At 37.5% G+C, this 72089-nt stretch overlaps 1 protein-coding gene and 1 long non-coding RNA gene across 2 annotated transcripts; one reads left to right on the forward strand and one right to left on the reverse strand.

Annotated features, from left to right (window-relative positions):
* Positions 1-34486: 34486 nt before the first annotated feature.
* Positions 34487-35578, reverse strand: PRPS1L1 (phosphoribosyl pyrophosphate synthetase 1 like 1). The gene is given in 2 exon segments (XM_081537680.1): positions 34487-35123; positions 35126-35578. Coding segments are annotated over 2 exon segments (987 nt in total). The 5' UTR covers positions 35520-35578; the 3' UTR covers positions 34487-34530.
* An 81-nt stretch (positions 35579-35659) lies between these two features.
* On the forward strand, positions 35660-49602 carry LOC145524793 (uncharacterized). Its single transcript, XR_014067848.1, has 2 exons — positions 35660-35924; positions 48047-49602. It is a non-coding gene; the product is annotated as an uncharacterized LOC145524793 (long non-coding RNA).
* Positions 49603-72089: the final 22487 nt, after the last annotated feature.

The raw sequence follows: 72089 nt of genomic DNA on the forward strand, positions 1-72089 counted from the left end.
TCCCAAAAGTCAACTTTTGGAGGACTGAGCATAGTTGACACAAGAGTCTTTCAAACTTTTTTTGATAGTAACTCACAGAGACAAATACTGTCCAACATACAACACACAGAGAAGTAAAACAGAAGTTTTATGAAACAGTAATTATTTTTATTACGTGACAGAGTAGTGTCTTCTGTTTGGTTTAATTTTATTTAGTTTTTAAGAAAAATTCATTTATTTTATAAACTATTGATGAATCACAATTTATGGTTTGAAAATCTGATTTACATTACAAATCTCAAAATGGAAAGAATCTACTATTTAATGTTAGGGCATCTTTTTCACCACTATGAAAAATGATAAAATTTCAGCTAGCTGTCAAGAAGAAGATGAGAGGAGCATGACAAAGATTTAGATCCACCTAATCTAGAAAACCCCAATAGGTTTAGAGGGAATTCAAGGAAAAGAAAGAAAAACAAAGGCCCCTTACAGAGCTCTGCAAGAACGTCCATGTGTAGGACTTTGATATCTGTGCCTGGAGGAAGAGTCTGGGCAGCAGAGACTGAAGGTCTCATAGAGGCGAACACGCATTCCAGCATGGGAAGGGGGAAAGACTTGGGTATTCTGGAACACTCAAGAGGTATATAAAAGCGTTGAAAATCTGGAGGACCAGCAGAGGGCTGAAGTTAGGATGAGAAAAGCTCCAAACGCACGAGATCTCGTGACCAAGTTCTAAGTGAAGTGAAAGTCACTGAGTTGTGTCCGACTCTTTGAGACCCCATGGACTATTCAAGGCCAGAATACTGGAGTGGGTAGCTGTTACCTTCTCCAGGGGATCTTCCCAACCCAGGGATTGAATCCAAGTCTCTCACATTGTAGGGAGATTCTTTACCATCTGAACCACCAGGGAAGCCCAACCAGGTACTAAACCAGCACCATATCTCAGATATCAGCAGCCGATGGCAGCTCATGATTTCAAAGGCCAAAGTTAGCCAGACATAGCAGATACCAGGTCATGACGCCTGAAGGCCAGGTGTGACAAGAGACAGCTAACCAGAATACAGCTCTCCCTCACACTCATCTTCAACACAGAGATACACCAAGCTGATATATAAATCCCCAGGGAACTTAGTTCACTTAGAGGAGAGTAAGGAAGACTGAACAGGAGGAAGAAAAGGAGAACGGAAATTTTCTTACTGTTTGTCTCAAAGACATTGAATTTTAATGATACCGAGTTTAAGACAGTGAAATGGCAAAAATATGAGATTTTCACCACCATTTCTGTGCATTTGAGTAATAACTGCACATTTTCCCCTGGTGGCTCAGTCGGTAAAGAAGCCACCTGCAAAGGAGGAGACTCAGGTTTGATTTCTGGGTCAAGAAGATCCCCTGGAGAAGGAAACGGCAGCCCACTCCATTATTCTTTTCTGAAAAATCCCATGGACAGAGGAGCCTTGTAGGCTGCAGCAAGAGTCAGACACGACTTAGTGACTAAACCATCACCAAACACAACTGCCAAAGTGATACATTATCTAATGGTGAGTGTCTCTCATCATCCCTCTGTCATCAGCAGAGGTTTTCTGATTACACGTGTAAAGATGAAAGTTTTAGCATTCTTCCTTCTACCTCAGCTAAAACCAGTCAGAGGGAGGAGACATTGCACCGGCCATTGATGCAGCCATTGATGGTGCTCTCTTGAGACAGCTAGGAGCATTTTAGCAGCCAGATTGAGGGAGGGGAGGGCAGAAAGGCTAATATGTGGAGATGCTATTAATCAAGAACAACCCTGGGCTACAGGGTTGACCTGAAAGGAAAGGATTGACCAATACCAGGGAGCAAAGTCAAGGCTTGGGCAGGATCCCAAAAGAGGACGCTTGCAGAACCCCTTACTGCATGGGAACCCAACAATGGGGAGAAAGAATAGGGTTCCCTACTGGATAGTGAAGGAGAAGTACTCTGAGTCATCTGAGAAAGCCAGTCAAATTCCACTGGAGTCGGAGACAGGTAGTACAAATAAGCTGACCTGGCCAGGGGCAGCTGGGATATTGACCTCTTGATGTGGGTTTTGTTGACTGCACTTTGGACTCTCAACCAGCCCCACCTGCCTTCGAAGGCACACTGCCCATGGACATGGAACTCTCATGAATAACTGCTTTTGTTTCCTCAACATTCAGATGCCTCATTCTAGCCTCCTCTCTACTTCTTTTCAATTTCAAGGATATCTGCATTCTCTTACAGCCTTCATCTCTATCTGCCCATGACACTTGCTTTTCTTTAGATGATGTACCTCACAGTGTGTGACATCTCTCATCAGCACCCTTAAATCTTTTCGTCAGCCCTTCCTGAGAAATTTTAACTCTGTATAAGTTGTAGAGTTTGTCTTTTTTCCCCTCTGTTATATTCAGGCTCTGAAGCATGGTTATAAAATATTAATATATAGAATGGGGCCAATTCCAAACATGGGCCACCCAATCTTGGTTGGTCTTTTAATACTATATGAACATCTTTTTTAAAATGTAGTATACAGTCTCCCCAAAGCTCTTGCCATCTGTCAGCCTTGTAATAAAATAAATAGTTGTTAATATCTGAACACAAACTGTGGAAAATTCTTCAAGAGATGGGAATACCAGACCACCTGACTTGCCTCTTGAAAAATCTGTATGCAGGTCAGGAAGCAACAGTTAGAACTGGACATAGAACAACAGGCTGGTTCCAAATCGAAAAGGAGTATGTCAAGGCTGTATATTGTCACCCTGCTTATTTAACCTATATGCAGAGTACATCATGAGAAACACTGGGCTGGATGAAGCACAGGCTGGAATCAAGATTGCCAGGAGAAATATTAATAACCTCAGATATGCAGGTGACACCACCCTTATGGCAGAAAGTGAAGAAGAACTAAAGAGCCTCTTGATGAAAGTGAAAGAGGAGAGTGAAAAAGTTGGCTTAAAACTCAACATTCAGAAAACTAAGATCATGGCATCTGGTCCCATCACTTCATGGCAAATAGATGGGGAAACAGTGGAAACAATGGCAGACTTTATTTTTGGGGGCTCCAAAATCACTGTAGATGGTGACTGCAGCCATGAAATTAAAAGACTCTTCCTTCTTAGAAGAAAAGTTATGACTAACCTAGACAGCATATTAAAAAGCAGAGACATGACTTTGCCAACAAAAGTCCATCTAGTCAAGGCTATGGTTTTTCCAGTAGACATGTATAGATGTAAGAGTTGGACTATAAAGAAAGCTGAGTGCCGAAGAATTGATGCTTTTGAACTGTGGTGTTGGAGAAGACAGATGAGAGTGCTTTGGACTGCGAGGAGATCCAACCAGTCCATCCTAAAGGAAATCAGTCCTGAACATTCATTGGAAGGACTGATGCTGAAGCCGAAATTCCAATACTTTGGCCACCTGATGCAAAGAACTGACTCACTGGAAAAGACCCTGATGCTGGGAAAGATTGAGGGTGGGAGGAGAATGGGATGACAGAGGATGACATGGTTGGATGGCATCACCGACTCAACGGACATGAGTTTGAGTAAACTCTGGGAGTTGGTGATGGACAGGAAGGCCTGGCATGCTGCAGTCCATGGGGTTGCAAAGAGTTGGACATGACTGAGCAACTGAACTGAACTGAATATTTGAACACTTATTGTGACTGATATTGTACAAGTATTATCTCATTTAATTTTCACAACCACTCATGGCAAGTACTATTATTGACCTCATCTTACAGGTGAAGAAATTTAGAATTAGAGACATTTGCTCCTGGTCACAATTGGTATATGAAAGTGCCAGAGTTCAAATCAATTCCTCTGTGATTTCAGAACACTACACTTTAAACACTATGCAGCTCTGCATACTTCTCAATAGGCTACTCTTTTTTTTTTAGAAAAAATTATTTTTAATTATTTTGTTAAATTATTTTTAATTTTTTATTGAAGTATAGTTTATTTATAATATATTAGTTTTAGATGTACAGCAAAATGATTCTGGTACACACACATACACACATATATACGTGTGATGTGTGTGTCTGTGTATGTATATATATGCAGGAGATGTGGGTTCGATCTGATACCTGGGTTGGGAAGATCCCCTTGGAGGAGGAAATGACAACCCACTCCAGTATTCTTGCCTGGGAAATCCCAAGGACAGAGAAGCCTGGTGGGCTACAGTCTATGGGGTCGCAAAGAGTTGGACACGCCTTAGCAACTAAACAATAACAAATGTATATATTTAGTTCCTACCAATTTCTGCTCATAATCTTCATATCAGCCAGCCCAGATTACATTGGAGGAGGCAGGTGTAGTTTCTATTCAATTGGGAGTGCTCTAATAGATGACATCATATCCTTTCATGTCCCCCAAATATAACTATCCTCTGGCATCCTGATGTTGTTACCATTTTACACAAGTTCCTGAGGACCCAGCAGAATGTAGAACCCTGAATGGTCAAGCTACATAGTTTGAAATGTTAAATGTGTAAAATGTTATGTTGAACTCAGATAATCAAAACTCAATTTGTATACCACATTTGTCTCTGCACTGGGAATGCCACAAACTCAGTACCAAAATTTGCAAAAATCGAAACCTGAGCACTTTGATATTAGAATTTTATGGAGTTATTCCTGCCCTTTCCTACAATACCCACTAATGGCTTTCTTCTTACTCCTTAATCATCCCGCCCCCATCTAGTCGACCCTCTTGTCACTCACTTTTTGGCATGAAGAACTCGGCCTCTGCTTGTGCCTAGGCTCATTATGTGGCAGCTGTTTTCATTACCATCTCATTATTTCACTGAGGGGGAGATGTTTCCATGGTGATGCTGAATTGCATAAGTAGAGATTTTACTACACTGAGCTTTTATCTACTCAATGTTCCAGTTATAGGGGAATTGAGCTAGAACCTTTTTCCAGTAGGAAAAGGGATTGTAAATCTCCCTTATGTTTACTGTTAGGTGTCTGCACTTTTTATTAGTGAAAGTATGTTGTAATTTTGATTTCTAAACAACAGATGGAAGTTGATGAAGAAAACCAGGAGTTGTTTCTTTTTATTCTAATTAACTTGCCCTTTACCATACCCATGGAAATTTCCAGAGCAGCATTTCTTGGGATAATCGACTAGCACTCTTGATATTTTTTAATAGCCCCACAAGGAAAAGAGAATTTGAAGTCCCAAGAAAAAATCTATATCGCAACTAGACCCAGTCACTAATGTGATTACTCGCTAAGCTTTGATTGCTTCTAAAGTTGTCATTGCCCAGGGAAACAAAGGTCACAACAGCATGGAAATGACTATTTAATATTTTCTTCACATATGAATGAGTGACACAGCTTTTCATTCATTGCTTTGTGGTTAATCCTACATTTGCAGGAAGATTTTTGTTAATACACTTTCCTTTGCAGTGAGCCTTCAATAATTTGATCTTCACTACAAGTAAATCTATCCATAGCTTCAGATTCTTTTGTCACCATTAGCCTTTGTATTTTTAGCCAAATCAAACCACATTTGTTTAGCATTTAAGTTCTTAAACTTATATTCTACTTTTTAAGGTAACAACTCTGTGCTAACTGAAGTCCAAAGGCAATTAAAAAGTTTAGAATAAATAGCATTGACATTAACGGAATTATTAAGGACATTCATTAAACAAATGCACCAATAAGGTAAGTGCATAGGAGCATGTTAAGGTTAATACAGAGCATGAACAAATCAATTACAAACTGGAATTCAGTCTAATATAGATTGATTTTTGACTGAATTCAGTGAACTTTGGATGAGTGGAGTATTCTTTTCACATAGTTACTGGTGCTACAGAGATTCTCCCAGGGCTGATTTTTAATAAATTAAAATTATTAAAATAAGTTTGCCTAATTAAAATTATTAAAATAGGTGGTACAGAAGGATAGAGTGCCATGGAACACTTCTTGAGGAACTATTACATATTACAAACAGTGGAAGAGCTTTTCCTGTTACCTCATTTTTTCCTTGCACCAGCATGAGGCAGATGTTACCATTTCCAAGTAAAGGATGATGAAACAAATGTTTGGATGTTAAGTACCTTATCAAATGTCAAACATTGTCAGTATTAGCACTGGGGTTCAAATTCTGGTGTTCGAGTCTATTGTTCCTAACACTTCATCAGAAGCAACTGTGGAATTATGATAGTCACTGTCAATCCCCAAATAAACTAAGAAAATTTTGAGGGGTATGTGTGAACAGTTTAAGAGTGAGATCGTGATGGAGAACCATAGAAGAGCTAGCAAAATCTAGCACAAAAATCTGCTTTTATGAAGATTTTTTTGTGTTAATAAGTAATAGCAATGTGTTCTGCAGTGCTTAGTCACTCAGTTGTGTCCGACTTTTTAGACTCTGTGACCTCATGGACTGAGGCCCACCAGGCTCCTCTGTCCATGGGGATTCTGCAGGCAAGAATACTGGATTGGGTTGCCATGCCCTCCTCCAAGGCATCTTCCCAGCAGAGGCATTGAACCCAGATCTCCCACATTTCAAACAGATTCCTTTACGGCTGAGCCACCAGAGAAGCCCATGAATATTGGAGTGGGTAGCCTATCCCTTCTCCAGGGATTGGACTGGAGTCTCAGGCATTGCAGGCAGATCCTTTATCAGCTACCTTTGGACAATAAATCACAAATTAAAATGAAAAATAGAATCTTTTTGTGGATGAGGATTGGTCTGGAGGGCAGTTCAAACTTAGTGCAGTTTATCTTCTCTATGAGGCCTCATTCAAACCAAAGGGCATTTGAATTGTTCATCACTGTTTAAGCTGCTTCTATTTCAATCAAAGTCCCACTTCTAAGGGGAATAATGTCTCCTATCTCCACATGAAATCCAAGTGCTCTCTTCCTTAAGTGCTTAGATATAACCCACAGAATCCCGTAACCTGTACATTTGAAATACATGTAGGTTCAAAAGACGATGGTCTTGCCTTTATATTCCATTTGGCATTCAAAGTTCTATTTCACTAACCCACTGAGCTAGATTAAGTAACATTCCATCTTTCCTTATTAGAATATTTTATTTTTGTTAGAATATTGCTTATTATAATTATTCACATTCCCTGTCAAACTTTGTTTTCTATATTTTGAGTTAAGGGGAAATTATAGATTTGAAGAAAGAGATGCAAAGAGACATAGGGTAATCAGGAGAGCCTCTAGTCAGGATATTTCCAAAATATGCAGGATGAAACTAACACAACCAGTGTTCAGTCCAATGTTTGTAGAATTGAGTTCTTTGAAAAGTGTAGGTATAGACAAAGCAGAGTTCCATTTGACTGGGAGCCAAGTATCCCCTGTTACTATTTTTGTACAGTCTATTATTATCAAGACATGTCTTTACAGAGAGTGAAAGTATAATGACCTTTCAGTCCTCTAAATGTGGATAAGATCTCAATGTCAAAATACATTGCCATGCCTCACCACATAGCACGAAAGAAAATTAATCAAAATTTTATGTGTGCAGATGGAAATGCCTAAGCCAGTTTTACAAACCAATTACTGTTCAGTTCCAAAATCCTGTAACTTGTTCAAGATTTAATACACACTGAACAGCCTCAGAACTCCTTGAAGAATAATAATTCACACTTAATGTAGAATGTAAGTTGACTACTATTTCTGTGTTCTTTAGTTCCTATATTTTTCAGTTAAGGCAAGTTATAATTCAGGACCACGCAGGAGGTGCCTTCATAGAATATGTTTTCTGCTGATTGGCCTTTTTACAAAGACATACGCAGCATATTTTTAGTGATGTAGTACCATTGCTATTAGAGGTTCTGATTCTGCACTCCTTATTCAGAATAAATGTCCTGAGAATCTTAGATAAAGACAGCTGAATTTAGGATAAAGAAACAAGGTTTTATTTTAGCATTTGTCACGGCCAAACCTTAAGGATTACTATGGAAAGGTCTAATTCTGCAGGAAATTTTGTTGTTGTTATTGTTTTTGCTTAGAAAAGTTGTCAATGTCCAGATCAAAGAATACACTTTGCTGTTTTATTTTAAAATTTTTGTTACAATGTAAGTAATATTGCACATGTATAAATTAAAGACAGAGATAAACAAAAATGAAAATAATTTACGCATAATTCTACCACTCAGAGATAATCACTGTTAATATTTTAGCATTTAATATTGTGTATAACCTGATGAACACTTTTTAAATAATTGACATAATATGCTAAAATTGATAATAGTATTACATTTTTAACATTTTATTCTAGATTTAAAAAATTGCAATGTATCACATTATGACAGTCAGTTACTAAGCAATATATTTTGAATATTTTTCCATGTTTTCAAAAAACTCAATTATAATGGTAAGAAAATATTATAGACTAAATATAAAGTGTCCCATATATGAATCTTCAATCATTTTTATTATCCCCTAAAACTGTTTTGAAAAATTCAGATACCCAATTGCTCATTTTAAGTAAATATTTACATTTTAAATCATGGGTTTAATAGTTAACAAATGTTACAGAGTTCTTAAGTATAGCTAATGGAATCTAATGTCATAGTGATTTGGTGCCCACAGTCGTACATTTGAAAAATATATCAAGATGTTTTTGTCAGACAGTATACATTACCCCTTTTCCTTCTTATATTCATATTTCCATTACATTTACCCCCACTGATTTTTCTTGTCCTAATAGAATCTATTTTTATTTTTGAAGTATTTATGTTTCAAAAAGATTTATTGATTACATTTTTATATCTCTCTGAAGCAAAATATACATATAAAATGACATTTGAAAATTCACTTATTATCTACTACCATTTTTTGAAAATTCTTTTGTATTGTGTTATAATTATACTTAATATTAAATGATCAATGATAGATAAATGAATTGCATTTTTTATAATTTATTATTAAAATATTAAAGTAATGTTTTGTTGGAAATATATTTCTTAATAAAATGGATAGTGTTTTCTTCAATAAATGTCATAGCCACAGGTAAGTATGCCCTATTCCTAAAATGAGACAAATTTTGGAAATTGAACATTCACTTATAAGTATGTGCTATACTGTGCTTAGTTGCTCAATCATGTCCAACTCTTTGCTGCCTCATGGACTGTAGTCTGCCAGGCTCCTCTGTCCATGGGGATTCTCCAGGCAAGAATACTGGAGTGGGTTGCCATGCCCTCCTCCACGGGATCTTCCCAATCCAAGGATTGAACCCAGGTCTCCTGCCTTGCAGGTGGATTCTTTACCGTCTGAGCCACCAAGGAAGCCCACTTACAAGTATATGGCTTACAAATTTTATTTTATTGTTGTTTCTAAGTGATTATTTATGAAAGAACTCACAGCACATTTCCTCTAAGTTATCCTTTATTGAGTAAGTATGTGGCAGGAATGGAAAAATACATAGAGAAGTAGTTGACATGTGATGGTGAACAGGAGACCTACCTAAAGAAAAGCCAAATACAAATTTACAATATCTATGACATTTTAGCAAATGTTACTGAAAATATATGTCTTATGAGTCTGAGCATATGTTAAAAGGACTCTGAAACCCATTAAGCTACCTCCACCACTTTTTTTTTTTTTTACCAAAACTTGAGATGATCATAAGTAAAAAAAAAATACAACATGTATTATATATATGTATTATATTTCACTTCCTCCTTCTTGAAATCATTTATTTAAAAAATATAACAGAGGCCCAAACAGTGTCTTGATTAAAGGAGGCTTCCAGATGACAAAATTTTGATCTGTTGTTTGGCACCTCATAATCTTTGTGCAATACTTTGTATACTTTACACAATACTTTGGCCACCTGATGTGAAGAACTGACTCATTGGAAAAGACCCTGATGCTGGGAAAGATTGAGGGTGGGATGAGAAGGGGACGACAGAGGATGAGATGGTTGGATGGCATCACCGGCTCGATGGACATTAAGTTTGAGTAAACTCCGGGAGTTGGTGATGGACAGGGAGGCCTGGCATGCTGCGGTTCATGGTGTCGCAAAGAGTCGGACACAAGTGAGCAACTGAACTGAATTGAACTGAACTGAACTGAATCTTTGGAGAAGGCGATGGCACCCCACTCCAGTACTCTTGCCTGGAAAATCCCATGGACAGAGGAGCCTGGTAGGCTTCAGTCCACGGGGTCGCTAAGAGTCGGACACGACTGAGCGACTTCACTTTCACTTTTCCCTTTCATGCACTGGAGAAGGAAATGGCAACCCACTCCAGTATTCTTGCCTGGAGAATCCCAGGGACGGCGGAGCCTGGTGGGCTGCTGGCTATGGGGTCGCACAGAGTCGGACACGACTGAAGCGACTTAGCAGCAGCAGCAGCAGAACTGAATCTTTATACAATGAAGTCTTTGTAAATTCAGGATGGGTAAGAGATGTGTGTGTTTTGTTTTTTTTTTTTAGTAAAGTAGACAAAGGTATTAGGGAAAGTGAAGCTAAGGAAGGAAAATAGACATGATATTTTGACCATAGACACATTCAAGAAAAAATTCATTTTAAAAAACAAAAATCTGAAAATTGATATTCTTAACGTATACTGTCAATACTTAAGTTCCATACAGAGTGTCTTCAAATATCCTCAAAGATACTAAACCTTGGGTAGAATATCATTGGTGTGCTAGGTCTTTAACGCTAAAACATCTGCCTAAATATACTGACAAGTGGTTAATATTAAAACACCATTGTTTTTAAGATGGTTACTCAGAAAGAGGACATTCCAACACTCCAAACAAGTGTTTGTGGATCTGCATTAATACCACATTTCAGATACTTTCTTGGTGGTTCCCTATTTTGCATGTGTTTTCAAAGTTGTCTCTCCCACCAGTCTCTTGCTCACCCATTAGTCTCTGACTATTTCACAGCTTTTGCTAACTAACGCTGTCTACTTGTTTATTACGTTACTTTTTTCCTGGCCCCTTCTCTGCCTTAAGACTTTTCTTTGTACATCTTTCAGCTACAGTCTCACTGCCTGATTCCTTCAAAATTCACAGTTGCAGTTTCTTTAGAGCAAGATTCTGATTGACACAGCTTACTCCACTTGGTCGGAGATTTTGTTTTTTTAATTGGAGTATAATTGCTTTACAATGTGTGTTAATTTCTGCTGTACAACGAAGTGAATCAGCTGCATGTATACATGTATCCCCTCCCTCTTGAATCTCCTTCCCACCCCATCCCATCACTCTAGATCATCACAGAGCACTGAGCTGAGCTCCCTGTGCAAGCTCCAGAAGCTTCCTGCTGGCTATCTATTTTACAGGTGGTAATGTATGTATGTTAATGCTACTGAATGTGGATGGATGTAAAGTTGGTCAGAGATTTTGATGCCAAGATACACTGAGCTTATGGCCAGCTCACAGACTGGTTGCCCAATTTGATTTGGTAAAGGTGGATGGTGTCATCAAAGGCTTGAGACTGCCCCTTCAGTAATGATTCACCTGGCACACAGAACACCAGTTAGTACTCTAAAGAACACTATATTCTCAGTAATACTATTTTGCATCTTGTCTTTTTGACAAAGCAATATATTGTAAGCATTCCTTCATGATAATACATTTTTGTGATATCATCTTAATATAATAGTTTCCAAACAACATTGTACACTGCAACTGGGAGCTTAAAAACATAATGATACCTCAGTCTCACTCTCAGAAATAATGATTTTTGAAAAGTGACCCGGGCTTTGGAATTTTTAAAATATCTTCAGATGATTCTGAATTGCAGACAAGTTCATGAACCATGGCTTTAATGGATCCTCAGTGTCCTTGAGTGGATGCACTTTAACTTATTTAATCAACTGTTTCTCAGTAGATATATTTTAAGGTTGTCATTAAGTCTTCACTACCTTAAGCAACACTAACAAGAATATCCTCTTGGCAAAATTTCTGAGCACATATGTGGTTACTTTCCTAGGACACATTCTTAACTACTGGAATTATTGAATCAAAAACCATAAACAATTCAAAACAGATCTCAAAAAATCCACAAATTTATACTTTTGCAAACAATGTATGCATTAATATTTGCTTAAACCAGGTGGCTCAGTGATAATCTGCCTGCCAATGCAGGAGATGCGGGTTCAATCCCTGGGTCAAGAAGATCCCCTGGAGGAGGAAATGACAACCATCTCCAGTATTCTTACCTGGAAAATTCCATAGAGGAGCCTGGTGGGCTTTAGTCTATGGAGTCGCAAAGGATCAGACAGGACTGAGTGACTGAGCACGCACACACTCATGCTAAGCCCAAATAATATCGTGGTGGTGGTTTAGTTGCTAAGTCGTGTCCAACTCTTGTGATCCCATGGACTGAAGCCTGCCAGGCTCCTCTATCCATGGGATTCTCCAGGCAAAACTACTGTAGTGGGTTGCCGTTTTCTTCTCCATAGGATCTTACCGACCCAGGAAATGAACCTGAGTCTCCTGCACTGCACGCAGAATCTTTACCGACTGAACTATAAGGGAAGCCCATATAGTGTTGAGTATTTAATTATTAGTTTTTTCTATTTGGAAGTTAAAAAAAACCTATATGTTTTATTTTAATTTTGTTTCTTGCATTACTAGGAAGCTTAAATTCTACCCCATTCTCAATTTATTTTGCCCTTGTTTTCCTTCTGCGAATTATTCATACCTGTTTTTGTTCATTTTTTTCTGAGGTGATCATCATTTCTCTGATTCATTTATTTCTCTTTACACACTAAAGCTATAGATCATTTGTCATATATATTGTGCATATATTCAAGACTGTTGTTTGCTTTCATTGTTGCTTTGCCATATAGATTTCTGTAAGGTTAAATAATTCAATCTTTTAAAATTTTTTCTATTTTTAGTACTAGTTTCTTTTTTAATGTGTTGGTATAATTGACATATAACATTAGATTAGGTTTTATGTACACAACACAACGATATGACATTTGTACATTTTGTGAAATGATAATTACAATGTCTAGTTACCACTACCACCTGAATAGTTTTGATTTTTTTCTTTTTCTTTTTTTTCTTGTGATGAAGGTTTTTTAGATTCACTCTCTCACTCAACAAGTTTCAAATATGCAATATGATATTATTAAGTACCTTTACCATGCTGTACAGGCTTCCCAGGTGGCACTAGTGGTAAAGAACTTGCCTGCAAATGCAGGAGACAAGAGAGGCAGGTTCAATCCCTGGGTGGGGAAGACTCCCTGGAGGAGGGCATGATAACCCACTCCAGTATTCTTGCCTAGAGAATCCCATGGACAGAGGAGCCTGGTGCATCCATATGGTTGCAAAGAATTGGACATGACTGAAGTGACTTAGCATGCACATGTGCACCATGCTGTATATTGCATCCTTATGACATTTATTTGTAACTTGAAGTTTGTACCTTTTGTACTGATTGCCATCACCTATTTTGCCCACCTCTGCCTACCACCTATCTGTTCTCTGTATCTGTTAGCTTGGGTTTTTGTTTACTTTATTAGTTTGTTTTGTTTTTTAGATTTCACATAAAAATATCATATCATATGATATCATACAGTATTTATCTTTCTGTCTGACTTATTTCACTTAACATACTGCCCTCAAAGTCTATTCACATTTTTGGAAATGGAAAAAAAATCATTCTTTTTAAAGGCTGAATAGTATTTCAGTGTGTATGTATGTGTGTGTGTGTTTGTATGTGTGTATGTATACACCATTTTCTTTATCCACTGATGGACACTTAGGTTTTTCCATATCTTAGTTGTTGTAAATAATGATGCAATGAACACAAAGGTACATATGTTTTTTTAAATTAGTGTTTTCATTTTCTTTGGATAAATACTCAGGGTGGAATTGTTGGATCATATGGTAGTTCCACTTCTAATTTTTTGAAGACCTTTCATACTGTTTTCCTCAGTGGATGTTTCAATTTACATTTCCACCAATAATGCACAAGGGTTCTCTTTTCTCCACATCCTTGCCAACACTTCTTAGTTCTTGTCTTTTTACTAACAGCCACTCTAACAGTGGCTTCCCTAGTGGCTCAGACAGTAAAGAATCTGCCTGCAATGCAGGAGACCTGGGTTTGATCCCTTGGTCAGGAAGATCCCCTGGAGAAGGAAGTAGATACCCTCTCCAGTGTCCTTGCCTGGCTAATGTTACGGACAGAGGATCCTGGCAGGCTACAGTCCAGGGGGCTGCAAAGTACTGGACATGACTGAGCGACTAAGTGCGCACACACACACACACACACTCTAACAGGTGTGAGGTGACATCTCACTGTGGTTTTGATTTGCATTTTCCTGAAGGTTAGTGCCTTGGAGTACAGAATGAAGCGGGGCAAAGGCTAATAGAGTTTTGCCAAGAGAACGCACTGGTAATAGCAAATACCCTATTCCAACAAGAGAAGACTCTACACGTGGACATCACCCGATGGTCAACACCGAAATCAGATTGATTATACTCTTTGCAGCCAAAGATGGAGAAGCTCTATACAGTCAGCAACAACAAGACTGGGAGCAGACTGTGGCTCAGATCATGAACTGCTGATTGCCAAATTCAGATTTAAATTGAAGAAAGTAGGGAAAACCACTAGTCCATTCAGTTATGACCTAGATCAAATCCCTTCTGAGTATACAGTAGAAGTGACAAATAGATTTAAGGGACTAGATCTGATAGACGGGGAGCCTGATGAACTATGGACGGAGGTTCGTGACATTGTACAGGAGACAGGGATCAAGAAAATCCCCATGGAAAAGAAATGCAAAAAAAGCAAAATGGCTGTCTGAGGAGGCCTTACAGATAGCTGGGAAGAGAAGAGAAGCGAAAAGCAAAGGAGATAAGGAAAGATATTCCCATCTGAATGCAGAGTTCCAAAGAATCGCAAGGAGAGATAAGAAAGCCTTCCTCAGCGATCAGTGCAAAGAAATAGAGGAAAACAACAGATTGGGAAAGACTAGAGATCTCTTCAAGAAAATTAGAGATACCAAAGGAACATTTCATGCAAAGATAGGCTCGATAAAGGACAGAAATGGTATGGACCTAACAGAAGCAGAAGATATTAAGAAGAGGTGGCAAGAATACACAGAAGATCTGTACAAAAAACATCTTCACGACCCAGATAATCACGATGGTGTGATCACTCACCTAGAGCCAGACATCCTGGAACGTGAAGTCAAATGGGCCTTAGGAAGCATCACTACAAACAAAGCTAGTGGAGGTGATGGAATTCCAGTTGAGCTATTTCAAATCCTCAAAGATGATGCTGTGAAAGTGCTGCACTCGATATGCCAGCAAATCTGGAAAACTCAGCAGTGGCCAGAGGACTGGAAAAGGTCAGTTTTCATTCCAATCCCAAAGAAAGGCAATGCCAAAGAATGCTCAAACTACCGCACAATGGCACTCATCTCACATGCTAGTAAAGTAATGCTCAAAATTCTCCAAGCCAGGCTTCAGCAATACATGAACCGTGAACTTCCAGATGTTCAAGCTGGTTTTAGAAAAGGCAGAGGAACCAGAGATCAAATTGCCAATATCCACTGGATCATCGAAAAAGCAAGAGAGTTCCAGGAGAACATCTATTTCTGCTTTATTGACTATGCCAAAGCCTTTGACTGTGTGGATCACAATAAAGTGTGGAAAATTCTTCAAGAGATGGGAATACCAGACCACCTGACCTGTCTCTTGAGAAACCTGTATGTAGGTCAGGAAGCAACAGTTAGAACTGGACATGGAACAACAGACTGGTTCCAAATAGGAAAAGGAGTACGTCAAGGCTGTATATTGTCACCCTGCTTATTTAACTTATATGCAGAGTACATCATGAGAAACACTGGGCTGGAAGAAACACAAGCTGGAATCAAGATTGCCGAGAGAAATATCAATAACCTCAGATATGCGGATGACACCACCCTTATGGCAAAAAGTGAAGAAGAACTAACGAGCGTCTTGATGAAAGTGAAAGAGGAGAGTGAAAAAGTTGGCTTAAAGCTCAACATTCAGAAAACTAAGATCATGGCATCTTGTCCCATCACTTCATGGGAAATAGAGGGGGAAACAGTGGAAACAGTGTCAGACTTTATTTTTTTGGGCTTCAAAATCACTGCTGATGGTGATTGCAGCCATGAAATTAAAAGACGCTTACTCCTTGGAAGGAAGGTTATGGCCAACCTAGATAGCATATTTAAAAGCAGAGACATTACCTTGCCAACAAAAGTCTGTCTAGTCAAGGCTATGATTTTTCCAGTAGTCATGTATGGATGTGAGAGTTGGACGGTGAAGAAAGCTGAGCGCCTCAGAATTGATGCTTTTGAACTGTGGTGTTGGAGAAGACTCTTGAGGGTCCCTTGGACTGCAAGGAGATCCAACCAGTCCATCCTAAAGGAGATCAGTCCTGGGTGTTCATTGGAAGGACTGATGTTGAAGCTGAAGCTCCAATACTTTGGCCACCTCGTGGGAAGAGTTGACTCATTGGAAAAGACCCCAATGCTGGGTAAGATTAGGGGCAGGAGTAGAACGGACGACAGAGAATGAGATGGTTGGATGGCATCACCGACTCGATGGACATGGGTTTGGGTAGACTCCTGGAGTTGGTGATGGACAGAGAGGCCTGGCGTGCTGCAATTCATGGGGTCGCAAAGAGTTGGACACGACTGAGCGACTGAACTGAACTGAAGGTTAGTGATGTTGTGCATTTTTTCATATGCCTAGTGGATATCTGTATGCCCTCTCTGGAAAAACGCCTACTCAGATTTTCTGTGCATTTTTTAATAAAAATTATTATATTGAGGTCTATGAGTTCTTTATATTTTTTGGATATTAACCCCTTTTCAAATGTATGATTTTCAAATTTTTCTTTCATTCTGTAGGTTGCCTTTTAATTTCATTGATGATTTCTTTTGCTGTGCAGAAGCTTTTCATTTTGATGCAGTCCCACTTGTTTATTTTAGTTTTTGTTGTCTTTGCTTTCAGAGTAAGATTCCATAAAACATTGCCAAGACTGATATCCAGGAACTTATCACCTGCATTTCCTTCTAAGAGTTTTATGGTTTCCTTTCACTTTTAAGTCTTTTACCAATTTTGGGTTAATTTTTGTGTATGTTGAAAGAAGTAGTCTAGTTTAATTCTGTTGCATGTGACTGTCCAGTTTTCCTAGCACTGTTTACTGAAAAGACTGTCCTTTCTCCATTGTATCTTTTTGTCTCCTTTTTCGTGGGTTAATTGGCCATATGAGTGTGAGTTCTGGGCTTTCTGGTCTGTTCCATGATCTATGTGTGCCAGTTTCTTGGCTTAAGAAATACAATCCTTCATTGACAATTTTTCTAACCCTCGAAAGAAAAACTTATTGAAACTGAAATTGATTGTTTTATATGATAAATAAACGATATCTGGAAAATATAACAGATTTGTATTATTCAGCCATTATTTGCATCCATCTCTTACCAGAAGCCTAAGTGACTAAACACAAGAGACACGTAAAAGTTTACCGTCAAAAAGTGCTTCCTTTTCACAACAGCTCAGCAACTGAAACTTTGAGATATTCCTGGGTATACTGAAGCAACAGGAAAACAATAGTGATGGTATAATGAAGCTAGACGATGTTCAACTGAAGACTCTCTTGCTCATTTTGTTTCATAATCAAAATTCCAAAAAGAGCTTAAAGGGATTTGGTTCCCCATAGTGCTATCCTGATGCCTGTGTTTGTCTGTAATGTAACCCTTAGATGTAGATACAGATATCAAGTCCTGTGGAAAGTTAGCATTAAATTACTGGTTAATGTAACTCTCAGAGAATTGTGTTCAGTACAGCATGTCTTTGAACCAACTCAAATATCCTTATACTTGTCCTTCAGTTTATGATGCTGAACGTATGGTACTCTAGCCCTATAAGAAAATAGTAAAGATGAGATTGCCGGGTAGTCTCATTTAGACAGTTAATTTTATCTTTGTTTTCTTAAGTCACATTTCATTGTTCTTCTCGATGGTGCAAAACTAATTGGCTCTTATCACAGTTGCATTACCTTCAAAGGCAGATAAAATTAATTCAAAGTAAAAGATCACTAGAATCAGAGATATCTGGTTAAAAGGGAGACAGGCTTGCATAAAGTGGTCTCACAATCCACAGAAGGCTCTGGCAGAATAATAAATCATTACTTTCTCCAGGTTATCATCTTGTACTCTAGTTCATTATTTTGTATCATTTGTTTTAACCTTGGATTGTCCCTACTACATCTGCTCTGCTGTGATTAATTCTGCTGATGGAAATAAACTGTCGAAGGGCAATGCTGTACTGCATGACTAATTAGCCTACCGAATTATGTCCATAAATTAACATTTTGTTTTTATTCATTTAAATAAATCAAAGTTGTCCAGACTTATTTTGTACAGATCACTCTAATACCAATTTATTTTTGTAACCTTTTAGCTAGATCAGGTTTCTTACTTTTCGGTCGACTAATTCCAAACGGTTTCTTACCTGTGTTGTGCTTAGTTGCTCAGTTGTGTCTGACTCTTTGTGACCCCATGGACTGTACCCTGCCAGGCTTCTCTGTCCATGGGGATTCTCCAGGCAAGAATACTGGAGTGGGTTGGCATGCCCTCCTCCAGGGGATCTTCTCAACCCAGGGATTGAACCCAGATCTCCTGCATTGCAGGTGCATTCTTTACCAGCTGAGCTACCAGGGAAGCCCTTATTTCATGTACTTTTCCACAACTACTATAGGACCTATCTATAGTCCAACCTATAGTCCCAGTTGGTCCAAGTGGAAGAAAACATTTTTTTGTTTGTTTTAGTTAAGCTAAACTCTGCCTCAGGCTTTCTGCTTTAGTTTACCTGTCCTTTGCTTCCTCCTGCCCTCAGTTCTGGCCCCAGCCCCTCATCTTCTGTTCCTATTGTTATATTAAAGTAACTGTACTGTAGAGTGAATGTTTGCATCTCCCCCAAACTCATATGTTGAAGTACTAACCCCCAGTCCTAATCCCCAGTGGTGGTAGAAGGTGGGGCCTTTGGGAGGAAATTAGGCTTAGATTAGGATATGAGGGTGGGACCTTCATGATGGGATTAACATGCCAATAAAGAGAGGGGGAGACACAAACTCCCTCTTCATGTTGTGAGGATTTGGTAAGAAGGCTGCAAGCTAAGAAGGATGCGCTCATCAGACATCATGTTGGCCAGCACCTTGATCGTAGACTCTAGCCTCCAGGACTGTGAAAAACATTTGTTGTTTAAGCCACCCAGTTTATAGTATGTTGTTATAACTGCCTAAACTGACTAACACAGATTACTATTGAGAAAAAAACAAAAACAAAAACCCAGATTCTTCTCATAAGAATCTTCTAGGGCCTCTATCAAAAGAAAAAGAAAAGACATTTTATAATACTGAGGCAAGGACCAAGCCATTGATTTTTTTTTAGGTCTTCACTTAAACAATAGTTAGGACCAAGTGGGCTCACAGGAAACTTTCAAAGTCTGCTCAAGATTGCTATATGAAATAATATTATTAGTTATAGAACAGATTATTTTAAGAACAGGAAAATGGATGGGAAGCATTTCTGTATATTTTGCAACATCGGGTTACCTGCCTCCAAAGATAATTTGAAGATTAGGACTTAGTCTTTTCAGAACCTTCTTTCATTGGTCTTATTTTAATAAAAGCAATTAGGCCCTTTTCAATAAGGGATTCACTCCCTGTCACCTCAGGAGACTGAATAATATGAGAGAATTTAGAAGCCTCATGTTGATTTCAGAAAGTTCTCACAGTGACCATCCTAAACTCATATGTAAAAGTGACCTGGACTGGCCTCTTCCTGCCCACTGGACCTGATTGTGCACATGCTTCCCAATTTCATGTTCAGTGAGGACATGTTGGTAGCTTGAATTTGGCAGAAGGAGTATTTATTCCATGAAAATATGCAAACAGTGACAGTTAGGACTTAAATTTTCCAAAAAGCTGGTTGTTAAATCTTTACCAGCATCCCACTGTTTATAATCCAGGTCAGTGTCTCTAGGCATGGCTCTCCTACCATATCTTTTTGGATTAAACTCTTCACTGGTTCGTAGAAGAAGAATCTTTAGATTCATTCCTTTCTGGACAGGTTTCCACAGTTATAACACCTGTTTCTTCTTTATCGAGGGAGAGCCACCTTATGTTTTCTCTGATACTCAGATGGCTTTAACAGAGGAAAGAATCACGTGATTGAATCACTATATCATGCACAAGTGAATCACAACTTAGTGACTAGTGTGTTTTCAGTGGAAATAGATTTGCCAAAGGGCACTTTTTATATCAAATGTACTTGTTTTTTTTCAGTCTATTTCATGCCTCCTACTACTGTCTTAAGCACTGTGGGGGATACAATGGTCATTTCTTACAGAATCCCTTCAAACTTCTTAGGAAATTCACTGAATTTCTAGTGATCAGAGAAATTCATTAGCCAGGACTAATGATATATATGAAGCAAATAGGAAAGACAGGTAGTAAGAGCCAATCATTTAACTTTTTGAAATTTTAACCAAATGATCCATATTTTGAAGTATACATGCTTGAGGGGCAGAGGAAGCAGAGAAGTTGGAAAAATTTGAGAGGCATTTGCATTCAACTTCAGTAAAATGTTGAATAACTATTATCTTCAGAGGTTGTATTCTTCTGGTCCATTTATATTTATTTAGGAAATTTTTCTGGACTTCTTATATTTATTTTTTTTATATTCTTCTTATATTATATTTTCATATTTATATTTATTTTTATTAGTTTCATTTAACTTTTCTGACTCTTTATGGCAGTAGAGCACATACAACATAATATTATTTTAAAAATTGGAGATTGCATAGGCTCAGCCATTATTCTTTCCTGAAGAAGCAGAAAGCATAGTTTTGGACAATTCTTTATTAACTCCAGGACCCATATTTTTGTAAATGAGGCCCCAATTTGAGCTTATCTTTTTTATCATTTGCTTGTAGGAATTCAGTATATTCTACTAATGATGTTGAGGGTCCTATTTAATTCTAAGGGAGTGTGATTCCATGGTTTCCTTACAAGTCTAGGGCATATACCTATACACTAAAAAGGTTAACTGAGGATTTTGCTTGTTTGAATATGTGTAAGTTATCAAACTTTGAATAAATAACATTTTAGAGTATTTCTTAAGATTTCCACATTATACTATCCAAATCCTGTTACCAAATAGAGGAACACAGGAAACAGTCTCCTAAGCAAGTCTATTAATAGAAGGAGATTTCTGTTTCAAGCAAAGGAAAGGAGGAAATCTAGGCTTTATTTCATGTACACACCATGTGACCAAAACTGTTCTAGCTGTTTCACACATGTTCATCTTGAATCACAGCGATTGTGTAAGATATTTTGTCTCCGTTATGGAGATGAGGAATCAGAGACTCAAAGACATGTATTAACTGGGTGGTAATATACTTGGTAAGCAGCATATGCAGGAATGGAAATTAAGGTTTATCTAATTCTAAAGCTAATTTTTATTTTCACTGCCCCATGCTCCAGAAATATGTCTGTATATGTAAACTTTTATAAAAGAAATTTCAAAATTCATTTTTTTTTTCAGATTCTGAAGCAATAAAGTCTGTATCAATATATTTCTGAGTTGAAAAACCAAAATTATCCTTACAGATCAGTCCCCAAACACAAATGCATTTTTTATGTACTTATTCGATATTGCTCAAAATTGAGACAATTTTGACCACCCTGAGACATCTGCTTGGTCTAGAGATAACCCTATAAGAGGGATGTCGTGTAAGTTTCATTTCCTAGGTCAGATCTTACCCCTTGGTAGTGGCTTTGGATTCCTGCATGGAGAAGAAATCTGAAGTTATCTCTAGAGTCAAGGAAGTGCCTTGGGATTCATCAGAGATGAGGCCCATGGTCATGGGAGAGGAAAATGGCAACTCATGTACCTTGAGTTGGCTAGAACTGCCACAAATATTAGTAAAGCAGCATGTAATTTGGGATGCTACTGCTCAAAATTGCCTTCGACATTCAAAGTTCTATTTATCTCACTTTCAGGGTTTGTGTTTCCCAAGTTTGCCTGATTATAAGAGTCACCTAGATTAATTGTTTAAAAATATTGTTTGCCAGGCCTCCTGTCTGGAGATTCTGGAGGTTAAGAGTGGGAAGTCAGGAATTTTATGATCTGACAAGTTTGGGAATATTTGAATTGCTTTTGCATTCAAAAAGTCCCTGTGAAGGCAAACATTAATTTATTAAGCAATAATAATTTAAGACACAATCTTCCCAATAGAGGCCTCAGCATTTATAGGCCAGGGGCAAACCATAGATCAATTTGATGGTGACTAGTGATAATCACGATGGTGTGATCACTCACCGAGAGCCAGACATCCTGGAATGTGAAGTCAAGTGGGCCTTAGAAAGCATCACTACGAACAAAGCTAGTGGAGGTGATGGAATTCCAGTTGAGCTATTTCAAATCCTCAAAGGTGATGCTGTGAAAGTGCTGCACTCGATATGCCAGCAAATTTGGAAACCTCAGCAGTGGCCACAGGACTGGAAAAGGTGTTTTCATCCCAATCCCAAAGAAAGGCAATGCCAAAGAATGCTCAAACTACCGCACAATTGCACTCATCTCACACGCTAGTAAAGTAATGCTCAAAATTCTCCAAGCCAGGCTTCAGCAATACATGAACCACTAACTGCCAGATGTTCAAGCTGGTTTTAGAAAAGGCAGAGGAACCAGAGATCAAATTGCCAACATCCGCTGGATCATCGAAAAAGTAAGAGAGTTCCAGAAGAACATCTATTTCTGCTTTATTGACTATGCCAAAGCCTTTGACTGTGTGGATCACAATAAAGTGTGGAAAATTCTTCAAGAGATGGGAATACCAGACCACCTGACCTGTCTCTTGAGAAACCTGTATGCAGGTCAGGAAGCAACAGTTAGAACTGGACATGGAACAACAGACTGGTTCCAAATAGGAAAAAGATTATGTCAAGGCTGTACATTGTCACCCTGCTTATTTAACGTATATGCAGAGTATATCATGAGAAACACTGGGCTGGAAGAAGCACAAGCTGGAATCAAGATTGCCGAGAGAAATATCAATAACCTCAGATATGCGGATGACACCACCCTTATGGCAGAAAGTGAAGAAGAACTAACGAGCCTCTTGATGAAAGTGAGAGAGGATAGTGGAAAAGTTGGCTTAAAGCTCAACATTCAGAAAACTAAGATCATGGCATCTTGTCCCATCACTTCATGGGAAATAGATGGGGAAACAGTGGAAACAGTGTCAGACTTTATTTTTTTGGGCTCCAAAATCACTGTAGATGGTGATTGCAGCCATGAAATTAAAAGACACTTACTCCTTGGAAGTAAAATTATGACCAAACTGGACAGCATATTAAAAAGCAGAGACATGACTTTGCCAACAAAGGTCCGTCTAGTCAAGGCTATGGTTTTTCCAGTAGTCATGTATGGACGTGAGAGCTGGACTGTGAAGAAAACTGAGCACTGAAGAATTGATGCTTTTGAACTGTGGTGTTGGAGAAGACTCTGAGAGTCCCTTGGACTGAAAGGAGATCCAACCAGTCCATCCTAAAGGAGATCAGCCCTGGGTGTTCATTGGAAGGACTGATGTTGAAGCTGAAACTCCAATACTTTGGCCACCTGATGCAAAGAGTTGACTCACTGGAAAAGACCCTGATGCTGGGAAGAATTGGGAGCAGGAGGAGAAGGGGACAACAGAGGATGAGATGGCTGGATGGCATCACCGACTCGATAGACATGTGTTTGGGTAAACTCCGGGAGTTGGTAATGGACAGATAGGACTGGCATGCTGCGGTTCATGGGGTCACAAAGAGTCGGACACGACTGAGCCACTGAACTGAACTGAGTGATTAGAGAAATTCAGAACATGTGATAGCTTTCTTTATCCAGCTTGCTTTGTTCAACTTACTCACTTTTAACCTCATGCAGCAGAGGTTTTCCTCTTGTTCATTCTACTCCAGCCAGACTGGTTTTCTTTCTATTCTAACAGGTACATATTCTCACCTCAAAGTCTTTGCTGTTCACCTTGCCTTTGCTGTTCCCTTGCATGTTATATTACTCCTGGAGACCCTCACAGCGCTCGTGTCCTTAATTCTCTTTCAAGTTGTAGGGCTATTAAGTGAAAAACCCAAATGCTAAGCAAAGAGGAGGAAGAAAAGCACGATTTTAAATGTGTGAAGCAGATTCATTGCCTATCTGACAACCAAATATTTTCATTTTGTAAAAGGGAGGCTCCTGGCTCTTTCCTTGCTCTAAGCAATGAGTTATACCAGTCATTGCATAGCATCTGCAATGAAATCAGGGTAAAGAAAGTAATGGCTTTCCTAGAAAACAAGGAAACAATGACAAGTATAAAAACAGAGAAGAGAGTCACTAGTTGTATAATAATTAAATCTGGGTAAAATGTATTATTTAAAACCATTCAATCACTGCCTTATCTTTTCTGATTCTTCAGTGTGCTCATAAGTATAATCACCTGACTGTATCTTTGAAATAGCATTAGGAATTGGGAAGCATCTTAATAAACACTAACTGAAGCCACTCTGAAGAAAACATCATTAATCATGTCATCTGATAAGAGATACTGTCAGTGTTACATTTAGAAATTTATACTCAGACTGAATTCCAGTAAACAACTCATGTGTGCATTAGGGATTAAGAAAGTGAGGGCTTCTTTGTTACTACAAATAAAAAAAACATTATGTTGGCTAATTTTTAAAAATGGAACCCACCTGGACACATTTGTTCTCTTAGTTGCATAGGCTTTCTAGTTGAGTCCGCTTTGCATAATGCAACGACATTCTCCTCCTAATGTACTATTTTTAGTACAACAATCATATACTGAAAACATACCTAAAAAGTCACCATAGTTCCCTATTGCTTTTTAAATAAATAAAAATCTTTAGGTTGTTGTTTAAGACACTTACTTATATATTTGTAGGTTTATCCATCATTAGGTACTGTTTATATCTTAAAAAAAATCAACCAAACCATAATACCTGACTGCTTAGTATTAAACATTATATGAAGCATCTTGAAGATACAAAAAATATATGAAATATTCCCAACTCTTAATGACTACCGAATTTAATCTCAGAAGAGAAGGCAACATTGTAGAGAATAATGAAAATAGTAATAGTTTGTGGGAGACAGAAGGAGATCAGATATTGAGATGTTTGTGAAAGAAATGGAAAGTAAGATTTAGTCAAATGGAGGATAACAGAGAGGCTATTGGAGTTAGGTGAATGGTACAGAGGAATTATGGCAGAGATTTGCACATATTTTCTGAGTCTATGAATAGACTAGTAGTAAGAATGGGGTGGAGAGTTTATTTTTTACATTCATTTGTTTATTTGGCTGCCTCAAGTCTTAGTTGCAGCATGTGGGGCCTTCCTTGTGTCATGTGGGATCTTTCATCACTGCACATGGGCTAGCTGGCACTCAGCATGTGGGATCTTGGCTTCCTGACGAGGGCTCAAACTCACATCCTGTGCATCGCAGGGAAGATTCTCAACTACTGGACCACCAGGGAAGTCCCACATGGAGTGTTTATAGTGGGAGTAGTGGGCCAGATTTTGGTGGCTATATATCAAAATAAAGGGTGGATTTTTTGGTAAATAATGAAAAAAATGAAAAATTTTGATCATGGGATTAAAGTAACAAAAGTACCATTTTAGGAATAAGTCTGGCAGAAGTACATAGGGGATGTGGAGGACCATATTACGATAAGCAAGTGTTTACCTTAGATACTAGTCTATGACAAGGCCTCCACACTTCAGATTGGCCCACAGAAGCTGAAATGAGCTGTATCACTGGGATGACAGGGAAGAAGTTTGAGAAGACCAAGAGTTGGGAGGAAAGTCTCTGCACTATAGTGCTATAAAAAGTGAGTGAAGAAGACACCTTGATAAGAAAATAGTCTTACATCTTATAATAGTTTTTAGAAAGATCAAAGAGAAGTAGAAAGGGCAATAAAAATAAATAACTAAATACTTAGCCTCGAGGGAAGCCATCAAAAGACAAGAAAAGTAAACAATTCCCAGTTGATACAAAGTATATGGAAACCAACTGCCAACAAATCCTAATGGAACTAAAGAATTAAAGTTCATAAAGATAAAATAATCCCCCAAAAGGAAGTTGTATAGCAAATTTCTAGATTAATTCTCAAAGGGTTATCAGGTACTGAGAAATGGAAGGGTCTGTGAGCAATTTATTGAATTAAATTAATACATTAAAGGGCTTCCCCTGTGGCTCAGACAGTAAAGAATCTGCCTGCAATGCAGGAGACCCAGGTTTGATAGCTGGGTTGGGAAGATCTCCTGGAGAAGGCAATGGCATCCCACTCCAGTATTCTTGCCTGGAGAATTCCAAGGACAGAGGAGCCTGGCGAGCTACAGTCCACGGGGTTGCAAAGAGTCTGACACAACTGAGTGACTAACACACACACGATACAGTAAAGAGCAGTGGAGAACTTCTCTGGTGTCACAGTGGATAGGAATCCACCAGCTAATGCAGGGGACATGGGTTCTATCTCTGATCCGGGAATATTCCACATTCTGAAGAGCAGCTAAGTGCATGTGCCACAACTACTGAGCCCTGTGTGCTGCAACTACTGAAGCCCTCACACCCTAGAGCCTGTGGTCTGCAACAAGACAAGCCAGTGCAACGAGAAGACTCAGTAACGCAACAAAGAGTAGCACCCGCTAGAGAAAGAGAAAGCCTGTGCAAAGCAATGAAGACTCAGAGCAGACATTAAATAAATAAATAAAATTATATATAAAAAATAAAAAGCAGTGAAATGGTAGTGACTATCTCCAACTTTTATAACAGTGGACTTCAGCATTTTGCCACAAGAGACAATTTGTGAGTCTGGTTCTTAGAAGCAAGAGGCAATAATTTCACAGAGGGCTTTTAGGCTCGAAAAGTGCAATATCCAAAGTAAGTTATGGTCACCCCAATAGCTAGGAAATCTTTGAAGCCAGAAGTCAAAATATTCACCACAAAGGAAAGGCTGCCTGCTATCCTTCTTTTTCGCTATTACTGTACATCCTCAATAAAACAGCTAATATTGGGAAATAGAATTAAAGGTTAAACATAATTGTAGAAGTAAGATACTATATTCCATAAAATGAAAAATAATATCAGTGATATCAACCACAAAAAAGAGAGGCTGCTGTGAAAAACAAAAAGAGTATGTGAAAGTTAAAATGATTGTTGATGTTGAAAGGAAATCTCATCCCATCTCATCAATAGATGGGATGAATCATAGAATTAATTAGTAATAGAACTGTCTGAAGTAAACTAGAGGATCAAATCAAAGAATTAACCATTAACCCACTGACAAAGTATAAGTGATGAAAAATATGAGGAAGTTAGGAGATAGGGAAGATCTATCCAGAAAAGAACATACCTTTTAATGGGGGATCCAAAAAAGATAATTAGAGAAGGGAAAATATGCAATGTGGTGGGTTGAATAATAGCCCCTTGTGACAGCACTTATTTTATCTTGTCTCTGTCTGCTTTGATTTTGTGTCTGTCGTGGGGTCCCCACCATGAGATAACGGAGAAACTTACCAATCCTTCTTGCATAATTATGACTACTCCTGCCTTCTGCTCAGATGGTAGATTGGATCTGTGAGTCACACCATACTCTTCACTTCTTTCTGAGCTTTCCCAGGAATCTCCTTTTTTGTCTCTATCTCTACCAATAGTCTCTTCAAAGTAATTTAAGCTCTTATTATCACACACCTCAAAATTCTTCCAAGTCTTTCAGGAACCTAACCAAAAATCCTAGGCAGTTCTAAGGCAAAATCCAGGTCCCTTTCTAGTATAAAATGATGACTAAGATCATAATTTAAGTGTATTTCTTGGCATAGGAGACCTCATAAGTTTGAAGAATGTTATTTTGAAAGTAGTTGTAGCATGTTTGAAGGGAGTGCTTCTTGGGCATCGAAGGGCCTTAGATCCAGTGGCTTACCAAGATTAGAATTTTCTGCCTCACTTGATAAGCATTCAATAGATCACCAGGTTATATTCTCTAAATCCATGGATGCTAAGCTGGACTGTGTTATTCACAGAAATCAATTTTCTCATAAAATAACTAATGATTGCACCCCAAGCTGCACTGCAAAATGCTCCATTTAGACAGAAGAATGCCTGCCGAAAATCCAGAATGTCATAGAGAATGATGCTGTCTTCACCTTGAAGTTTGTACAGACCATCTAAACACAACCTAAGTTTGAAATCTATCTTCTGTTGAACTTTTTCAAAATAAAAAGTGCATTAAAATAAAATTCTTCCAAGCCTATTCTCCATATTTAATTCCAAAGCCACTTCCACATTTTTAGGTGCTGGTTACAGGAGTGCCCCATTCCTGGTATATAATCTGTATGAGTTTCCTACAGCTCCAGTAACAAATTCCCACAAACTGGATGACTGGAAATGACAGAAATTCTTTCATAGTTCTGTAGGACAAAATTCTGAAATCAAGGTATCAATACACTTGGGTGTTTCTGGAGGTCCTGAGGGAGAATTTGGATAGATCTCCCCTCACTTCTGGGGGATGCTGTAATCCTTGACAATCCTTGTCTTGTAGATACACCACTCCAATGTCTGTCTGCATCATCATGTCACTTTCTCCTCTGGGTCTCTCTCTCAAATCTTCCTCTGCTTTTCACCTATAAGGACACCTGTCATTGATTTTAAGGCCCACCCTAAGCCCAGGATGATCTTATCTGGAAATATAAACCTAAGGATGTGAGAGTTGGACTATAAAGAAAGCTGAGCACCAAAGAATTGATGCTTTTGAACTGTGGTCTTGGAGAAGACTCTTGAGAGTCCCTTGGACTGCAAGGAGATCCAACCAGTCCATCCTAAAGCAAATCAGTCCTGACTATTCATTGGAAGGACTGATGCTGAAACTAAAAACTCCAATACTTTGGCCACCTAATGCACAGAACTGACTCTTGAAAAGACCCTGATGCTGAGAAAGATTGAAGGCAGGAGGAGAAGGGGACCACAGAGGATGAGATGGTTGGATGGCATCACCGAATCAATGGACACGAGTTTGAGTAAACTCCGGGAGTTGGTGATGGACAGGGAGGCCTGTCATGCTGCAGTCCGTGGGGTCACAAAGAGTCGGACACGATTGAGCAACTGAACAGAACTGAACTGAAACCTAATTATATATACAAAGATCTTTTATCTAAACAAGGGCACCTTATCCAAATAAGGTTTCAGGGGTTATGACATCGATGTATCTTTTGTAGGAGGGGCCTCTACTGAACTCACTACAATCTGCTCTCTAGCCCCTGCCAAATTCCTATCCATACAAAACACATTCACCTCATCCCAACATTCCCTCAAAGTCTCAACTCATTACAACCTCAACTCTAAGTTCCAAATCTCATCTAAATATCATCCGTTCAAAAGTCCCAAATCTCATGATTAAATCATCTGAATCAGAGATGAGTGAAACATCCGGGAGCAAAACTTTTCTCCATCTGTGGACCAGTGAACATAGAAAAAACAAGTTATCTGCTTCCAAAACACAACGGTGAAACAGGCATGGGATATACACTCCTATTCCCAAAGCGAGAAATCTGAAGGAATAAAGGGGTTGCCCATCCCAAGCAGGTTTGAAATCCCATAGGGCAGATTTCTTTAGGTACTAAGGGCTGGGAATAATTCTCTGTGACTTGATGCTCCACTTGCTGGATCCACCGCTCCAGTCTCGGGGACTGCAATAGTGGCTCCATCAGTCTCTGGGTTCACAGCAGAGGCTCCGCCAGCCTCTAGCCCTCTCTCAATGACACTGCTGGCCTTTGTACCACTCTTGGCATCTCTGCCCTTAGGGTCATTCTTTATTTTTCTCAAAGAGTACCACATGTCTGCAGCTGAGTCGCTCTGTCAGCCTATTATTTCCTGTCTGTAGAATCCTGGAAGTCATGACTCAATCTCATCTTTTATAAATTTTTATAAATTCTCTTTTACAAGAGTGTAAAAGTTAGTCCACATGTTCTTCCAGGGCTTTACAGTTTGTTCTTTATAAGCATTCCTTCTGGGTTTTACTTTTGTGCATCATTTAAAGACAAGACAGAACAAAACAAAACTAGTATCCCAATTAGTAGTGAGTTATATAGACTGATTGGTGTGTTATTTATCCAGTGACATAATATGACAGTTTTATCATATATATGAACTGGTATGTGATATTATTGAGTGTATACAATAACTTTTGGCCAAAAACCACAAGCACACTGTAACTTTCAGCTAGGCAACCTGCTACTTTTCTAACCATGGGGTGAATATATTCTGTAGTGTGTGGTATTTACTATTCATCTATTTCATATTCTGAGAACAGTTTGTCCAAAATGACTGCTTATATGTGTAAAAGTAATATTGGTTATTCTTCTTATAAATAAGGTATAATGTTATGATGGTACTTGAAGTGGAAGTTTTAAAGAGGCTGGAGGTGCTTTCCAGGATATAATCAAGAAAGCAGAAAGTTAAGATCATCAAGGAGCTAGATCCCTCATTGCAGGCAGATTCTTTACCATTTGAGCCACAAGGGAAGTCTAATTGATAAATGACAATTGACATTAAGAAGCCCATTATTAGCATCACCATTATCTGATTGATCAACATTTATGTGAAGATACTTAGGGAAAAAAACAAAAACAGAAAAAATAACTATGGCAGGAATCTTATCTCCCATTTCAGAGAATCTGAGTAGATTTCAAGGGTGGTTGCCAAATCAAGATATCAGGAAAGCATCTCCTGAGGGACTTTGTAATAATGATTCTCCTATAGAATTGATTCAGTTACGCTCATTTTTTCCAGTAACACAATCCCTCCACTAAATAGGCTATGTGTACTAAATTCCCGTAAGTATGCCTAGATCTGTCTCAGGAATCTAAATTCTGTAGTATTAATTTATGTGTTCATTCCTGCATCAATACATCAGTCCTATTACTGTAGCTTTACAATGTTTAATACATTGTAGTATAAAAACATTTTCAAAAAGATCTTGAATATTTTTAATCTCATTTTTCTAGGTTAACTTTAAGAAAAGCTTACGAGTTTTCTTTAAAAATCTTCAGATTTTTTTGAGGTAACTTGTATTGATCTTCATATTTAGAATCATAATGCATTTATTCAGATATTTTTTATATCTTTTAGCAATTGTTTTTCATAAAAGCCGTACAGTTTGGGGATTTATTGCTGGTTATTATGGAGATTTTATTGCTATAAAATCAAAAATTCCCTGCTCTAGTCCTTTGTGGCTCAGACGGTAAAGCATCTGCCTAGAATGTGGGAGACCTGGGTTCCATCCCTGGGTTGGGAAGATCCCCTGGAGAAGGAAATGGCAACCCACTCCAGTACTCTTGCCTGGAAAATCCCATGGATGAAGGAGCACTGGTAGGCTACAGTCCACGGGGTCGAAAAGAGTCAGACACGACTTAGCGACCTCACTTTCACTTTCAGCTCTAGGTTGTGGAAACTTTTTTCAATTAGGATTTGTTGGTATTTAGAAAAGGCTATTATTTTATTTATCTGATGTACAGTCACTTTACTGACCTCTTGTAGGAATAGATTTTTTCACTGCTGGATTTTTTTGTTGACAATCATGACATTTGCAAATAATGAGAATTTGCCTCTTTTCCCCTTGGTATTATTAGCTCTTTTCTTTTTGTCTTGTTTCATTGGCTTTGAAAGTTGCCTGATTTTCATGGGAGCATTTTCAATACTTCATCATTAAGTATATCTTTGTAGGTCTCTAGTAGATTTTCTTTATCAAATCAAGCAAGCTTCATCCTATTACTATTTTACTGAGAATTTAATTTTTCAAAGTATAGTCAGGATGATTGTAAATCAATTTACTATATATGGTCTTTATAAATTCTTTTTTAAAAATTTATGAAGACTTTTTGTGACTTATTGCATCTTTAATATTACAAATGTTCTCATTCAAGCTAGGAAAATGTAAATTACCTGTTTAATTTTCATGCATAGTTAATGTAATATGGATATATGATATGTGATATGGATAATGTGATATGTTATTTAAATCCTATAGTATCTTTTCTTGATTATTTATGTGAGAGTTCTGTTAAAATTTCACTCTGTAAGTTATACATTTCTCCTTATATTCTCACTGATTTTTTTTCCTTAAACTTTGATGTTGAATTGTTAGGTTCATAAAGATTCATAATGAGAAAAATATTCTGTTTTTACTTTGACTGGAAGTGTCACTCCTAGTTTCTCTTGGTAAGCATTTACTTGGTATGTTTTTCATCATCCTTTTATATCCAATTTTTTTGTTTTGATGTGTCTCCCCCAAACAGCATGTCATTAGATATTTTTGCTGCTCATTCTGATAACTGATCTCTTGATTTAACGTATTGACTTTAGTTGTGATAACAAATATTTGGTATTTTCTACTTTGTTTTCTTCCTCATCTATTTCCTATATTCAGCTGGATGTGTTTACTTTGTTTACTGTGCCATTATGTCAGGAGGAGAAGGGGACAACAGGAGACAAGATGGTTGGATGGCATCATGGACTCAATGGGCATGAGTTTGAGCAAGCTCTGGGAGAAGGTGAAGGACAGGCAAGCCTGGCGTGCTACAGTCCGTGGGGTCGGGAGTTGGACAGACAGGACTGATGGACCGAACAGCACCATGACATTTTTTTTTCTGTCTAGGATTTTGGAAGCAATTTATCCCATTCTTGTCTTCTCTTGCTTGTTCTTAAATTTCAGAAAACTTTAAAGTTATTTTCTTCTATAATGTCAATCATTCATGTCAGTAACAGCCTTTCCAAACTAATTAAGACTGTTAATATATGCAGACTAATCCTAATGATTAATCCTAGACTAATCTCATGTCTTGTGGCTACTACCTGGAATCTTGTTTATAGATTTTTTAAAAATTTGCTTTACATTGTGACTCAATTTTTTAATTTTACCTTAATAATTGTAATGATATTCATAATTTCACAAAACTATTTTTCTATCAGTTTCAGTTATTTCCCTGCTCACTATCATCTCTTTTATTCCATATGTTCCTTTTAGTTGAACACATTTTCTATTTTCAGTATCCTCAAGTGATACTTTCAGGACCCTTCTATGGTGGTAAAGTTTCTGAGTCCTTTAGTACATAAAGGTCCCGTAATTTTACCCCTAAACTTGGTAATAGTTTGGCTAAGCTCAGAAACTGTTAAAAAGAATATTCCTTTAGAGCTGCAAGAATATTGTTCCATTTTGCTTATTACCTGAGAGATCAAATGAGAAGTCTGACAGCAATCTGAATATTGTTTCTTTAAAACTATCTTATGTTTTACCTTTCAGAAACTTTTTGGGCCTGTCTGAATTTTCTTGGAGTCCAGAAATTTCAGGATGTATCTAAATGAGGTGTTAATTTTTCTTACATACATGCAGACTTTTTACTGGATTTCTCTATAAATTTAAAAATGTAAATCTGACGTCATCTTAGAGGCCAAGGAAGATTAAAATTAAATGCTTAATCAAAAGGTACCACAACACGTACCTAAAATCTACTTCCATGGCAGTAGTAGATTTAGATTAAGCTACAGCAAAAACCTTAGTGTTTTTAGAGACTATATAGTACAAATTTTAGAGACTATTTAGTATGAAGTGGATTTGCTTTCCGGAAGACTGGTACACTGATAATTTGGATTCAACAGGACATTTGACCAGGAAAATGTTAAGATGGTTGGAAGTAAAGCTAAATCAAAAAGAACATGTATAGTGAAGAGACCAAAATACATAGTCTCTTACCTATGGCTGATTCATGTTGATGTTTGGTAGTAACTAACAAAATTCTGTAAATCAATTATCCTTCAATTAAAAATAAATTGAAAAAAAATACATAGTCTCCAAACATATGGTGACAGAGTTATTTTCTTCCTCTCAAGTAGCATATTCTCATGATTGTTCCCAATGGCTATTCGATCTGAAAGCTGCTGCTCTGGCCTTGCAGGTGGTCAGCAACCAGGTAAACTAGGTTTGGGTTGCACAGGGCTCTTCATGTAATTTAGCACAGATCTTGGAGAACTTATGATACATGAGGATGCGGCGGCGGGGGGCGGGGTGTGGTGTGGTTGTGCAGAATACAGGGAATAGGGAGGGGTTGGTGGTATTGAGGTGTGGTGGTGGCAATGGTGGACTGGGTTGGCTGCATTGTTAGCTATTCTGGACAAAGTAAACCCTGAAGCATTCCCATATTAAGTACACTAAGTTTCCCCAGTTACTTTCAAAGAACTCCACACAACACCTTTAAAGTCTGAAGTTAGCAGCTGACCTGTAGTTAAAGCTGCAAGGCTCACAAACTCATCAAAGAAGCCAGAATGAGATTACCTAGATAGGAAATTCTAGCAATTATTCTCCAACAGTCTTTCTCCAATCTGAAATAAACATCTAATATACATGTGGGATTTAGAAAGCCACGCTGTAGCAAGCAGGGTATTCTGTCAAACTTTTCATCAAACATCAAGGGAAATTAATGGTCAGGATATATTTTATCTTATTTTATTTAATACACAACTCCCAACATTATTCTATTACAATGGGACATGGCTGAACAGGTAGGAGACAGATTTCCCACTGTGAGTTCTTCTGATGGCTTCTGCAAGAATCATGGAGATGTCGATCACCTGTATTTTGGAGCAGTGCTTCATCTTATCCTCCTGAGGTATGGTATTGGTGACTACGACTGCTTCAAAGCCTGCACTGTTCATGCGAGTAATGGCTGGGCCAGAAAAGATTCCATGAGTCAAGATCGCACAAACTCTGGTGGCTCCAGCTGAGAGAAGTTTGTCGGCTGCGTGGCAGATTGTACCACAAGTGTCAGCCAAGTCATCCACAAGGATAGCCACACGATACTTCACATCTCCCACTAGTACCATTCTGTCCACTTCACTGGCTTTCTTCCGTTCTTTGTGAATCAAGGCAAAGTCCACATTCAGTCTGTCCGCAATGGAGGTCGCTCTCTTAGCTCCACCAGCATCTGGGGAGACTATCGTGCAGCTCCTCCACTCAGAGATACTCTCCTTTATCCACTTCAGGACAGGGAGTTCTGCATACAAATTGTCTACTGGGATATCAAAAAAGCCCTGAATTTGAGACGAATGTAGGTCTATAGTGATGATATGACTGCGCCTGCTGTTGACAGCATATTTGCAACAAGTTTGGCGGAGATCGGGGCTCGGCTCTCACCTTTCTTATCCTGCCGGGCATACGGGAAGCACGGGATAACTGCGGTAACCCGGCCTGCTGAAGCAATCTTGCAGGCATTAATCATGATCAAAAGCTCCATCAAATTGTCATTGATTTCACCACAGCCACTCTGCACTATGTAGACATCCTCTCCTTGCACACTCTCGCCAATTTCCACGCAGGTCTCCTGGTTGCTGAATTTCTTGGTAACCACCTTGCCCAGCTCCAGGCCCAATCGGTCGGCGATTTTCTGGGATAAGTCCTGGTGTGAGCTGCCGCTGAAGATTTTGATATTTGGTTTTTTGGTCAACTGCAGTAGGCTCTTTGCGTCCATTGATCATGCCGGCAGCTGAGACAGGAACAAAAGTCAGACTGCAGACTACGCCAGGCGCCACCTCGAGCGCCCGATACTATAGACTCTAACTAACGGCTTCTGATTGTTAAACTGTGCTTCCGGTCCCGTCAGGCGGCGCGCGACTTTAAACTGCCGCGCTAGATCTTTAAAAAAAAATTCCTGCTTGGAACGGACTTCACACTTGTAAACTAAAGAGTTAAACCTTTTTTTAGCTCGTGAACTTTCCCCCTCCTTCTGTTAGTGCCTGTTTTAGTTTCCAAGGGCAGCTTAAATCTGAATAAGTGAAAATATAATATTTCTGTTAGGCAAAAAACGTAACTTCGAAAAGTTCTGGACTGGAGGAAATATCTAGAATGTGTCCTGAGTTCTTCCAAGGGAGGAAAGGTAAGTAAGAATAAACATATGAAAAAAAAAAAACACTAGAAATCAAGAAAATGACACATTTTCACACACCAGTTGAACCGAAATTATGATAGATAATTCCTTCTACTCTAATGGGATGTTTAAGTGAGGGATTTTGTGAGGGAAATTTCTCTTGTAACCTTTGACTTAGTGTGTCTTCTAGGAATCTACTCACTAGAAATAGTCTTAAAATATATTGATAACTATTTCTTTCTGTATTAATCCTTTTAGTCAAAATTTCCTGAGGTATTATGTGTGTCAGGTTGTTGAGCCATTTACAGAGTACAAGATGGTGAATGACAAATAGTAACTTTCTAGAATTGCTTATAAAAGCAAAATATGGAAACCAACAAATGTCTGCCAATAGCTAAATTATCAGATAATGTATAGTTGGTACACAGGACTGCTGTTAAAGAGGTTGTAATAGTCATGCAAAAGAAATCACATAGAAGTATCTCCAATGTATTTTTAAATGTGAAAAAAATTCATAAAAATATTCATAGTATGATATTTATGTATTTAAAAGTAAGTAATATAGTCAAAGCATCAAATAATTATGGAAGTCTTTTTAAAAAATTATTTATTTATTTTTGGCTGCCTGGGTCTTCCTTGCTGCCTGTGGGCTTTCTCTAGTTGTGGCCAGCGGGGGCTGCTCTCTAATTGTGGTGCACCAGGTTCTCATTGCAGTGGCTTTTCTTGTTGTAGAGCACTGCCTCTAGGGCACTTGGGCCTCAATAGTTGCAGAGTGTAGGGTGAGTTACCTTGAGGCAGGTGGAATCTTCCTGGATCAGTGATCAAACCCATATCCCCTTCATTGGCAGGAGGATTATTGGCCATTTGCTGAGCCACTAGGGACATCTTTTTTTTATTATGATTACCTTTGCAGACGGGAGTAGGTTGATAGTAGTTGGGGTTTTGGTTATGCACAATTTATTGACATTGTTAATGTGATATTTGAACCTTCATTACTTTTATAATTTAAAAAAGACTAAAATACATATATGATGATTAACATCTTTGGTAGCAAATTTTAAGTACACTGCTTCCAAATGCATTAGGGGTTGGAGTTGTGGGCTAAGAAGTGGAGGGGATCATAGATACCAGGAGTTTGGACAACAAACTGTGTCATAAAAATAATGTAGACATTAGAGACCAGAAAATTTTATCATGTTAATTGTGTGTTTGACATTTGGTTCTGGGATATTTTTATTTCATCTAAAACAAAAATAATTATTTTATAATATTTTGAAATTACTAAATAATTTTTTGAACCTATACCAGCTCATTTCAGTCCACAACCCTTCATTCATGTTCTTTCCTATCACAAAATCCACAGACACACCTATACTATATAATTCTCATCCTCAGCCAAGATTACATACAGTGATTTCTAAAGAAAATTCTGTGGCTTAATTTAGCAGCACCAAAAAGTACTTGCATCTTCGATTAAAATGATTTTTCTCTCAGTGTTCTCAACGTGTCGCACATTTTTCAGTTTTTAAAGAAAAACAAAACAGGTTTTTAAATAGACTTATTATTACCCAAATCGAAGTGAATGCTAATGTAAACATTAAAAACCATAGTTGGTTGCATTTTCCTTGAGGTGTTAAGTAGGAGAAATTTTTGTGTTGCTGCTATTTTGCTCCATGCTCTTGCTCTTGCAACACCTCACACTTTCAGGGATTTGTCTAGAATCATAAAATGTTAAAGATGGAAATGACCTTAGAAACCAGCAGATCTAACATCCTAATTCACGGATAGGGAACCAAGGCTCAGAGAAATGAAGCAAGTTGCCTGGGATCTAACAGGTAATTTGAGGCAGAATGTGGATTAGGACACAGAATCCCTGAATTTCCAAATAGGGCTTTTCTCAGTGTATCATGTCTCGGCCTTTTATTTGAGGTCTGTCAGAATGAACGAAAAGTCAAAAGGTCACGCAGAAATTGTTGCACAAATTTTTTACTCTTTTATTGAACATCTACAACAAAGAACAAAACCCCAAAGCTGAGACTGGAAAATCCTTTTACTTTAAAAAGTTATTTCTAGAAAGAGATAAGTGATTAGTAATGTCATGGAAATATCTTTATTACTCTGATATTTCTGTTACATGGATCTGCTGTAAGGGGATTTAGCTACTGTTTATTTTAGTCTCTGTAGGTTGAGAGAGACATCTATCTTGTCACTGTTTCAGACCAAAGTTACAGGTAGGAATAATGCCCATTGAACAACACATTCTCTCTATTTAAGACATTGTTTCTTAATAAATTACTCTGGAAACAGAAATTGTGGTATGGAGAAAATGCCTTATCTTTCTCCTTGCCAAGGCCAGCATATTTAAATGTCATCTTTATAGATCTGTAAGAACTGCTGTATTTTGAAGGTCTTTTGAGTCAATACCCAGAATATATCTATTACCTTGGTAATAGTTTCTTGCTTTACTGATTATTCTTTTACCCTTCACAATTCCAACATAAATAATTCAAAGAGAGCCCTGATACAGCTTGATCAGCTAAGGAGAAAAGAAATTCAGTCAGTTCTTTCAGAAAGTGGAGAAAAATGGTGGTTGTATTTTAAGTAAAATAAATGCTTTCACTAAACACGCTTGCAGTTGACAAAATGCTAGATATTTAGGTGGCAATTATAGTTCTTTGATAAACTGTCAAATCTTGTCACAACACAAGTTACAAACAAGGACAGATTTAGATGTCCTTTATGACAGCTTTGTGTAGGTTGAGAATGTTTGGCAGTTAATTTCAAAAAGTAACATATTTTTCTTTCCAGCAGTTATCTGCTTGTTTATTAGAAAGAGTTTCTTTGTGCCTTTAATCTTCCTCATTTGACTCACAGTTCCAGATCATTATTGTAACGTTACCTTACCTCTTTTATTTTGTTCATAATAATCATCTACCATACTTTGAGAAAACAATTTCCCACAGAGCTTTATATTGGTAGAAACGCTTTAAAGTTTGTTTTGTGATTGTTTACAATTAAAGTTGACTACTGTGTATGTTTACTGAGCTTTTAGTTGGAAATCTTTCATTTTATACAATAGATGTGAAGATGGTGATTAGGGAAGCAAATATGAGTGAAACAAATCGAAGAAAAAGACAAAAATTTTGTTATTCAGAAATGTGACTTTAATTTTGAGTATTATATTAGACTTGTGATGGTATTTTTTAAACACATTTTGGAATTAAAAACTTTTTGGTGAACTTAAAAATCTTAGTATGAAAAAATAGTCTTGGAATAATAATGAGGTTAGGTGTGCTGCAATGACAGATAAGGCAATATATGGAGAGGTTCCATAACTAGTTAATTTCAGTAAACGTATCTCTCTAAATATTTATGTAAATGTTTTTAAGTATTTTAAGGCAGCTATTGATAATAGATCTTTCCCTTCTCATGTAGAATATTAGTTTCCTGAAATTAGTAAAAAGATACTTACGTTAATTTGACAAAATGCAAGTTCCATTTATGCTATTCAACCCATTTTACAGACTTTGTTTTTCCCTTCCATTGTGATCATTTAATCTTCATAATAAACATTAAGACCAATTGTCCATTCACGTAAGAATATATTGAATGTCGTATGGTTTGAAATGGTTCAGTGAGTCTCCAATTTTATGGGCAGCAGGATCACCATTAGGGACTGTGAGAGATTCCAGAGCCTCATCCCTAGAGTTACTGATCAGTCGGTCCCCCAAGTGGAGCCTCAGACTTCATGTTTCTTACAAGACACCAGATAATGCTGATGCTGCCGTTCTGGTGACCACACTTTTGAGAACCACTAGTTTGCATTATTAACATTTATTTTACCATTTGGGAAGATAAAAGGTACTAGTTGATTTACTTCGCTTCTACTCATTTCACTAGCCCTTGTAAGTTTGGCATATTTTATTTTGCTTCTAGATCTTTCCATGTTCTTTTGTACATTTGAATATTGCTCTCAAATATCACATAGTCCTTTATGAACTGTATATATATACATATATATGTATATATGTTAATATCCTTCAACTTAAAATACCTATAGTATGTTCCAGAAATACTTTCACAAATACATGTAAGATGTGAATTCTTATTTGAGGTGTTTAAAAAATCCATTAGATATTTGAACAACTGAAAACTAATTACCACTTATTAGCACTGAATTAGTACTGAAGAATTGAATGAAACTAAGAGGCTCTCCTGTTTATTATCCCATTTTCCCTCCTTGAGTATCATACAGCATTCATCACCGAGAAAGTCTTTTTATCAAACTCTGAAAAGCACATGTCCAAGATGATCCTAAGTATTGTACAGAGTAAATACTTGCTAATTTGATCTGATGTTGCCATTTGGGAGGAAAACATTGTTCAGACTCTTTCCAACTTACATTGGTTCAACTAACAATTTTTCAACTTTACGACGTAGTGAAAGAAATAGCTTTCATTATAAACTGAAGTTGGATTTTGATCTTTTCCTGGGCTAGCAATATGTGGTACAGTACTCTCTCGAGATGCTAGGGAGAGGTGGCAGCTGCAGCTCCCAGCCTTTTCTCTTTTAAATTACTCTATTAAATGACAATAAGTTATTGTAATTTTTCCATAGAAATCTATCCTCAGGTCTGTGTTTTTACATTTTTAAGCTATTTCCAGGCACTTCATCTTATATGATTTAAATGGTATCATGGGAAATTGTATTTTCTATTACATAGTAATATATTTGATAGTCTAAATTTTGTGTGCATTCTTAAAAAATTTATTTGTGACTTTTAAAAGTTTCTATATAAGCCATATATCATTTGGAAATAAATAACAATACAGCTCTTCATTCTATTCCTTGTACTTTCCCTCCTTGCCTTGTGGTGCTAGCTAGACCTCTAATGTCAGGTTGACTAGACGTGGTGACAAGTGGGCATTCTTGCCTTATTTGTAATTTTAAAAGGGAAATTTTTTAATGTTTTTCCATTATGTATGATGTTTGTATGTTGTACTTAGGAAATACTCTATAAGGTTAAATCCATCCTATTATTAGTTTTTTGAATGTTTCTACGTTTTTTTAATCAAGAAAGGGACTTGGATTATATCAAGTACTTTTTTCTGCTTCTTTCATGATTGTTACAATTTTTCGTGGTTATACTCTTAATATGGTAAATTACAATGATTTCTAATGTTAAACAGACATTACATTCATAGGGTAAACCCAATTCAATCATGACATATTGTCCTTTTTATATATTAGTTGATTCAGTTAGCCAGTAGTTTATTTAGAATATTTTCTTGTACCTTTATGAGAGAATTTAGACCATAATTCTAGGTTAATTTCTAGGTTAAGAAAGCAAGATTATGCTAGCTATGTATGAGTTGGAGAGCATTTCATCTTTTTCTATGAAAAAGTTGTATAAATTATGACATTAGGTGGAACTGCACCAGAAGATATTTGACTACTTATTCAGTTTTTCTAATGGCTATCAGTTACATTTAGGTTATAGATTATTATTTATGTACATATTTCCATGTTTTGGTCAGTTTTCTTAAGTTTTATTTTGCTGCAAAATTTCCTATTTTATCTAAATTTTCAAATTTATTGACAGTACTTCCCACAGTACCCTTTTACTGTATGTTTTTATATCTGCAGCATGTTTAATATGGTCACCTTTGTCATTTCTGGTATTAGATTTTGAAACTATTCTCTTTCTTTATGATCAGTTTCACCAGAAATCTGTTAATTTTATTATTTATTTATTTGGCTGTGCTGGGTCTTCCTTGCTGCATGGGCTTGACTGAAGTCAGAAAACATGCTCTGTGTGATTTAAGTTTTTTGAAATTTGCCAAAACTTTTCTTATGTTCGTAGGTGGTAACTTTTCCTAAGTATTTCTTGTCTGCTAGAAAAAGTACATACTCTTGAGTGCTATATACATACACACACACATTAGATCAGGTTTGTTTGTGATGTTATTTTTATTTTCTGTATCTTTACTGATTTTTAAAAAAATCTATTTTATCAAATACTGAGAGAAATATGTTAAAATTTCCACAGTGATTATTGCTATATATCTCTTTGTCCTTGTGTTTCTCTTTTTTAATTTCTCTGTATTTTGAGGCTTGTTATTTACAAATTTAAGTTGCTGTAACTTTTTGATGAATTGAGATATCATTTTAAAATAATACTTTTTTTTTCTAGTAATGCCTTTTGGCTTAAATTCTAATTTGTCTGGTGTTAATATAGTCATGTTAGTAATCTTTTAATAAGTTTGGTTGATTTTCTTATTTTCCTTCTTTCCTCCCTCCCCTTTTTTACTTCTGCAATCACATTAATATTGTTATTGTATATAATCAACATTCATTTACATATACCTGGTGGCACTAGTGGTAAAGAACCCACCTGGCAATGCAGGAGATGGGAGACTCTGATTCAATCCCTGGGTCAGGAAGATCCCCTGGAGAAAGGAATGCAACCCACTCCAGTATTTTTGCCTGGAGGATCCCATGGACCAAGGAGCCTGGCAGGGTCCATAGGTTTGCAAAGAGATGGACACGATTGAAGGGGCTTAGCATGCATGCACCTGTGTCTATGTAACTATATGTACCTACTTTTTTTGCTCTTATTTTTACATTTTAAGCCTTTCATTTAGGGTCATTTGCATCTGCTTGAGAAATATCTTTATAGATTTTCAGGATACTGCTGTTGAAGAACTTTGGCTTGGAGTTTAGAACTCAGTCTCCTTTAATGCTATCCCTTTAAAAATAATACATTTTTTTTCTCCTCTAGATGATTTTGATTTGCCTTCCTCCATCTCTCCCTTCTTTCCTTCCTTTCTCTATTTCCTTCTTTCTTTCCTTTTCCTTTTATTTCTTTCTGATGCACAGTCACTATTATATGTCTAGGTGTGAAATTTTTAAAGTAATTACTTGCTTGAGATTGATTTGGTTTCTTGAATCTATAGGTTGGTGTTTTTCCATCAGTTGTGAATTGTTTTTTAATTGCTTCTTCAAATATTGCTTCTGTCTAATTCTCTTTCCTCTCACTGGAATTTTGATGAAACTCAAAATATATCTCTCATTCTATTTTCCATGAACCTTTGTTTCAGTTTCTTTCAAAAAATTTGCACGTGTTTGTTGTATTCTGCTTCTCTTCTGCCCTGTCTTCTAGCTTACTCATTCTCTTTTCATATTTGTGTGTGTCTTAGTCACTTAGTAGTGTCTGAATCTCTGTGACTCCATGGTCTGGGGCCCACTAGGCTCCTCTGTCCATGGAATTGTCCAGGCAAGAATACTGGAGTGGGTTGCCATTTCCTTTCCAGGGCATCTTCCCAACCCAGGGATCGAACCCGGGTCTCCTACAATGCAGGCAGATTCTTTATCATCTCTTTTCATATGGGTCTGTTATTTTATAAACCAATTGATTGAGTTATTTAAACACACTAATTTTTTAGAACAGTTTAACCTTACAACAAAATTGAGAACAGGGTACAGAGATTTCTCATGTACCCCCTGTCCTCACACACGTATAGCCTCCCTTATTATCAGCATCACTCACCAGCATGGTACATTTTTATTTTTACCAAGGGTGAACCTACGTTGTGACAGACTTTATTTTTTTGGGCTCCAAAATCACTGCAGATGGTAACTGCAGCCATGAAATTAAAAGACGCTTACTCCTTGGAAGAAAAGTTATGGCCAACCTAGATGGCATATTAAAAAACAGAGACATTATTTTGCCAACAAAGGTCCATCTAGTCAAAGCTATGGTTTTTCTGGTAGTCATGTATGGATGTGAGAGTTGGACTATAAGGAAAGCTGAGCGCCAAAGAATTGATGCTTTTGAACTGTGGTGTTGGAGAAGACTGTTGAGAGTCCCTTGGACTGAAAGGAGATCCAACCAGTCCATCCTAAAGGAGATCAGTCTTGAATAATCATTGGAAGGACTGATGATGAAGTTGAAACTCCAACACTTTGGCCACCTGATGCGAAGAACTGACTCTTTTGAAAAGACCCTGATGCTGGGAAAGATTGAAAGCAGGAGGAGAAGGGGATGACAGAGGATGAGATGGTTGGATGGCATCACTGACTCGATTGACATTAGTTGAGTAGACTCTGGGAGTTGTTGATGGACAGAGAAGCCTGGCATGCTGCAGTCCATGGGATTGCATAGGTTCAGACGTGACTGAGACGCTGAACTGAACTGACTGAACTGAAAATTTTCAACTCCTTTGTTAAATATCAAGGAGTGTGATTTCTGGATTGTATAATAAGAGTATATTTAGTTTTGTGAGAAAAATGACAATCTGTCTTCCAAAGTAGCTGTACCATTTAGTATTCCCACCAACAATGTATGAAAGTTTGTGTTGCACCACATTCTCACCATTATTAGGTGCTGTAGGTGTTCTAGATTTTGGCCATTCTAATAGATGTGTGTTAACTGTTGAGTTTTTAATTTTAATTATTGCATTTTTCATTTGAAGACATTTTGTTTAGCCCTTTTAAAGTTCTCCTGGGGCAGTTTTTAGAGTTCATTGCTCTCTGAACATGTCTTCAAACTTGTTCTTATTTCAAACTATTTTTGGGGGAAGGTGGAAACTTGGGTTGGTTATAGCCTAGTTAAGCGCATTTTTTTTTCCTATTTATTTATTTAAGTATAGTTGATTTACAGTATTGTGTTAGTTTCAGGAGTACAAAATAATAATTTAGTTATTTTTTTCAGACTGCATTTCATTATACATTCTTATGAGATATTGAATATAATTCCCTGTGTTATAGATTAACCCTTGTTGTTTATATATTTTTATGTCTAGTAATTTGTATCTGTTAATCTCATACTTCTAATTTGCCCCTCCCCACCTCCCTCTCACCTTTGGTAACCATAGGTTTGTTTTCCATTTCTATGAGTCTGGTTTTGTTTTGTATATAGATTTATTTTGGTATTATTTTTTATACTTCAGATATAAATTATATCATATTATAGTATTTATCTTTCTCTAACTTTATCCGCTATGATGATAATTTCTAGATCCATCAATCTATTAAAAAAAACATAGTACAATAGCTGTTTTATAAGATGCATCTAGTAATTTCAATATCTGAAGTTTTTGAAATCTGTATTTGCTGTCTGTTTTTCTTGCTCATGCTTGCTTTTTTCCTTTGTGCTTGTTTATACTTAGCTATGTACCATTATGGCATATGAAACTTTATTTGAGGAAATTCTTTGAGGCCTAGAATGAAATTTTTTTCTTCTGGAGAGAATTTGCTTCTGATTCCTGTATGGAGTTGCTGTTAGTCTGGGACTACCTTAAGTTTCCCTGGACTGTCAAGCTGATATAACCCTAGGCTGCAGAACTATGCAAGGGTAGCCTAAGTTCACAGCTTCTCATGGATCCAGACCTTCCAGCCCCTTCACCTCTGTTTCTTAACAGTTTTTCTCTGCTGTGTGCTATGCTCAACAACAAACCACCCTTCCCTCCTATAGATCTTGGGGGCAGGTTTACCTGTGGTTCATCATTATTCTGATCATAGAAAGTTTTGGGGCCCCAATTTAATGAGTCAAAAGTCTCCCATGAGACTCTTCACCTTGGACAGGCCTCAGGCCTTAACTTCCATTACCCTTGACCCTTGAAATCTGTAAAACTGAAACCTAAGATAATTATAGTTAGTCTTAGCTCTTGAATCCGGAATTTAGGGTGAGAGTTTGCTCATATTCCCTCCCTGAGGGCAGAATGGTGGAAGCAGGAAGCAGCAATTGCCACAGGCAAAGAACACTTGTTCCTGAGAGAAGCCATCTCAGGAAGGTTAGTGGTAGCAGAGACTGTGTCATGGTGGCTGATAAAGAGACTGGACTGGACAAGTCTGCAGGCTATTTATAAGTAACAGAAACCGGTAGTCTGAGAAATTGTCAGAAATAGCTCACAGTGGGACCTTCAGAGAGAGTGCTCATTTTTTGAATTAGCTAGAGTGTGCTTGTGCCATGGTAGTTATATTTATAGTTCCAACTTGGTTTTCTCATGTTTGCTAGGACCTTTGAAATCAAGGTAATTCTTATATTTATTATAAATTTAAGGTCAGTGATAAGAGAGACTAAAGATATATAATGAATGTATATTCTATATTACTACCTTCTAGTAATTTGGCTTTAAAAATATTGCTTGTGATTGTTGTTGACTTTAGCAGTTTACTTCACCAACAGTCACTTTCTGTGTAAATACATTCTGCTTCATATCCTTATATGTTAATTTACTTCTTATCAATTCAATTCATGAGCTCTCTTTTCAAATAAACTACAATGAAAAACAAGAAACAGCTTATTAGTGTCAATCTGTTTTCTTCCTTTTGTAGACATGAAAAAAGAGGTTTTGCCAGTGGATAAATGAATTTATGACAATGAGATATTATTTTATTTCTTAAAAATTATATATAAATTTAAAGCATTAGTTTATCTTCACTAACTTTGGCTGGTTCTGCACTGTGTTTGGTGCCTAGAAAGGTAGTGATTAATGATGCTTGCAAGTATAATGTGGAGAATGGAAAAAGTCAATTTTTTATTTTTTGTATATTTAATCCAACAACAGAGGGGCAGTTTCATGTTATCAATTTGCATGCAGGGTCTGGTGCCAGATTATTTGGGTTTGAATCCTGGCTCAATAGCTTAACATCTTGGTGGCTTTGGGCTAATTACTTAACATGTCTTTGCCAAAGTTTCCTCATCTATAAAAGGGATGACAATAATAGTATTAATCTCTTCAAATTTGAGGATTAAATAAGTAGAACAATTATGAACCACCAGTAACAGTTACTTTTTATATTATATGTATATAGCATATACTTCATAAATGTTAGTTATTTGTTTGTACAGAATACAGACAAGCATTGAAAATTTTGATCAGTGACTGCAGAATTGGTCTACATGGAGACCTGCTCCAGTTTCTTCTTTCACTTGGCATTTATCTTCCTCTGGGTGTGGTGATAACAGTATAATAGAACCAGCAAATTATTGCTATGTCCATATCTCTCCTGTGGGATTAGAGAGAGTTGTAATGAGAGGGTCACATGCTGAAGGTATGCCTGTTCCAGAGAGAGCATGGTTCCAGCTCACTTCGTGAACTAGATTCATTACCCAAGTACTCCTGTGTCAGGTTAGAGTTGGGAAGACACTGACAGCCTAATGCATCCGTATGATAGCAGATTTTCTCCACGTATAAGGATAGAGCAAGATCTCTTTAAAAAAATGTTCGTCATAAGGCCATGTAGAAACTTATTGGTTTACTAAAAAAGGATGGTTTCTCATTTTACTTAATTATCTAACAGGAACTGAGCATATTTTAACCATAGACCATAAAATCTTTTGAATAGTTCAGTGTTCAATTCTTATGATGACACAGTAAGTCTCCATTTTTAGAATATTTGAAATCAGTAAATGGTGATTGGGAAGCATGGTGTTCCTATCTTGGGTTCTGATGGTAGTAGACTATTCCTCCCAGCAAGACTTCACTGAAACATTTTGAACAAGAATATATACCTTACATATACATATCTCCAAGGAAGGAAATCCCTCAGATCTTTTGATGATTTGCTCTTTTAAAAAATGTAGCTGATATAAGATATCCTCTTATATCTCACTTAAGTCTACTCTCCTGAAATTTAATCTTATTTTTACTTATTCATTCCTCAGCTGCTGGAGAGCAGCTGATATCATCCTCTTCACATACTTGAGAACCATTATTAAAAATTCCTTTGCTGAATAATCTCATTTTGTCAAGACTTTTGTTATAGGTTCTATTTCCTTTGATCATTTTTCCTGCTCTGTACATCTCTTTCTTGAATCTCTATATCTAAACAATTTGTGCTCATGTGGGTCTGACCAGTGTTTTATTTATTTATAGTTTTATTTTGGATGTGTCACTTCACATTCCTAGTGCTTAACTACTATTTATGCATCCCAGTATCACACTTGCTTTTTTAAGAACAAAAGCATTTCAGTGGAGGTGATACATAATCTCTGAGAATTTATTTGTATCACAGGTAAACTAAGGCCGTTTGAAAACAGCCTCGCTTCATACACACAACTCTGTATATCTTGATTATAAATTTTTTCTAAATTAGACTAACCTTTTTTTTTTTAATTTTAGCAGTTGTGAAAGAACAGCACTACTTTCCGGAGCTGCTGCTGCTGCTGCTAAGTCGCTTCAGTCGTGTCCGATTTTGTGCGACCCCATAGATGGCTGCCCACAAGGTTCCCCCGTCCCTGGGATTCTCCAGGCAAGAACACTGGAGTGGGTTGCCATTTCCTTCTCCAATGCATGAAAGTGAAAATTGAAAGTGAAGTCGCTCAGTCATGTCTAACTCTTCGCGACCCCAGGCATGGACTGCAGCCTACCAGGCTCCTCCGTCCATGGGATTTTCCAGGCAAGAGTACTGGAGTGGGTTGCCATTGCCTTTCCGGAGCTACTTCAGGTTAATTATGGTCTGTCACACATTGAAGGAAAAAAGAAAATCAGGGTACAAAATGGGTAGAAAGAATGAATTTTAAACCATTAATTGAATTATATTTCTTTAAAAAAAATACAATATATCTGAAATAAATAATCAGATTTTTGGTTGAATTGTTAGATTTTACCAATGAAATGCTTTTGATCTTTCCACTTTAAACATGGATTATAGTCATAGTGTTTGCATTTGAAGTTTGCATCTGTCATTGCTATGGATGCAAACAAAAATAATTGGAATAATTATATTATGAAACTGGAACCAAAATTGGCAAGGCAACTCACTGAAAGTTAATATTTCCTTGATTATTGTATTAACTATCAGATTATAGTTTGAATTTATGATTAATTCAAAGAGTACATGGCACAGATTGTTTTCTTTAACTCTGCATGATAGGTTTATGATGTTGCTTTGTTGAAGGACAGAATTTTACTTGCTTCTTTCACTTGTGCCTTTGCGTCTTTAAGAGCTTTTACCATTTTCTAAAAACATTGCAATCAGAGAAGATTTTCATTAAATCCTTCTTTCCATAGTTACTCCCTTGTTTTGGTGATTAAATCTTTGTTTGCTTTTCTTTGGGAGGTTTAGATTATGGCCAACTATTTACAGCATGTTCATAATTTATTTACAGCTCAAAATAAAATAAGACCAAAAATTAGTGAAACTTAACACTAGAAAGGTTCCATATGTTGGGATGTGCTCAGATTATTATTTTTTGCCTATAACTAAGTTACAAATCACTGAGATGTAACTTATGTGCCGGCACTGTATGGGATTTCATGAATATTTAGTGCTTTGTTTCTATTTCTAAGTCTGTTAAGTTTCATAAATCAGCACTGTTTTTGCCTGGTTGCTACATAGCTGTGATTTTTGTGCTGTCTCTTCTGTATTATAAGGGCTGAGTTTCATACAGTTTGCCTATGGAAATAATTCCTAGTAGGTAAAAGATGAATTATGTTGGCTCAATGTTAAAGGTTATGGTTTAAGTGTAATGAAGCAGATAATACACATTTAAACTTCACTTTAAACCTCCAACTCCTGTATGTTGTTTATAGGTTAGTAAATAATGAGATCTTATGATTCTATTTCCAATTTTATGATCTGGAATGCAAACTATTACTAGCTATTTTTTGTCTGAAAACTCCATTGGCAATGTTTCTGTAGACTTCATAACTGTAAATAAAGACTCTCAGCTATTTTATTGGGGTGTTACATTTTCTAAGGGCTTCCTTAGAAGCCCTGGTAGCTCAGATGGTAAAGAATCTGCCTGCAATGTGGGAGATCTGGGTTCAATCCCTGCTTGGGAAGATCCCCTGGAGAAGGGAGCAGCTACCCACTCCAGTATTCTGGCCTGGAGAATTCCATGGACTGTATAGTCATGGGATCACTAAGAGTCAGACACGACTGAGTCACTTTCACTTTCAGTTTCACCTGTTCTAAACCAGCAATTCCCAATATGGTCAATCATCATATTAGGATGTTTTCTGAAAAGATAGATTTCCAGACTCAACCTTGGGAAATTTTTATTTTTTATTTTTACTTGGTAGCAATTAAAGCAGAGTCTCAACCTTGGTTACGGATTAGAATCCTCTGTGGAGATTAACTCCCACTTGCCAAACTTGATGTCTCAGCTCCATCCCCAGAGATCCTTATGTAATTCTGAGTCACCTTAACTTTAACCCAAACTAAGAGTTTTTCAGACTAATGTCCAGGTACTTTTGAGAACTACTGCTTTAAACAATATATTGCTTAGTTAGAAGTATGACATTCAGCATTTCTTATAGTGAATATTGATTTGGCTTACAATTTTACAGTTTCATTACCATTATCAAATATTTCCCTTTTTTTTTGTTTATAAAATTATACTAATAACCCCTTTGAGGCTGATACCTCTGAACAAGTTCTGGCATGGGAAGATGTCTGAGACTGTTTACTTCAGCAGGAGAAATATATGACTTTGAGAAATACTGTAGGACAATTGCCTTCCTCCCACCAGACAGAGAGATTAGGGGTAGTAGAATTAATAAGTTGATTTTGTTGTGCCCAGGATAACAAAGAGGCCTACTTTAGCTTGAGTTGACTCCTTGACCCTTGGTAACGGTAGCTAAAATTTATTGAGTACTTACTATAAACCAAATTCTTAGAATTCCTCACCATAGCCATACTGTCATTTTATAGGAAAGAAAATGACAAGCGCAGAGAGGTTAAGTAACTTTCCCTGAGTCACACAGTTTTAGTATCCAGTAAAGGCTGGATGTGAACCCCGGTGTTCTGACTTCAGGGCCTTTATGATTGTCTATGATGTCACCTTGCCTGACTTGCTAGACCACTATATGGTATAACGAATACGAACGAGGGATACATAAGCATATCGAAGTCCAATCTCACATGAGCAGTGTTTACATGTACAACTTACTTGACTTCTCTTTAATTATGCCATCTGTAAAATGAGGTTAATAATAATAACTTCTTCACAATGTTTGTTATGAGGCTTTTAAATAAAGGGTTAGCTTCATACCTGGCTTATAAAAGTACTAAGGAAGTAGTGTCTCTTTTTATAAGTCAGCACAGTTTACAAGTCCAAAAACAGAAATTTTGGGTTTAGATTCATTGCTGTTCTTCATATTGGTTGTTGTTGTTCAATCATTAAGTCATGTCCAACTTTTTGCAACCCCATGGACTGCAGCACACCAGGCTTCCCTTCACTACCTCCCAGAGTTTGCTCAAACTCATGTCCATTAAGTCAATGATGCCATCCAACCACCTTATCCTCTGCTGCCCTCTTCTCCTTTTGCCTTCAGTCTTTCCCAGCACCAAGGACTTTTCCAGTGAGTCAACTCTTTGCATTGGGAGGCCAAAGTATTGGAGCTTCAGCTTTAGCATCAGACTGTCCAATGAATATTCAGAGTTGATTTCCTTTAGGATTGACTGGTTTGATCTCCTTGCTGTCCAAGGGACTCTCAAAAGTCTTCTCCAGCACCACAATTCAAAAGCATCAATTTTTTGGCACTCAGCTTTCTCTATGGTTCAACTCTCACATCTGTACATGACTGTTGGAACAAACATAGTTTTGACTATATGGACCTTTGTTGGCAAAAGGATATCTCTGTTTTTTAATATGTTGTTTAGATTTGTCATAGCTTTCTTTTCAAGGAGCAAATGTCTTTTAAATTCATGGCTGCAATCATTGTCTGCAGTGGTTTTGGAACCCAAGAAAATAAAATCTGTCACTGTTTCCACTCAGACAGTAAAGAATCTGCCTTCAATGCAGGAGACCCTGATTCAGTCCCTGGCTCAGAAAGATACCCTGGAGAAGAGAATGGCAACCCACTCCATATTCTTGCCTGGGAGAATTCCATGGAGAGAGGAGCCTGGCAGGATACAGTTTATGGGGTCCCAAAGAGTTGGACACAACTGAGGGACTAACACAACACCATTTGCCATGAAATCATCCATGATCTTAGCTTTTTTTGAATGTTAAGTTTTAAGCCAGCTTTTTCACTCTCCTCTTTTAGTTTCATCAAGAGGCTCTTTAGTTCCTCTTCACTTTCTGCCATTAGAGTGGTATCATCTGCATGTCTGAAGTTGTTGATATTTCTCCTGGCAGTCTTGATTCCAGCTTGTGATTCATCCAGCCCGACATTATGCATGATGTACTGTACATATAAGTTCAATAAGCAGGGTGACAGTATACAGCCTTGATGTACTCCTTTCTCAATTTGGAACCAGTTCATTGTTTCATATCTGGTTCTATCTGTTGCTTCTTGACCTGCATACAGGTTTCTCAGAAGGCGGATAAGGTGGTCTGGTATTCCCATCTCTTGAAGAATTTTCCACAGTTTGTTGTGACCCACACAGTCGAAGGCTTTAGTGTAGTCAGTGAAGCAGAAGTAGATGTTTTTCTCAAATTCCCTTGCTTTCTCTATCATTCAGTGAATGTTGGCAGTTTGATCTCTGGTTCCTCCGCCTTTCTAAACCCAGCTAGTACATCTGTAAGTTCTCTGTTCACATACTGCTGAAGCCTAGCTTAAAGGATTTTGAGCATAACCTTGCTAGCATGTGAAATGAGTGCAGTTGTACAGTAGTTCAAACATTCTGTGACATTGTCCTTCTTTGGGATTTGAGTGAAAACTGACTTTTTCCAGTCTTGTGGCCCCTGCTGCGTTTTCCAAATTTCCTGGCATATTGAGTGTGGCATTTTCATAGCATCATCTTTTAGGATTTGAAATAGCTCAGTTGGAATTCTGTCACCTCCACTAGCTTTGCAGTAATACTTCTTCAGGCCTACTTGACCTCACACTCCAGGAAGTCTAGCTCTAGGTGAGTGATCACACCATCATGGTAATCTGGGTCATTAAGACCTTTTTTGTAGAGTTCTTTTGTGTATTTTTGCCATCTTTTCTTAATCTCTTCTGCTTCTGTTAGGTCCTTGCTGTTTCTCTCTGTTGAGTGGTGTGCTTTGGAAACAACCGAGATCATTCTGTCATTTTTGAGATTGCACTGAATACTGCATTTCAGACTCTTTAGTTGAATATGAAGGCTGCTCCAGATTTTGGGTTTAGATTCAGTGCTATTCTTCCTGTGGATAGGCTAAAATATACAGTGAGTGTATATAGATTTAGTTAAGGTTTATTCTAACCCTGAAATTCTCTAATTTTTATAAATTTTCTCATTCACCCAGTTACATTAGCTCTACTTGGCAGAATTCCTCTGGTCTTACCATAATGGTTAATCATTTAGTTTGTTAAATAAATCTTATTTTTTCATTGATTTATATAAGAAAAGATAAGCCTCATTCTTGAAAATATATTACTTTAGGTTCTGAGTACAGGACTTTTCCTAAGGAATTAATATGGTAGCTTGCTTAAAAGTCTATCCCAACATGTCGCCACATAGAATTACTGAAATGGGAGTCAAAATACTTGTTTTCTGTTCTTCTTGGTCTTCCTTCTTTAAGTACTGGCACTTTCAGGTGTGTTTACTTAACCTTTTAAGTGATTTTTCTTTGGTTGTCTTGTATGTAAATTTGAAAGCTATGTGATATGACAGTGATGACTTCTTCTTGCTCTAATAGAATGTGATTCTGGATATTATGAAATAGCAACAAGGATACATTTATATATGTAAACTGTGTATATAATGGGAACTGCAGTTCTTACCCATTAGCTCATCTTTTTAGTTCCAACATTCTTTTCCTTATTTTGCTGCTGCTGCTGCTGCTAAGTCGCTTCAGTCGTGTCCGACTCTGTTCGACCCTATAGATGGCAGCCCACCAGGCTCCTCTGTCCCTGGGATTCTCCAGGCAAGAATACTGAAGTGGGTTGCCATTTCCTTCTCCATTCCTTATTTTGAGCTCACATATTAAAAACAATAAATAGGATTCTATTATTTCTAACTTTTTAATGATTCTATTAATCATCCTCCATTGTTAGCATTTTGCTAAAAATATAACTGCCCCTGTATGTAGTGATCTCTTCCTTGGTTACTCTCTAATAACTCCTGGAAATTTGCTTTATCTTCTATCATCTAATATTTTATTACCTAATTATAGTGTTCCTCAAATATTGATTTCTGGATATACATTTGATTTACACAAATAGTGGAAATCTTTTCTTAATTTACACATATAAGAGTTGAATTAATGGGTAAAAGACTTCTCCCATAAAATATTTTTAAACCTCTGACACCTGGTACCATTTGTCTGTGTTAGGAGAAATTATGACAGAATATGCAATTAATACAAAATTATTTATATTGTAGTATATTGATCTCAAAATAATATCCAATGCATTGCAGGCTAATTCTTTTGTAAAATACAATAAAAATGAATCACCAGAAAAAGAATATTTTGAAAAAACAAAAAATCCAATTTTTAAAATTACTTGTTGCAATAGAAATAAAATCAACCTGTCAAACTGGTCTAAAATTAGTTCTCTCAAAAAAAATTTCATTCTCAATGATTGTTCTTGTCATAAATCGAAAGCAAAGAGTTCATAGAACTGTACTGATCTGTGGATAAGACGTTGAGTTGCGCTGTTCTTGAAGAGCAAGTTTGACTTACTCTTTTTTGTAAGTTAGAAATTCTTCCATAAAAACAAGGGAGCTTCCTTATTCCCCTCTCTCAGCTTGTAGAATTCTCTAAGTGGCTGCAGCTCCCTAGCTTCAGATAATCTCCACATTCAGTGACTGGATCCTTCAGATTCTTTGCTGGGTGAAAATTTAAGTTCACTTGCCATTTCCTTCTCCATTCCTTATTTTGAGCTCACATATTAAAAACAATAAATAGGATTCTATTATTTCTAACTTTTTACTGATTTTATTAATCATCCTCCATTGTCAGCAATTTGCTAAAAATATAACTGCCCCTGTATGTAGTGATCTCTTCCTTGGTTACTCTCTAATAAATCCTGGAAATTTGCTTTATCTTCTATCATCTAATATTTTATTACCTAATTATAGTGTTCCTCAAATATTGATTTCTGGATATACATTTGATTTACACAAATAGTGGAAATCTTTTCTGAGTTCAATCACTCAGTCGTGTCCAATACCTTGCGACCCCACGGACTGCAGCACTCCAGGCCTCCCTGTCCACCACCAACTCCCAGAGTTTACTCAAACTCATATACATCAGAGATGGGATGCCATCCAACCATCTCATCCTCTGTCTACCCCTTCTCCTCCTGCCTTCAATCTTTCCCAGCATTAGGTCTTTTCAAATGAGTCAGTTCTTTGCATCAGGTGGCGAAAGTATTGGAGCTTCAGCTTCAGCATCAGTCCTTCCAATGAATATTCAGGACTGACCTCCTTTAGGATAGACTGGTTGGATCACCTTGCAGTCCAAGGGACTCTCAAGAGTCTTCTCCAACACCACAGTTCAAAAGCATCAGCTCTCTGGTGCTCAGCTTTCTTTATGGTCCAACTCTCACACCGATACATGACTACTGGAAAAACCATAGGTTTCACTAGATGGACCTTGGTTGGCAAAGTAATGTCTCTGCTTTTTAATATGCTGTCTAGGTATGTCATAACTTTTCTTCCAAGGAGTAAGCATCTTTTAATTTCATGGCTGCAGTCACCATCTGCAGTGATTTTGGAGCCAAAAAAGTAAAGTCTGTCACTGTTTCCACTGTTTCTCCATCTATTTGCCATGAAGTGATGGGACCGGATGCCATGGTCTTAGTTTTCTGAACGTTGAGTTTAAGCCAGCTTTTTCACTTTCCTTTTTCACTTTCATCAAGAGGCTCTTTAGTTCTTCTTCACTTTCTGCCATAAGGGTGGTGTCATCTGCATATCTGAAGTTATTGATATTTCTCCTGGCAATCTTGATTCCAGCTAGTGCTTCATCCAGCCCAGCATTTCTCATGATGTACTCTGCATATAAGTTAAATAAGCAGGGTGACAATATACAGCCTTGACATACTCCTTTTCCTATTTGGAGCCAGTCTGTTGTTCCATGTCCAGTTCTAACTGTTGCTTCCTGACCTGCGTACAGGTTTCTCAAGAGGCAGGTCAGGTGGTTTGGTATTCCCATCTCTTGAAGAATTTTCCACAGTTTATTGTGATCCACACAGTCAAAGCTTTTGGCATAGTCAATAAAGCAGAAATAGATGTTTTTCTGGAACTCCCTTGCTTTTTCGATGATCCACTGGATGTTGGCATTTTGATCTCTGGTTCCTCTGCCTTTTCTAAAACCAGCTTGAACATCTGGAGTTTCACGGTTCACGTATTGCTGCAGCCTACTTGGAGAATTTTAAGCATTACTTTACTAGTGTGTGAGATGAGTGCAATTGTGCGGTAGTTTGAGCATTCTTTGGCATTGCCTTTCTTTGGGATTGGAACGAAAACTGACCTTTTCCAGTCCTGTGGCCAATGCTGTGTTTTCCAAATTTGCTGGCATATTGAGTGCAGCACTTTCACAGCATCATCCTTCAGGATTTGAAATAGCTCAACTGGAATTCTATTACCTCCACTAGCTTTGTTTGTAGTGATGCTTCCTAAGGCCCATTTGACTTCACATTCCAGGATGTCTGGCTCTAGGTGAGTGATCACACCATCGTGATTATCTGGGTCGTGAAGATCTTTTTTGTACAGTTCTGCTGTGTATTCTTGCCACCTCTTCTTAGTATCTTCTGCTTCTGTTAGGTCCATACCATCTCTGTCCTTTATCGAGCCCATCTTTGCATGAAAAGTTCCCTTGGTATCTCTAATTTTCTTGAAGAGATCTCTAGTCTTTCCCATTCTGTTGTTTCCCTCTATTTCTTTGCATTGATCACTGAGGAAGGCTTTCTTATCTCTCCTTGCTATTCTTTGGAACTCTGCATTCAAGTGGGAATATCTTTCCTTTTCTCCTTTGCTTTTTGCTTTTCTTCTTTTCACAGCTGTTTGTAGGCCTCCTCAGACAGCCATTTTGCTTTTTTGCATTTCTTTTTCTTGGGGATGGTCTTGATCCTTGTCTCCTGTACAATGTCACAAACCTCTGTCCATAGTTCATCAGGCACTCCGTCTATCAGATCTAGTCCCTTAAATCTATTTCTCACTTCCACTGTATAATCATAAGGGATTTGATTTAGGTCATACCTGAATGGTCTAGTGGTTTTCCCTACTTTCTTCAATTTAAGTCTGAATTTGGCAATAAGGAATTCATGATCTTAGCCACAGTCAGCTCTCGGTCTTGTTTTTGCTGACTGTATAGAGCTTCTCCATCTTTGGCTGCAAAGAATATAATCAGTCTGATTTGGATGTTGTACATCTGGTGATGTCCGTGTGTAGAGTCTTCTCTTGTGTTGTTTGAAGAGGGTGTTTGCACTGGAGAAGGGAACGGCAAACCACTTCAGTATTCTTGTCTTGAGAACCCCATGAACAGTATGAAAAGGCAAAAAGATAGGACACTGAAAGATGAACTCCCCAGGTAGGTAGGTGCCCAATATGCTACTGGAGATCAGTGGAGAAATAACTACAGAAAGAAGGAAGGGATGGATCCAAAACAAAAACAACACCCAATTGTGGATGGGACTGGTGATAGAAGCAAGGTTCGATGCTGTAAAGAGCAATATTGCGTAGGAACCTGGAATGTTAGGTCCATGAATCAAGGCAAATTGGAAGTAGTCAAACAGGAGATGGCAAGTGTGAACGTCGACATTCTAGGAATAAGCGAACTAAGATGGACTGGAATGGGTGGATTTAACTCAGATGACCATTATATCTACTGCTGTGGGCAAGAATCCCTTAGAAGAAATAGAGTAGCCATCATGGTCAACAAAAGAGTCCGAAATGCAGTACTGGTATGCAATCTCAAAAACGACAGAATGATCTCTGTTCGTTTCCAAGACAAACCATTCAATACCACAGTAATCCAAGTCTATGCCTCGACCAGTAACACTGAAGAAGGTGAGATTAACGGTTCTATGAAGACCTACAAGAGCTTCTAGAACTAACATCCAAGAAAGATGTCCTTTTCATTATAGGGGACTGGAATGCAAAAGTAGAAAGTCAAGAAACACCTGGAGTAACAGGCAAATTTGGCCTTGGTAATACAGAATGAAGCATGGCAAAGGCTTACAGAGTTTTGTGAAGAGAATGTACTGGTCATAGCAAACACCTTCTTCCAAGAACACAAGAGAAGATTCTACACATGGACATCATCAAGTGGTCAACACTGAAATCAGATTGATTATATTCTTTGCAGCCAAAGATGGAGCAGCTCTAAATAGTTAGCAAAAACAAGACGAGGAGCTGACTGTGGCTCGGGTCATGAATTCCTTATTGCCAAATTCAGACTTAAATTGAAGAAAGTAGGGAAAACCACTAGACCGTCAGGTATGACCTAAATCAAATCTCTTATAATTATACAGTGGAAGTGAGAAATAGATTTAAGGGACTAGATCTGATACACGGGGAGCCTGATGAACTATGGACAGAGGTTCGTGGCATTGTACAGGAGACAGGGATCAAGACCACCCCCAAGAAGAAGAAATGCAAAAAAGCAAAACAGCTGTCTGAGGAGGCCTTGCAAATAGCTATGGAAAGAAGAGAAGTGAAAGGCAAAGGAGATAAGGAAAGATATTCCCATTTGAATGCAGAGTTCTAAAGAATAGCAAGGAGAGATAAGAAAGCCTTCCTCAGCGATCAGTGCAAAGAAATAGAGGAAAACAACAGATTGGGAAAGACTAGAGATCTCTTCAAGAAAGTTAGAGATACTAAGGAAACATTTCATGCAAAGATGGGCACAACAGAGGACAGTAATGGTATGGACCTAACAGAAGCAGAAGATAGTAAGAAGAGGTGGCAAGAATATACAGAAGAACTGTACAAAAAAGATCTTCATGACCCAGATAATCACGATGGTGTGATCACTCACCTAGAGCCAGGCATCCTGGAATGTGAAGTGAAGGGGGCCTTAGGAAGCATCACTACAAACAAAGCTAGTGGAGGTGATGGAATTCCAGTTGAGCTATTTCAAATCCTGAAGGATGATGCTGTGAAAGTGCTGCACTCAATATGCCTGCAAATTTGGAAACCTCAGTAGTGGCCACAGGACTGGAAAAGGTCAGCTCTCATTCCATTCCAAAAAAAGCAATGCCAAAGAATGCTCAAACTACCGCACAATTGCACTCATCTCACACGCTGGTAAAGTAATGCTCAAAATTCTCCGAGCCATGCTTCAGCAATACGTGAATTGTGAACTTCCAGATGTTCAAGCTGGTTTTAGAAAAGGGAGAGGAACCAGAGGTCAAATTTAAGTAGATATGTGTTAAGCCTCATCTGTATTTAGCCTCAAAAGGAGTGATTTGTTCAGATCCTTTTTTGATAATGGCTTTTAATGAAAAGAAAAGAGGACAGACAGCCTGGGTAGGAACCAAGTGACTCAGGTGTAGACAGGGGACACTACCAAAATAGGTCATATCTGCGCCACATAACTGCTAATAAGTCACCAGAGGTTTATTCGTAATTTTAGCGTCAGCATCGTCGTCCAAGTGGAAAACAATCCAAAAAGTTGATGATGGAGAAAATACATGTAAGATCATTCTGCTGTGAAAATATTTGAGGCTTTAAAGGTGTTGTTTCCTTTTGATTTATTGTAAGAAAGAATACAGAAATTACTATTGCTCAAAATAGCCATCTTACTGGAAACCTCAAATAGCAAATTATATATATATATAAAGATAGTTGCTAGGAGAGTAGATTTTCCAGACCCCGATGAAAGATTCATTTTGCAATCAACTTAAGCCTATATTTTTGAAACTCAAAACCTTACTCATCTGGCAGAGAAAAGGATCATAACCACTGAGAGGGAATACAAAGATCTTTCAGAGCATCCAGATTTTACTTCTAAATCTTAATCTTCAAGGACTTTCCTGTATACTTTTAAAAATCTTATTTGCCTGTCAAGGAATTTTATGCATTATTTCACAACCAAGTTAACTATTTTAATGCAAAAATCTACCTTTATAAGGACCCAAGAGAGATATTTCTCTCTGACAATATGTTAAAAATACAGCGCTTCCCCTGAGCTACTCATTTGTTTTATCTTTTTCTTAGCTCATTAGATTTAAGACTTTGATAATATATTTAACTTTCATGGTCTTCACTTTCATTTCAAAGGTGGGGATAAAAAATTTACCCTCTTTATAGAGTTGATCTATAGGTTAATTGAATTAATAGAGCATAAATATTTAAACAGTGCTTGGAACATAAGTATTTACCAAGTGGAAGCTGTTATTGTTGTTACTGTTTTCTTTCATGGAATTGGTGGCTCTTGTAACTATTCGTTCTCCTTTTGCTTTTTTCCCTGGGAACATTAAGGATCATATCGGCTTATTCTAGTAGCTGTCCACTATTCTTTTATTCCCCTCATTCTCAATTTGTCATCAGTTTAATCTTTATTTTTCTATTTTGCATGCATATTCATAGGCTGCCTCAAATTCTTTTTGGAATAAAGTGGCATATCAATCAGTTCACCTATCATTCTCTTAAAAATTGGATTATGGGTCCACCTATGGACGAGAATAACCTCAAGGACATTTTAAAATCATGATTGGCTTAAATTTGTTTTCCTGAACCTATCACCTGAGAGGACTTGAGAGGACATCCCTTGTGGCTCAGATGGTAAAGAATCCTCCTGTGATGCTGGATTCGATCCCTCAGGTTCGATCCCTGAGTTGGGAAGATCCCCTGAAGAAGGGTGTGATAACCCACTCCAGTATTCTTGCCTAGAGAATTCCATGGACAGAGGAGTCCATGGGGTCGCAAAGCGTCAGACACGACTGAGTGACTTCACTCTCACTTTTCAACACTTGAGAGGGAGATGGAATTACTATATTTAATTTGGAAAATCATTACTGCCATATGTCTGAGGCCAATCATCAAAGTATATTGCTGTTACACCAAGGAGGAGTGCTGGGATGGATAATAGGAGTCCTCCTCAATATCAGTCACAGTGGAGCATCCCAAATCACCCAGGTACCCCCAGTGCCAAGCCCAGTTTCTGGTGTATTATGATACTCAATAAAGGGTTGATGAATGAACATATCATTTTTGCCTGGGTGCCACATTTTTCATTTCGCAACTGGAGCTTAGGAACCTCAGTGATAATCATAGAATTCCCTTAAATGAAACTTTATTTTCTGGAAACAAAACCTTCCTATCAAGCAAAACTCCAGGAAGCTTTTTGTGATTTATTCCCTGCATAATCCACTTTCTATCATTCCTCCACTCTGTATTCTAAGATTATCAAGTCACATACCAGAGGAAGGTCTCTGAGACCAGCATGCTTTTTCACTCATATTTATCTTTGAGCATGCTGATCTCTCTTGTCTAGTAAAGTACTTATCCTTTAAATCTGGACTTATTTGCTAATTGACTCCACTAGAACTAGACATACTGACATTTATGACCCCTCCATGCCAGTATATATGCTCATTGTAATCTTCTATACTTTGTATTTTCTTAACTTGATGCTCTGGTAACCTGTGGTAGAGAAAAATCACAGGTTTTGTAATTGGGCAAAACCAGGTTGGGTCCTTTTTGCTGAGCCCTGTTGCTTAACCCTTTGCTTAACCTTGCTGAGAGGTTACTTGTTTTGAAATGAGGATAGTAAAGTCTATCTCATGAAGTGCTGTAAAGATTAAATTAGGTAATATATGCAAAGGTCAGGCACATAATCAGTGCTCAGTTAATAAATAATGGAGTAGACACTCAATAACTAAAATGTGTGTGGCATCACTGTGTGATTCTTGAAAAACTGAAGATTATATACCAGATATATGATGATAGGTGAAAAATTAATTTGAATTTTGATTTCAAGCATTTGATTTTTTGAATTAAATTTATTTTAGAGTTATGAATGTCAAAGGGGGAGAATCATGTTTTTATTTGCATCCTAAAAAGTACTTAGAATAGCATCATGTGTTAATAGACACTAATGATTTTGATGAATGACCAGCAAGCAGATTTGCTTCTTTGCTTCACATGTCCTTAAGGCTCATCAGTGATTATCATGGTATTAGAGCAGTAGTGTTCCAAAACCTCACCATAAGCACTGGTTTCCAGATGAGGCTATTCTTGAAAGACTTAATTTAAGCTTTTCCAGTTAGCATTTAGTGTGACTTATTTTGTACAATGACAAAGCTGCAGGTGTTAACAAAATCTAAGAGTTTAAAAATGTGCTTGTGGTATATTTAAAGTGACCAAAATAACTTTTTTTAAGATTCAAAAATAAACTGTTGACATAAATCACAGAAATACCACTGCTTAAGAAATAAGATTTGTCACATTTCATCATTTTTACTCAGAATGAAAGATCCTCTGTAATCTAGCCCTGGTTTACCTTCTAGACATGTCCTGCACCCACCCTCTTTTCAGACTCTCAGCAGTCCAGCCTCAAGGTGGGTTTTTTTCCACCTCTGTCTCTAATTCCTCCTTCACATCTGATGTGTTTTTGTGTAGAGATGTGCCTTTTCCATCTTTTTATTCCAACATGGAGCTGGAACTCAGGACCTGGCAAGTGGTGAGGGCTCGAGACATATTTTCTTAGTGGCAGGTCCCTCAGAGAGCCTGAGTGGGGCTGTGGAGCATTCTAACACAGCCTGTCCTTCATGGGAAAGTAAATGACTAGAGTTGGAGTTTGTGGCTGGGTTCCCCAGACTGGTGATAAAAGCTGTGCTTAAACTTCCCTGGCACTGTGCTTGATGGAGAATGGGTGCAGCCTGAGTGGCAGGGGAACTGAGGTTCACAGACTTGGCCCACAGAAAGTGGATAAAGGTCAGAAGGGAAAAGGTAATTTTGAATGAATCACAAGGCATAACATATAGCTGACCTTTCTGCTTAGATCTCTCTCCAACTCCTAGCTTCTTCAGGATTTGTAGCAGAGCCCTGGGGAGAAGACACACATGGACAGTTAGTTCCTTTAGTCTGCAATGCAAGAGGGCAGCTCGGTTGGAAAGCTGAGTGGGAAGAATAGGATGCTTATAAAAATTGTTTGTATACCTGTCTCTCTGATTCCTCATATTTCCATACTACAAAGCCTAAAGAAATTTCTAGAATCTGTGTTCTTTCTTAGAGTAACAAGGTAACAGTGTTTAAAGTGCCTTGTAACTTCTTAGAAGAGATTATTTCTCTGTAGGGTCTCTCAGATGGAAGAAACCAAATGTGACATTTCACAATCTGGGAAGGGGGAGGCATCTTGCTAATTGAGAAAACATTTCTATTCACAGTCTTTAGACTGAGATTTAGACTATACTATCCCCCAACTAACATCTGTTCTTGGTAAAGATAGCATGGCTAAATTCAACCCGTCCATTATTTAAAGGATGAGGCATGTCTCCATTTTACCTTGGTGGGTCTGTGGAGAAGGAAATATGATCAGGAATTTTTACAACCTCATGACCACACCAACTATTCTTTTTATGTATAATAACTTATTCTTCCATACCTCCTGAAGGAAATCTGAAAGACTGAGCATTAATCTTAAAATACTGAGTAATTAATAAGAGTTTGAGACCGAGAAACCAACATTTGGTAAGTTTGCATGTCTCACCTACAGCAGTCTCTCCCCACCAACTCCCTGCAATATCAGGCTCAAGAGAAACATTCATGAGCATTATAAAACACAGAGAAACTATTATCTTTGCACATCTACATAATAAGTTGTTAATTTTCAATTTGTTGTTGTTGTTTGGTCGCTAAGTCATGTCCGACTCTTTTGTGATGCTGTGGACTGTAGCCTGCCAGGCTTGTCTGTCCACAGGATTTCCCAGGCAAGAATACTGGAGTGCCATTTCCTTCTTCAGGGGATCTTCCTGGCCCAAGGACTGAACCTGATTCTCCTGCATTGGCAGGTGGATTCTTTACCACTGAGCTACCTGGGAAGCCCAAATGATGACATCCATATATGAAATACTTCCCTTGCTTTCAGTCAAATATTGCCCATCTTTTAAAGCCCAAATTAAGTTCTGCACATTTGCCCTCCCTACCTTCTCTCACCCAAAGCTTATTAAATTTTCTTAAGTTGCAGTAGCATCCTCTTTTTTTTTTTTTTAAAGCATTGTTATCTGTATTTTATATCTATCTATTTGACAATGGCTCATGGACACAGTATGTGACTGGTTAGTCTTTCATTAAAAGCTTAGTTACCTTAACCACTGATTTGTCCATTCTTGATTGGTTTAGACATACTGTAGTCCCAGGAGCTAGGAACTTGGAAGCCCTAGTCTACAAAAAATTTCAGGATAGTTTTTAAAAAGGAATAAATGAACGCTTGGCAGGAGAAGCCTGTCACTAACACTGTATGCATCAAAACACATTCTAGTGGGAATTTTTCAATGGTGCACATTAATTTTTAGTGTTTTTGCATGGAATTCCACATAAATATGTAAAGCTTTATGTTTATTTGTTTCTTATTTTTAAATTAGTTAAGTTCATTTTCGAAATTTTGAAAAGTGTGAAAAGGCATAAATGAGTACAAAAAAGTCACTTAATATCCTACTACTCATTTTGGCATACTTCCAACATTTTTCATTACATATTTGAGACTTTACATATAATTTCATATCCTGTTTTTGCATTTAATATTATAACATTAGGAATTTTCTTAGTCATTTAAAATACCTACCAAACATTATTTTAAAAGCAAAAATGAATATTTCTTTGTTTCCTATTCTCATTGTATGAATAATTCATGCTAGTTATAAAAATTTCAAATAATACATAAATTTATAGGGCAACAGTAATAAATACAGTGAAATTTAGTGTGTATCCTTCCAGAATTTTGCCCTTGCATTTAAATATAAACTTGTATGCATAAATACAGATAAAATGTAGGTACATAAACACGCAACCCTGAGATCACACTTGGTATATAGTTGAGTAGCCTATGTTTGTCACTTAATACATTTTAAAATATTTTACTATCTATCATTTGCATGTTTATTCTTTACTTCATTAAACAGCTACATGGTATTATATGGTAAAAGTTGTAATGATTATATAAAATTCCCTTGAATAGGTGTATATAGTATACTTAACATCTCCTTGTTGCATATGCCCACTCTCCCATTGATGGAGACATTGTTTTCTTAACCTTTAAAACTAAAAATAATTCTAAATTAAAAATAATATTGTGATGAACGTCTTTACCCAGAAAGTGTGTCCACACAAAATTATTTCCTTAGTAGAGCCCCACTGTTGAAATTATTTACTCAAGTAGGTGAAAAAGCTTAAGATTCTTGATAAATATTATATATTTTCTATAGTTTTAAGAATTTCTTTGCTATTCCTAATTTCATGTAAAATTGTTGCATTACCTACCCTTAGTTTTTAAACTCATATCCTAAAAGCCTTTTCCGTTTAAATGTGCAGTTCTGTCATTTTCATTGAAGATATTGAACATACTTTTGTAAATTTGAATTCCAGAAAGACTGCTGTATAGGTGGCTACTGTGTGTGAAATTTGCTTGTAGATTGATTTGATGGTATTTTTTGGCACTTTGTCCTTTGTCAGCCGCTTTGGTAAAGTTTATGACAATAAACCCAATATAGCATACCTTCTAATATGAACTCGGTCTTCAAAAATGGCATTAACTGGTTTCATTATGTACTAGTATCTACTGAGAGACGAAGTTTTATTTAGGAAAGTACTCAAGCCTGAAGTCTTTTGCAATCTTATCTACGAGATGTGTGCATTCAGAGTTAAAATTTCATGAGAACTTTGCTCAAGGAATTACTCTTCACCTCTGTTCAGTGCTAATTTACTTTACTTGTAAGCAAACAGAATGTAGTTATACTATTTCTGTCTTAAGAACATATGCATGTTGTTCCATTAGTAGTAATATTTTCATCAGAATATTGTTGAACAGTAGCAAGTGATAACATTTGTAGGCAGTAATCAGAGACTTGACAGCTTTTCTCATCACTAACATTCTTCCTTCTAGGAGGCGAGAGATGTAAATTGAATAGAACACTTCAGAAAGTGATTATTAGCTGATGTTAACGCAAATAGCAAGTTGAAGTTGGATTACTCACTTTAAAAAAGAAAGTCATCTTCTGAGGTATCCTAATGGCTTCATTTTATAAGTGACAGCCATAACAGAGTGAGAAATGAAATACAATTGTGCAAAATTTCTTCTCTTTCACAGAGAAAATATGAGTTATCATGTGTGAGTTTCTTCAACTCCCTGCTATGCATCTAAAATTTATGGGAATCTATTCCATTTGCTTCTTTCTTTATCAGTTGTGAAGGAAGAAGAGCCTCTCTTCCTATCTAAAACTAAGCTTTCCTACCTCCTCGAGGAACTTTGTGCCTCTATCAGAACTTCTCTCTCATCTGCTCTTAACAGCCAAGCTTTTGAAAAATGCCATTTGGTTCCTTCTCCTTTTATTTTACTTTTTTAATGTTTAATTTTACTTTCCTGCCCAACTATATATCCCTTTGCCAACCACAGTTATATAAAGGAACTAAGCCATACAGTGCGTTCTCTTGGCAAAACTCTGTTAGCCTTTGCCCTACTTCATTCTGTACTCCAAGGCCAAATTTGCCTGTTATTCCAGGTATCTCTTGACTTCCTACTTTTGCATTCTAGTCCCCTATAATAAAAAGGACATATTTTTGGGGTGTTAGTTCTAGAAGTTCTTGTAGGTCTTCATAGAACTGTTCAACTTCAGCTTCTTCAGCATTACTGGTTGTGGCATAGACTTGGATTACTGTGATATTGAATGGTTTGCCTTGGAGACAAACATAGATCATTCTGTAGTTTTTGAAATTGCATCCAAGTACTGCATTTCAGACTCTTTTTGTTGACCATGAGGGTTATTCCATTTCTTCTAAGGGATTCTTGCCCACAGTAGTAGATATAATGGTCATCTGAGTTAAATTCACTCATTCCAGTCCATTTTAGTTCACTGATTCCTAAACTGTTGATGTTCAATCTTGTCATCTCCTGTGAGTTTGGTGTATTTATTAACCTGGCCCCCTCCCTGGAATATCATCAGGAGATGATGTTACACAGTCAAAGGATATGCTTCTCCTAACATGGCCCTCTCTACAAGACTCTCCTCCTAGATCACAGGGACTGCATCCTTACCTTGGTTTTTAAGGCCTACTTTCCCTTTGCAAATTGTGCCTTAATTAAACCTTACTTTCTTTTTGTTGTTCAGTTACTCAGTAGTGTCTGACTCTTGTGACCCTGTGGACTTAAATTATCCTAGTTTGGGAGTACCATGTGTTTGCCGTTGGGACCTTAACTAAATTATAGTGGTTGGTAGTGGTGTGATTCTCTCTGGCTACTTCCCTTGTAAAGAAGTCTCTCTTCCATGGTTTCTGGTAATGGAGTCTCCCTGCTGGTAGTACCTGGGTGCTTTACTATTGGCTGTTGGTTCCTTAACTGTACTTGTAACTGTAAAGAGGCCTTCGCTGAACTGAGAAGAAAAAAGTGAAAGTGAAACTCATGTCTGACTCTTTGCGACCCAATGGACTACACAGTCCATGGAATTCTCCAAGCCAGAATACTGGAGTGGCTAGCCTTTCCCTTCTCCAGGGGATCTTCCCAACCTAGGGATCAAACCCAGGTCTCCTGCATCGCAGGCGGATTCTTCGCCAGCTGAGCCACAAGAGAAGCCCAAGAATACTGGAGTGGGTAGCCTATACCTTCTTCAGGGAATCTTTGTGACCCAGGAATCTAACGGGGGTCTCCTGCCAACTGAGCTATTAGGGAAGTTAGGATGTCCGTGTTTATTTCCCAGCCCCTGCAGCCACAGCGTCCCCTTTATATTTGCGGGCTTCCCTGATAGCTCAGTTGGTAAAGAATCCACCTGCATTGCAGGAGACCCCGGTTCAATTTCTGGGTCGGGAAGATCCTCTGGAGAAGGGAAAGGCTACCCACTCCAGTATTCTGGCCTAGAGAATTCCATGGACTGCATAGTCCACGGGGTCGCAAAGAGTCGGACAGGACTGAGTGAATTTCGTTTTTGCTGAACTATTCTGTTAAATACTTGTATTCTATTTCTGGCTAGAACTTTGGTACAGCAGACACTAAATAAATATTGAATGAATGAATGAAACTTCTGTCATCATTGTATTGTAATACCTTTGTTGCTTTTCTGTTATTGCCTCAAGACTGAAAACCACTGAAGAGCAAAAGAGTAATTACAGCTTTAGAACTTAGCATAATACTTAACAAATAAGGTATGCTAGATAAAAGTTCCTGAATGCTGAATGAATTTGACTTAGAATTTAAATCTGGTTCTCGAGTTTATGAGCCATTTGATCTTGGCTTAGTCCTTTTAGGATGGCCGAGCAGTGTAGCGGTCTAAGGCACTGTGTTCAGGTCCCAGGCTCCCCTGGAGGCATGGGTTTGAATCCCACTCCTGACAAGCCAGCCTTTGGGCCTTCCTTCATGACTCAAGTGGTAAAGAATCTGCCTGCAAAGCAGGAGACACAGGAGACATGAGTTTGATTGCTGGGGTGGAGAGGTAATGGCAACCTACTCCAGTATTCTTGCCTGGAGAATCCCATGGACAGAGGAGCCTTGTGGTCTACAGTCCCTAGGGTCTCAAAGAGTCAGACACGACTGAGCATCCAAGCACTAGTCCCTTAGGTTCTATAAAACATAAAGAACCTAAATGTATTTAATATTAAAAATATTAATAGTTACTCCATGGTAATAATATTTATCCTTTATGCTTATTGTAAATTATAGAGATGTTTTTTAAATGGAAGAATTCACTTCAAAAGAGAATGATATATGCAAGCTATTGCTGTTCTAGAGGAAATAGTTGCTGGTCAATAAGTACTATAAATTCCTTCTTTTGTAAGTTGGTTTGTAGCCCTTTTTACTGTCTTTTGTCAGAACATAAAGTCATCTGGACCATTTTCCTTGCTTATCATGAAAGCAGGAACTTTGTTTTCATCTGAGAGTGTAAAGCCACTAAAATGCCTATGGATTTGTTTTTATTTCAGGGACTAAGGCTCTGACTCTATTGGTGAAGGTATAATTTATTTCCTTTACCCCAATACTCTGAAAGGACAGCCTTTAAGACAAATGTGGTCATCTATAGGTAGGAACCTATATTAAAACCTTTACTAGATTACTGCCTATCAGTCTTATTTGTGAAGTCATCAATCATTGGCTTGTCCTATCCAAGAAATGAATATAGGTTCACATATCTTTAATAGCACTTAGTTGTGTTATCTTGATTTTTCCTCTTGATTTACTTATCTCAGTGTTGAGTATTCATCCTCCCTTTAATAGCCTGGGCTCAGACTGGCTTGGCTTGAAAGGCAGGTGTGTGACAGGGAAGTTGTTATCACTAAAAATAAAGATAATGAATGAGTTACAATCATAGTAAAAATAGGGATAAATGATTAGTGCTGATATTTATGGAGCACTTACTTTGTGCCAGGGACTGTACTAGGCACTTTACAGACAATAACCTACTTGATCTTGACAGCAACAATTATGAGGTATATATGATTATCATCTCTCCATTTTATAGATGAGGAAACTGAAGAGCAGAAAGGCTGTGACGTGTTTTTCAGATTGTGAGGAGTGAAGCCAGCCATGAATCCAGGAATCTGACTCCCAAGTTCTTAACCACCTATGCCATGTTGCCCCTCATAATGATAGAAGAGTTAGGATTAAAATTAATATATGTGGTCATTGACTTTAAATCTGACACTCTGTTTCTTCCTCCCTTCCTTCAGCCTTCCTTCTTTTACCCCCCACTTAGGTTGCAGTTGTGTGTATTTCTGTATAACTTCAGTTAGTTATAAGAATGTTTTAAAACTTGTTATAAGCATAGAAAGAACACTCACATATTTAATAAGTAGAATCCTTAGCTACATTTTCTGGAGAAAATATTTACAAATAATTACAGTTTTTTTTTTTTTTTTTCTCTTTTAAGGAAGATACCATAACTAGCTCTGAGAGAAAAGTTGGTTTAGAGATCCTTTGTTGCTACTGCTGCTGCTAATGGTTCCTAATAACTAGATCAAAATTATTTCTAAATAGCAAGATAATGAGTCATGTGCAAATGAGTGCTTTTAAGTGCTTAAAAGTATCTGAATATATTTTTAAACAGTTTCCTGAAATTTTGTGGAAAATTTGTTTAAAAAATACATTCTTTAGAGATAGTATAAATACTAGTGTGGCCTTCTGACTAATTACAAATTCAGCTTTAGTGAAAATGGAGTGTGAATTAAGGAAGTATTTTGCTTTCCCAATGCTCCTCATTCCATTTGGAAAAATTAAGGAGAGTAAGGAAAGGGTTGTCTGATTCTTTTTAAACACACCATAGTATTTGGTACCAACAGGGGGCATTCACTGAGTGTTGCCAACTGATGAGGATGAAAGAACAGATGTGCCCCAGGAGTGAGTTTCCCAATGTAGAGAGTCCCTTTTGGGGGATAAAATCACAGGAAATGGAAGCTACTTTTACAAAAGGAAAAAAAGAAAAACAAAATGTTGGTTTGTAATTTTTTTTTCTGGTTGTTTTAGAATTTCCATTTTTAGATGAATTTCTCACTTGTGTGAATTTATGAAAGGCAAATTATGACTTCCAGTGTTTTTCTCTCAAGCTATCCACTCAGTTTTCCTTTTTACATCCCTCAAATGATTCCATTCTGTTAGAAATGTTATATGCAATTCTGTATTTACACAAGGAGTGAATTGCCAGGGAGGGGTTGAGATTTGGGGAGTTTGGATCATAAGCATCTCTTATATTGCCTCCTGCATATACTTATAGTAAGATTAAGTTCGGCAGGTAACCTAACAACAGCAAAACTGAGCAACTTGGAATAAAAAAAATACTAGAAAGTAAGACAGACAAATGAAATTCTCCTATTTGAAGAGGATCAATTAGAAGCATCAGTTAGATCAATATAGACACTTGATAAAATCCTCAAAATAAAGGTCAAGATGCAGACATTAACATTCTAAAATACTCAGAATTTATTCAGTGAATTTTATTGCATGCCTGCTACGTACCAAATACTGTTCTAGGTGGTTAGGTACACAACACCGAATAGGATAAAAATCTCTAACCTTGTGGAGTTTGCATCAAGTAGAAGTGGAGGGGAGATGTATAGTACTCAAATAAATAAGTAAAAATACAGTACTTCAAATAGAAATAAGGAAGGAAGGGAGATTAAAAAAATGACAGAATGTGAGGGGTGTTCAATTTTAGTAAGTGACTTGTGAATAACTAACTCACATGATGGGATGTGTGGAGCATATATTTGGGAGAAGAGCATTGCTACAAAGGAAATACCAAGTGCAGAGGGTCTGGGCAGTGTTGTGCCTGGCATGCTCAAGGGAGGCATAGTGTTAAAAGACATGAGGTCAGAAGAAGTCAGTGGGAAGTAGATCAGTTATCTAGGGATCTTGCAGGCCACTGTTAAGACTTTGGCTTTTATTTGTGCTGGTTTCTATCTTAAAAATAAGTTGTACTATGACAAGAGTACAAGCAGGGAGACTAGTTAAGAGGCTAATGAAATGATCCAAGTGAGAGGTAATGACAGCTTGAAGGAATGGTGTAGGTGGTGAGACAGGATCAAATTCTGAATGTATTTTGAAGGTAGAGATACTGGGATTTTGCTAATGGGTTGGAGGTAGTTTATGAAAGAAAGAGTGAAATTAAACATGAATCCAAGTTTTTGGCTGAGTAGTTGGGAGTTTGGGAATTGGGAAAAACTCCAGTAAATGATGCTGGATTGCAGAGAGAGGATGGGATGCTTGGTTTTGGACATCTAAGTGAACTTGTTGAATAGCAGGTACAAAGGTTACAATGAGGGAAGAGATTGGGGCTAAGGTATACATTTGGAAATCATTCATATATATAGGTGATTTTAAATAGATAAGAATGGATTCGTTCATGAAATGAAATTCCCAGTTCCAATGCTTTTGTCTTTTCTGATGGTGATGGTGTAAACAAGTTGATTTTACTTGAAGTTGGTCTGTTGATCACATCGAGCACAGATCTTTTCACTACTTTAGCTTTCAACTTCAATCATCATCTTCTTCCCTGTGAAAACAGTTTGTTGCGGTTAGGGATGACCACTAGTGAGCACTACTGAGCCTTCCAACCCAAGGCCCCTAGGAGAGAGTACTACTCACACTGTTGCAGTTCAAAACAAAATAAAACATAGCAGAAAACATCCAACTCCAAAACATACTGGCAAACGATGAAAAATTTATTT

Source organism: Giraffa tippelskirchi, chromosome 10 (genome assembly GCF_054371585.1).
Source record: "Giraffa tippelskirchi isolate mGirTip1 chromosome 10, T2T-mGirTip1v1.2.pri, whole genome shotgun sequence".
In the NCBI taxonomy this organism is placed as follows: domain Eukaryota; kingdom Metazoa; phylum Chordata; class Mammalia; order Artiodactyla; family Giraffidae; genus Giraffa; species Giraffa tippelskirchi.